Here is a 72089-nt window from a genome sequence, read left to right as displayed (position 1 = left end):
GTTTTGTAGCTCCCGATATGGTCCAAAAACCACAGCTGGCCGGATTTCAATTCTGCAGAATTTACCAAATCTATAGTATCATAAACAGTGATTGTGACTGCCATTTTGGTTAGGTTCTGGTCATAATTTGGGGTAGGTTTCTTCATGAAAGTTGTTTTTCTAGGTCTTAACTTGTTGCTGTAAAAATTTCAGATCAATTGACCATTTCTACAGTGAGTTATGGCCAAATGAACAGTTACTATTCATTTGGTCATTTCTGCAGGTGCTGTTGCAGGGTATCCGGATTGGAGCCAACTTTTGGTCCACTTGCTTTGGTTTTTTGGGCATGGTTTCTTCAGCAAAAATGTGCCATTATAAGCCTAGTTTCATGTCCAATTGGCCAAACACCAATTGAACCTACACAGCCAAAGTTATGGCTGTCTAAGTGGGCTGCAATCTCAGCCACCATGCTGCACTCTCTAGGCAGTATACTCATTCACTTTGCCATGCTATATTTCAGTCCCAATTATGGTCAAATTTCCTCAAATGGTCACTAATTGACCACTAGAATGTTCTTTAATAATTTCATAAGCCAAGTCCAATTTTTCACTCCTAAACCCTAGCTCAAATTCAAGGGTTACACCAATTACCTTAATTAGCATACCAATTCATTATACTTATGTATATGTACCTTAAACATCATTTCTAGTCCACTCTAAGTCCAACAAAACACTCATTCCTATTCCTTCAATAGGGCTGCCAAAATTCATGGTAGGCATACACTCAAATTTGGTTCATTTAATCCACAAATTCATATTGATTTCAAGTCTCTAACATAGAAAATAAGGGTTTAAGTAGATAGGTGCACTAACCTCTTGTAGGGCAGAATTTTCCAAGCTTGAACTTCACTTTCCTTCCTTTTCTAGGCTTCCAAACACTTCCCCAAGATGAGTGGACAAGTTTTAATGAAGGTGACTTAGGGTTTAGTAGTGGAATTTCATGGGAAATGGAAGTAATTAAAGGAAACTTTCATGGAGGGTTATGGAGGGGAGGTTCACGTTTTGAGGAAGAAGAAGAACCAGAAAATTGGTTTCTTAATTTTCCATTTTTCTCTTTTTAAAGAGTCTTTGTTGTGTTGTTGAATGGTGATTAGTGGAGGGCACTTAAATGACATCATGGTGATGTCATAATTAAGCATTTAAGTCATTTTCTTTTTCTTTCTTTTCTATTCATTTTTAATTTAATTTTTAGCAATATTTATTCATATTTTAGATCATAATAATTATTTACTTAACTGGACAAGTCGGCCAAAAATCGTCTCTGAAGGCGAAATGACCAAAATGCCCTTCGCTTGGCATTCTAATGCCATAGGAACCTCAATGACCCTTCTCTGGAGTCTCAAAAATTATTTTATGAATTTTTCCCCGGGTCTAGGGCTCCTCGTTGCGAGAACCGCAACTTCACTCTGGTTACCCATCGCTTGGGCACCGGCTCGTTTAACTTGGTTGTATTTTATTTCAAAAATTTTTCCTAAATTTTTCTTATTAATATTTGAGTTAATTATGGTTCCTGACTTTAGTTTAAATATTTTTCTGGACGTTCTAGCTGTCCGGACCGACACCGGTCACCGGAACAGTAGAATGTACGGAGTTGCTACCGGGAGGGTGTTACAAGTGCAGCCGAAATGATGTTTGATGACAATAGTTGCCTCTCCCCGTGTATTACCACTTCACTGTACTGAGGGAGACCAAAAGTGACTGTCTTCAATCTACAATCAATCATGGCGTGATGCCTGGCTAACCAATCCATGCCCAAGATGATATCATAATCTCTGAAGGGCATTTCAATGAGATCAGACAGAAAAGTGTGTCCTTGGATCACCAAAGAACAATCCCTATACATTATGTTAACCCTGACCTCTTGTCCTAGCGGACTTGTTACTAGCACCTCAAAGTCCATTTTTGTACATGGAACAACAATGCAATCAATGATGCTAGCACTCACATAAGAATGGGTAGAACTCGGATCAAATAACACAAACACATCTTGATTAAAAGTTGAGAAGGTACCAGCCACAACATCAGATGTCTCGGCCTCTTCTCTCTCTCTCATTGCATAGACTCTGACTGGAGCACTGCCTTGCTCTGATTGATTCACTGTGCCTTGGCTGCCTGCTGGGCTACCTCTACCCCTACCTCTACCTCTGCTAGGTGGTTGTGAACCTCTGGTGATAGGGCTCTGAACTAACCCTTCTGCAGTAGTAGGAGGTGGTCCAACTCTATGAGTACTATTGCAGTCTTTGGCAAAGTGCCCTGTGCCTCCACAGTTATAACAGGCTCCAATAGCCTTGTAGCATACCCCACCATGATTTCTTCCACAAGTTTCACATTGGCGAGGAGGGTAGGAACTTCTGGTACTCTGCTGACCAGATAGATGAGGTTTCTGTCCTGAATATCTTCCCTTACCAGACTTCTTACCACCTCTGCTGTGTCCCCCATGGTTCTTCCTCTTTCCAGTAGGACCACTGGATCTCTGTTCTACTGACTTTCCCTCTTTTTCTTTCTTCTCTCATTTCTTTTTCTCTGGGGCTGCTTCTAACTCAATTCTTTCTAATTCCAGTGCTTGAGAAATAAGTTCAGAGAAGTTGTTATGTTTGAATCTGACCACTTGTAATCTGATATTAGGCTTCAAGCCGGTTTCAAACCTCTTACATCTCTCCTTGCTGGTAGCAAGTAAACTTACTGCATAATGGCTCAGGCGGGAAAATTCCCTTTCATATTCAGCCACCTATCTACTTCCCTATTTCAGACTTATTTTTGTATGGTCCTCATAAGCATCAGGGACATATTTTTGTCTAAACTCCTGTAGAAAATCATTCCATGTTAGCACTGAAGGTTCTACCAGACTATGGGGAATGGTTTTCCACCAATCATATGTATCCCCCTGTAGCAGAGACACTGAATATTCAAACCTGAGCTCCTCTGTACAATGTAGCTTCTTGAACACCCTATCCATTCTCTCTAACCACTATTCTGCCTCTAGAGGATCTACTGTCCCCTTAAACTCAGTAGCCCCATATTTCATTAATTTGTCATACTGCCTAGCAGAAGACTGTGGTTGTACCACTGGTGTCTGTAGTGGGACTTGTGTAGGCACATTACCAGCCATTTATTGAAACATTGCAGCCATCTACTGAGCGAACTGAGTAGGAAACTGCGGTACTGAGGGGGCTGGCGTGGTTGATCCACTGACATTGTGTAGGGCTGGGGCATCCCCTTGTATCTCAGCCTATATCGATTGATCGACTGAATGATCACCCTCTTCCATAGTTAATGCGAGGATCTTAGACCTCCTGAATAAATAACACAAGGAGATTTCCTCCCGTTAGCACATATTTATAATGTAATGTACTGCATGTATCAAACAATGACATTGAGCAGTTGTACTATGAAGAAAGAGTATTCAAATTACAAGTGAAAATCGAATTTAAAAACTATCTCTGATACCACTAAAACATGTCACACCCTACCCCTCTGTAAGGCATAACATGATCCCGTAGTATACCTAATGAATTACCAACTTCGTCTACTGATAACCCATTAAATACACTACAAGAGATTTTAAAACTTTTCCTACTTCTTTTTACAGTGGTGAGCACCATTTACAGGTGTTAAAAAATTTTTTGAACTGAAGTGAAACAGCTAACACATTTGAATTATTAGTAATTTCTGTAAAAATTTTGGCAGAGTGCCATCTGTATTTTGAATAAAACATTTCTTCAAAAACCTGTAAAAAGCACTTCAAATATATTTCTCAATCTCAAACTCCAACATTTAATCAACACAATACAGTTCTCAACATTTGTCAACTCAAATCTACAATAATTTTTCAGTGTTTTCAAAGGCTGAGATAAGAGAAATATATCACAATATTTACAAACCAAAATAATTTATAATTTATTTTACAACTTCAACGTACAATTTTAATTTACAACTGCTCAAAACCAAGAACACTATATATATACAGTGAACACACATTACAATATAAAATGCAAAATACGGTATACTCAATATACCCGATGATCTCTCAGTGTAGTACTAGCAGCCTAGTCCACTGCCCTGTCAGTCTGTCTACCTGCGACAGGTCTCCGTGGTGCACAACATTAACCAAATACAACTTTAAATCACAAATCATAAGTCATATAAATAGTGGATACTTAAAACATAGTTAAATTCAAAAGACAGTGAATGTCAATAAGAATTTAAACTCTATTTCACAATATCACAATGAATATCAATAAATCACATGCACACACACACACACACAGAGCTTAATCATGTTGCCAAAGTTCAATTTATCCCAAAAGCCGATGGCTAGTGAGGAATTCAATTCATCCCAAAAGCCGATGGCTAATGAGGAATAACATAGCTAGCTAGCAATAATATGAGTACTCATTCTATTCGTCCTCAACAGGCACACACCTCAACACTTCAACCAGAGAGGGAATTCAATTCGTCTCACTAGACAAGCTAGCGAGGAATTCAATCAATATACATGATAGCTGTGGTTTCAAACCATTTACAATGCTTTTCAATCAACAAGTATCCATCAAATATCATTCAAACAATTTCTCACAATTTAAAACAATAATATACAAATAGTCATAATTTATTTCAATTGAAAAATTCAAAAGAAATAACTGTTGTGCACAAACATCTGATAACTGTCTCTTGGCTCTGACTCACTGTTTCCTTCCCCTTCCCTGAGTCTTTGCTAACTGAAACACACAATTTGAACTATTTCAGTACTCATTTAAACTGTCTTTAAAAATAAAGCTTAATAATTAACTTATCGAATTCTATTATTTTCTTAGTCAACCTAAGATGTTGACCCTCGATGCACTCTAGGTGAATTAGGTTTTAATGTTACTAATATGTCACATTTGTAGCCTTTTAGTATTGGTACATATTACCAAATTCATTTCCAAGTATGTTGCATTTTATTGCAATTTGTCGGATTTCGGTATACTAATTTGACCTAGCCGGACGACCTAGTTCCCTCAGTTTTCGGGTTTCGGTCAAAACTACAAACTTGTAGATCTATGTCTTATTGCACGTGGGGCAAAATTTCAGGTCATTCTGAGCTGTGTAGGCCAAGTTATGGTCAATTTACCAATGCTGGACAGAATGTACCAAAATGGTAGCTTTAGGTCATTTTTAGGTCACTTTTGGTTCAGCCAGTTTTTGGACCTGAACTTGTGCAAGCTATTTGGCTTGGTTCTGGCCATTTTTGGGCTTTGGTGTCTTCATAATAATTGTAGATATATGTCTCAACTATTCATGGTAAAAATTTTGAGTGAGTTATGGCCAAAACACTAACTGCTGCCTAAATGGTTAATTTTCAAGTTTACAAAGCACTAATCCGGATTTGGTCATTTTTCAAGTCACCTTCCAAGTAGAATTTGGGTAAGCTTCCTTCATGAAAGTTGGCACTTTTTGTGCCTAGTTTCACCTTCAATTGGTCTCATACCAATTGGAGTCACACACTTAAGGTTCTAAGCCCAAAACATACACTGCCCTATTATACATTGTTCACCCTTTACCAATTACACATCCTATGCTTACCAAGTCACTCTTTCCATGTCATTTCTGGTTTGTACCATAACATAAACACATTTAGCAACTTATTTTTGGTCATTTTGGCAGCTTATAACCATTCTCAATATGCACATTATAGTGCAGAATTTTCTAAGTCCAATTACAAATAATTTAACCACATGACATAGCTCATTTACATGTCCAAATTCAAACCTTTATACACATATACATGCTGCCATAACAAGCATCATAATTCAACAATATAATTCCATAAACCAAACCATGAAACAACACATTTTGGTCTACACTTCAAAGTTGTCGATTTGTACATCTCCTTCAATTAGTTTCCAAGCTTCCAAAATCATACCTTACACATGGAATTCAAATACCAAACAATCAAACCTATGAATCATCATTCAAACCACTATTTACATGTAAGTATAAAATGTTCTTATAGAAGTTTGATGGCTGCCAAAATGTACATCTCCATTCAATCATCAAATTTCAAAAATTCTTCCACAAATCAACTACACATAACATCCATTCAAGGTTTAATGAAACAAGAATAAAAAATACATACTTCTGAAATTCTTGAAAACCTCACCAAAACTTGATTTTCTTGCTGCCTATCTACTGCTCAAGTTGTGTAGAACAACTTTAGTGAAGGAATCAAGTGGAAAAATGGGCTTACTTCATGCTTGCATAGAGCTTGTAAAATGCGGCCATGGAGGATTTCCTTCACCAATTTTCAGCTGGTTTGGGCAAGGTGAGGAAGATGAAGTTATTTCAGCCAAAATATGTGTAGTGGTCCACTTAAGTGAAGTTAGTGGAGCACCATCACCCATTTTAATATTTCTTTATTCTAAAGTTTCCAAATTATCACATTTAACTCCTATCTTTTGCTATTTAAATTAGGTACCACCAATTTAATTTTTTATGACATTTTCCAAGTGTAACATCATTTATTTTTAATGGATATTTAGGTCAAAAGACAACTCGAGGTGTCAAATTACTACAATGCCCCCATTCTGTCACACCCTACCCCTCTGTAAGGCATAACATGATCCCGTAGTATACCTAATGAATTACCAACTTCGTCTACTGATAACCCATTAAGTACACTACAAGGGATTTTAAAAACTTTTCTTACTTCTTTTACAGTGGTGAGCACTATTTACAGGTGTTAAAAACTTTTGTGAACTGAAGTGAAACAATTAACTCATTTGATTTATTTGGAATTTCTGTAAAAATTTTGGCAGAGTGCCATCTGTATTTTGGATAAAACAGTTCTTCAGAAAACCTGTAAAAAGACACTTCAATAATTTTCCAAATCTCAACTCCAATACATTTCTCAACACAACAATTTATCAACTCAATTCCATAGAAATTTTTCAAAGTCTGAGATAAGGAAATATAATACAGTTTTTACAAGTCAAATAGCTCATAATTAATTTACAACTTCAAGGTACAATTTGAATTTGCAATTGCTCAAAACCAAAAACAAAATATACATACAGTGAATATACATTACATTACAAAATACAAAATGCGGTATACTCACTATACCCAAAAATCTCTCGCTGGCGGTACTAGCAGCCTAGTCTGCTGCCCTATCTGTCTGTCTACCTGCGACAGCAATAAAAAGCTATCGCTGAGACAATGTCTCAGTGGTGCACAACATTAACCAAATACAACTTTAAATCACAACTCATAAACCATATAAATAGTGGATACGTAAAACCATAGTTAAATTCAAGACAATGGATGTCATAATGAATTTAAACTCCAATTCACAACTTATCAAAATTCATAATAACACAATTTAGTCAAATAGTTTAAGAATACCGTATTGCCAATTCATACACAATTTGATCAAATTACTGAATAACACAGTGTTGCCGATCAATATCACAATTTGATCAAATAACTGAATAATATCGTTTTGCAATTCAATAACACAATTCGATCAAATAACTGAATAATATCGTTTTGTAAATCAATAACACAATTCGATCAAATAACTGAATAATATCGTTTTGTAAATCAATAACACAATTCGATCAAATAACTGAATAATATCGTTTTGTAAATCAATAACACAATTCGATCAAATAACTGAATAATATCGTTTTGTAAATCAATAACACAATTCGATCAAATAACTGAATAATATCATTTTGTAAATCAATAACACAATTCGATCAAATAACTGAAGAATACAGTATTGCCAATCAATATCACAATTCGATCAAATAACTGCAGAATACAGTGTTGCCAATCAATATCACAATTTGAGCCATGACACAATTTTTTTCGTACATGCCGTGTTGTACACCACGACAAGACACACTCACCCCAACAATCGAAATCAATGAGGGAGGAAGCTAGCTATATAATGAGTACTCATCCACACTCACCTCAGACTGATAAGTCAAAGAGGGAGGAACATAATCATACTCACCCCAGACTGATAAGTCAAAGAGGGAGGAATAATCACACTCACCCCATTAATGGAGGAGGAACATAGTATCAGTGTCATGCCAATTGTGAGTCAAAACAATTCCAAACATTTTATTCAAATGATCCGTAAGAATCCAATAAATTTCCAAAGTTATAATTTCATTCACAAATTGGCAACACAATTCGTAATTCACTTCAATTTCCACAAAAACCATTTACAGTGCTTTTCAATCAATAAGTATCCATCAATATCATTCAAACAATTTTTCACAGTTTCAAACCATTCACAATGTTTTTCAATCAATAAGTGTCCATCAAACACATTTCCACAATTTAAAACAATAATATACAAATAGTCAATATTTATTTCAATTGAAAATAATTCAAAAGAAACAGTTGTTGTACACAAACCTCTGATATTTGTCTCCTGGTCTTGACTCAGTATTTCTTTCCCTTTTGCTGAGTCCTTGTTAACTGGGAAACACAATTTGAAGTGTTTCAGTGCTAAATTAATTTGCCTCTAACGATAATGTTCGATAAACAATTCACTGAATACCTTTATTTGCTTAATCACCTAATATACCAACCCTCGATGCATTTTAGGTAAATTAGGTTTTGGTGTTATTAATATGTCACATTCGATAGGGTTTTAGGTTTGGTACGTGTTACCAAACTCAATTCTATGTATATTGCGTTTTCTTGCATTTTATTGCAAATTGCTGGATTTCGGGATACTAGTTTGACCTAGCCGGACGACCTAGTTCCCTCGATTTTCGGGTTTTGGTCAAAACTACAAACTTGTAGATCTATGTCTTATTGCACGCGGGGCAAAATTTCAGGTCAATCCGAGTTAAGTAGACCAAGTTATGGTCATTATACTATTGCTGGTCAATTGGTATCAAATTAGGTCAATTTTTGGTCAATTTGGTCAACTTTGGTTCGGCCAGTTTTTGGACCCGAACTTGTGCAAGCTTTTTGACTTTCTTCTGGTCATTTCTGGGTTTTGGTGTCTTCATAAGACTTGTAGGTATGGGTCTTAACTATTCTTGGTCAAAATTTCAGGTCAATTGGACCTGTTTTGAGTGAGTTATGGCCTAAACACTCACTGCTGCCCAAATGGTCAGTTTTTAGGTCTCAAGTGTACCTAATCCGAATTGGTCATTTTTCACATCACCTTGCAAGCAGAATTTTGGTATGTTCTCTCAATGAAAGTTGGCACATTTTGTGCCTAGTTCCACCTCCAATTGGTCTCATACCAATTGAGGTTACACATTTAAACTTATTGGCTAAATGTACACTGCCCTTGGTTACTTTGCTTAACACACATCAATTACACACATTTACCTTGCAATTTGTTTACTTCTCTACCAATCTGTTTTGGTACATTACCAAAAGCATATTCTACTTTACACTAACATTACTTTGGGCAGATTACAATTACCCTCAACACACCAAATATAATTCACATTTACAAGTTCTAAGTACCATTACATTCACACCTAACCATTACAAATCTTACATACACTTTACAATATCAATCTCCATACATATCCATCAATCCTTCTAGGTCAATATTCTGCCTACACTTCCATGAATACATACATTTACTCAAGTGTTCCCAAGCTGCTGAAAATTGTCCTTCAACATCAAAGTGCCCTACAATTTACCAATTCCCATCCAAGTGCATAAATCACCATATATATGTGAAATAATTCACTAGGATATTAAATCACCATGATCAACATTATTTCTCATCAATTATATGCATAATAAATCATTAAATGCGTGACCCCATGGCTGTCCAAAAATGGCTATCTCAATAACTATTTAAACTTTAAAATTTCCTTCACAAAACTAACACCCATAACATGAACATAAAGTTTAACAAAGGAATTCTCAAAAATGTAAACTTACCTTTAATTGTAACTTGCTAAACCTTCACCAAACTTCTCAAATTTGGTGTCAATATCTTCCTTGTGATGTGTAGACAAAGTTTCATGAAGGAACCTAAGAGATTGGAGTTGAAAATGGAGGATGGATCAAGCTTGCATGCAAACGCCCATGGAGTTCTTCTCCTTTCCTTCAATTCGGCAAGTTTGAATGCTTTGGAGAAGATGAATATTTCTGCTGGTTTAGTGGAGTTACAGCTGCCCTATTATGTATTTAATTTATGCATTAGTGGTCCACTCAAAAATTTAATCATTTTATAATCTAATTGTTCACTTAATCCCATATTAACCCATGATTTTAACTATTTACTTTAAGTACCATTAAACTAATTTTTCATTTTATTTTCTAAGTGTAATATTCTTTATTTTTAATGGACATTTAGGTCAAAAGACAATTCGGGGTGTCAAATGACCATAATGCCCCTGTTAGATTCGTTCGATTTTTCAGTATCTGGGTTTTGTCTGTTTTTCGATTTCTCACTTTTCTTTGTACTAATTATTTAATTTTTCTTTGATCTTTCTAATGAGATTTATTCTTCAACAAGGTTCTATTTAAGTCCTAAAAATGTTTTCCAGGGTTCCCCGTAATCCAGGGCTAGTCAACGGTCCACGCCGTGACTTCCCGGTGCGGTCACCCATCGCTAGGTTTCCCGGCTCGTTTAACTTGATCACATTTCTTTGCTATCATTTTTCCTTTGTTTTTCTTGTACTTTCTTTTCTTGTATTTCATTATTTTATGTCTCCTCACTCTCATTGAAGTGTGGTTCTAGGCATCCTAGCTGTCCGGACAGCACTGGTCACTGGAACAGCAGAACGTACTACCGAACTTAGGGGTGTTACACGTTCGGGTTGTATTCTTGATTTTTCGGTAACACCGAGTTTTGTCGTTTTCTCGATTTCTCATTTTTCTTTGTACTAATTAATTAATTTTTCTTTGATATTTCTAATGATATTTATACTTCAATAGATCTTTAATTATGTCTTAAAAATATTTTCTTGGGTTTCCCACAGTCCAGGGCTAGTCAACGGTCCACACCGCAACTTCCCGGTGCGGTCACCCATCGCTAGGGTTCTCGGCTCGTTTAACTTGGTTACATTTCATTGCTATTATTTTTTCTTTGTTTTTCTTGTATTATATTTCATTATTTTTTGTCTCCTTACCCATAACTAAGTGTAGTTCTAGGCATCCTACCTATCCGGGCAACACTGGCCACAGGAATAGTAGAACGCACTACCGAGCATAGGGGTGTTACAAATTGAGAATGAAGAAATAGTTGAAAAGGGTACAGAAGAAAAAGAGAAAATTAGAAAGACTACTGATCAAGTTTCTGATAGTGGGTCAGGAAAGAGAAAGCACTTTGGAGGATCTAGCTCACGCGAATCAGGTAGAGATAGATCTTCTGGACAGAAACCGCCCCGATCGGATCAGCAAACTCTGTAGAAACCCAGAAATACGCTGTCGGATTGACTTTGTGAAACATATGGTAAACCACATAGTGGGGTATGTTATAGAGCCATAGGAGCATGTTTTAATTGTGGAGAGACTGGTCATTTTGCTAAGGGTTATATAAATGCATGCCGTTCTGGATTATTTACTACACCAGAGGGATCAGCCCAAGTTTCTACCCTAAGGAGTTCACCATCAGTTAGTAGAGGCAGAGGTAGAGGCAGAGGTAGTACACTTGGAAGTCAGAGTAATGTGAATCAGCCAGAACAAGGCGATGCTTCAGCTAGAATATAAACTATACGGCAGAGCGAAGAGGCTGAGACTTCTGACATTGTTGCTGGTACTTTCTCAATTTTTAACTAAGATATATATATATGTATTATTTGACCCGGGGTCTGCATACTTTTATGTTAGTACCAACATTGTTTGCCTTCCTAGTATCCCTCATATAAAAATAAATTTTGATATATTAGTGACTAGTCTTTTTGGAATTAGTTTTGGAAGAATTTGCTAGTGAAAGATATTTCTTAGAATACGATAAATTATTGAAAATCAATAGATAAAAGAGTTGTGGAAGTAAAAATTTGAACAATTGATTTAGATGTAACAAAGAAATGTTACGAATATGAGTAAGATTGTTAACTAGAATGGTCAGAGGATCAATAATTAGATAAATAATTTTAATATGACCTCAATGGTCATTTAATAAGGAAACATGAACTGAAATATTAGACAGAATAATAGTAAGAGAAGATTGGTGTTATACAAATAAATTAAATGTTGTATTAGATTATTAAAAGTCTTATACAAATTCAAAGGAAAGAAGATTATACGATCATATAGAAAGGAGAAAATAAACGTATGACTATTGTAAGACGGCTATTGGATAAAATTTCGTGGATGAAATTTATTTTAAGGGGGGGAGAATTGTAACACCCCTATATTCGGTAGTGCGTTCTACTGTTCCGATGACCAGTGTCTGTCCGGATAGCTAGGATGCCTAAAATTATACTTAAATATTAGTGAGGAGATATAAAATAATGAAATACAATAGAGGAAAATACAAGAAAAATAAAGGAAAAATAAGAGCAATGAAATATAACTAAGTTAAACGAGCCAAAAACCGTAGCGATGGGTAACCACACCGGGAAGTTGCGGCGTGGACCGTTGATTAGCCCTGGACCGCGAGAAACCCTGGGAACATATTTTTAAGACTTAAATAAACATCGATTGAGGTATAATTGACTTAGAAAATGTCAAAGAAAAATTAATTAATTAGTACAAAGAAAAATGAGAAATCGAAAAACCGACAAAAATCGGTATTATCGAAAATTCGGGAGTATAACCCGAATAGGGGCATTTTGGTCAATTGACACCCTGAGTTGGCCTTTGACCTAAATGTCCATGAAAAATAAGTGGTAGTATATTTTGAAAAATTGAATGAAAAATGAGATTAAAAATAAAATATGATTAAGAGAAATTAAATGAAAAAATATGGGAATAATTAAAAGTTTAATTATAATATTATTAATTTAAGTTAAGTGGAGCATTAGTGGACAATTTGTGGACTATATAAACTCACTTAAGGACAAATACTCCACTAATGTCTTCTTCTTCCAATCAAATTCATCTTTGCCGAATTCCTTTCTCCCTAAAAAACTCCATTGCCATCCCATGTGTGGAACTTCATCCACTCAAGATCAAGCCATCCAATCATCAAGTTGTCTTCACTAAAGTTAGAGTACACCTCTTGGGCAACATTTTGGAAGCAAGAAACGAAAGTTTTGATGGAGTTTTGAGAAAGTTCACAAGAGGTAATTGTCCATTTCTTTTTCCTTTCTTAAGTAAACTTGATTCCCATGTTGAGGTGAGTTGAATGAAGAAGAAAATTTAAGGATTTGATGAGTTATTGAAGTGTACCATTTTGGGCAGCCATAGAAGTGAAAGGTAAGAGGTTTGTTCTTATATAAATTTTATGGGTAATGAAGTTAATTAGAGTGCTTAAATGTATAAGATTTTGATTTTTATTTATATGTGTGAATTGTGAATGTAAAGTGAGATCACATGTTGAAATTGGGAAGCTTGATGTATATGAACAATTTGGGCAGCCTTATGGTGAAGTTGGAAGTGTTTAAATTCATGAAATTTTTGTTGAATTATGATACTAAAAGTGGCAGCATATGTGTGTGATTTAGTAGAGAATGAATATGTAATTTGATGATGGAAGTTATGTGTAATGGTTAGGAGTATTATGTGTATATGTTGTTATAAATGGACTTTGTAATTTAGGAATTGCATTTGTTGTATTTAAAGTCATTGTATTCTGCCCAAAGTGACTACAAAATGACGTGATAAATGGTTGTGGTATGATACAAATGCAGAATTTGGTTTGGGAATGGTTAGTTGAATGTGTGAATGGTTAAGGCTTCAAAAATGTGTTAAGGGCAGTATGTGTTTTAGGTTATAAATGGAATTGTGCGACTCTAATTGGTATGAGGCCAATTGTATGTGAAACTAGGTACAAAATGTGCCAACTTTCATGAAGAAAGCCTACCTAAATTCTGTCCAGAAAGTGACATGAGAGTTGACCAAATCCGGATTAGTGACTTTGCAAACCTGAAAATTGACTATTTGAACAGCAGTCAGTATTTTGGTCATCACTTACTTAAAATAGGTCCAAATGACCTGAAATTTATACCATGGATAGCTTAGACATATAGCTACAACTCTTATGAAGACACCAAACCCATAAATGACCATAAGAAAGTCAAAATGCTTGCACAAGTTCGGGTATAAAAACTGCCAGAATCGGAAACGACCTAAAAATGACCTAAGTTTACCATTTTAGTGCAATCTGTCCAGCAATAGTAAAATGACCATAACTTGGTCTAGTAAACTCCAAATGACCTAAAATTTATGGCAAAAGTTTACTAAGACATAGGCCTACAAGTTTGTAATTCTGACCATAACCCAGAAACTGAGGGAACTAGGACATCCGGCTAGGTCAAAACAGCATATCAAAATCCAATAAATTACAATAAAATGCAATATGCTTTAAAATGAAATTGGTAACATATACCAACACTTGAGGACTATAAAATGTGATATATTGGTAACATGAAAATTAATTCACCTAGTATGCATTAAAGGTCAACATTATAGGTTGACTAATGAAAGGAGTAGTATCAATAAAATTTAATTATAGAACCTTATGATTAGAAATAATTTAACTGAGTACTGAAACACTTTAAATTATGTGTTTCAGTTGAAAAGGATATTGAAGAGTATAAGGAACATTGAGTCAAGGCCAAGAGGCGACTCATCCGAGGTCTGTGCACAATACTTTTTATATTCACTGCTTTTACGAGAAAATTTATTTGGAGAAATGAGTTATGAATAATTTTTTATTGTTTTGCCTTTGTGAATTTTATTTGAAAATTATTGTGTTGCCTACTTTGCAAATGGAAATTTTGAGATAAAATGTGATTTGTGGTTTGTATGAAATATTTAAATATTGTGATTTGGAATTGTTTTAATTCACACTTGGCATGGAAGTCCCTTACTCTGTTTCTCCTCCACTTGTGGGGTTGAGTTTGATATTTGATTATTTTCCTCCCTCTCTGGCTTGCCAGTCTGAGGTGAGTTTGGATGAGTACTCTTTAGCTAGCTAGCCACCTCTCTCATTGATTTCGATTAGTGGGGTGATTTTGCCTTGTTGTGGTGTATAACATGGCATGTTCGGAAAAGTTTGTGTCATGACCTAAGTTGTGTTACTGATTGGCAACACTGTGTTATTCAATTGTTTGATCAAATTTGTGTTATATGAGCTTTGAAAATTGTGACATGAAATTGTGAATTATTTGAATTGTAAATTGTCAATAAAAGTTTTATATACCGCATTTTAAATTGTTATTGTGCACCACTGAGTAAATTTTACTCAGCGATAGCTTTTTCATTGCTATCGCAGGTAGACAGACAGACAGAGTAGCAGAGTAGGCTGCTTGTGACTTAATTTTGGGATTTTGCCAGGTATATTGAGCATACCACCTTTTTGTAATTTTTGTTGTAATGTATGTGCACTGTATGTATATATTGTACTTGGTCTTGAGCAGTTGTAATATATTTATTTCTTATCTCAGCTTTTGAACTACTCAGTCATTTTATAGTCTATCTTTGAAAATATTGAAAATTGATGTTGAATTGAGTTTAACAAATGTTGAGAAAATTGTTTTGTGTTGAGCCATACTGGAGTTTGGGATTGAACAAATAGATTGAAAGTGCTTTTTACAGGTTTTTGAAGAACTGTTTTATTCAAAATATAAACGGCACTCTGCCAAATTTTTACAGAAATTACTGGTACTTTATATTTATTATTTGGGTTCACTTCAGTTAAAAAATAAAAAAAATTTTAACACCTATCAAAAGTGCTCACCACTGTAGAAAGAAATAAAAAAAGGTTTAAAATCTCATGTAGTGTATTTAATAGGTTATCAGTAAATGAAGTTTGGTAATTTATTAGGTATACTACGGGATCATGTTATATCTTACGGAGGGATAGGGTGTGACATACCATATGTCTTTTAATCATGTAAGATGATTAAAATCAAGATTTAATATAGGTTTGACACTTGGCACAATGTGATTAGGTCAATTAAACCTAGAGCCAATCAGAAGGTGACATGTGGCAAGGGTTTTAAATGGTGACCTAGCTATATAAGTGTAAGGATGAAAGAAAAAAAAACACAAGCTGCCATTCTCTCTTTATGCCGCCACCCTTGGCTGCCCTCTCCCCTCTTCTTCTTCATCTCTCATCAATTCAAAGAGATTAGACAACAATCTCTTGAATTAAAAATACTAGAAATTATTTCTAGTATCCTGTTTACATCTGTAATCTCTCAAAAGGCAAAACTTGATTTTCTAATTCATAGAAAAAGCTTTAGAAGCTGTTCAAGGGCTGCCATTAGTGATCTTGGTGTGGACAAGCTAGAGAGATAATATCTGGTGTCCTAAGGTGCATCCCAAAGGTGTCAAACATACTGCAATGCATCAAGAGGTTAGTGCACTTGTTCTTGATCTAATTTAGGGTTCTAATGAATTAATCTGATTAATTCTAAAATCTTAAATGGCAAATCTAGATCCAAAACATATTAAAAGAGTTTTAATATGCTGTTTATCATTAAAATCAAATAGATAAAAATGAATATTGCATGATGCATGTGACCCTAGATGAAAAATTTTTGAATTCAATGATATAAACTTGTGTTTTTCATGCTTCTGCTCCTTCAGGATCCCCATTAAAAACAATGGACATAGGTACTCCATGTAATCTCACAATCTCTGCAATATACAATCCTGCCAACCTTTCCAAAGAATAGTCTATGCTGACTGGCATGAAATGTGCAGACTTTGTCAAATGATCTAGTATGACCTATATAGCATCATGATTACTTTGAGCACGAGATAAACCAGTGACAAAATCCATAGTAATCCACTCCTATTTCCATTCAGGCACTAACAAAGGTTGAAGTAACCCAGCTGGCACTTGATGCTCGGCCTTGATCTGCTGGCACACCAAACACTTGGAAACAAATTTTGCAATGTCCCTCTTCATCCCTTTCCACCAATAATTCCCCTTCAGATTCCGATATATTTTAGTACTATCGAGATGCATGAAGAAGGTAGAGCTATGGGCTTCCTTTAGGATTTTCTCTTTAAATTCTGAAATATAAGGAACACATATTCTACCATGGTACTATATTATTCTTGTCACGCCTTATTCCTTGTAAGGCATGACATGTTCCCGTAATATGCCTAATGAATTACCGAACTACACCTACCGATAACCCATTAAATATACTACAAGGGATTTTAAACAAAACATAGCATTTTATTTTACTTTTATACTGTGGAAAACTGCGTTGTGATGTTAAAACTTTAGCAAACCTAAAACTCATTTACATGTCAAGTAAACATTCATTGAAAATTATAATAAACTAAATATTACAAAAGTTACATTTCCACAAGTCTCAAAATAAAATTTTAAATATTTACAATCCCAAAATGCTTTAGTAATGTAATGTTTTTTAATACAAACTGCTCAATGTTCGAACATCCATACATAGAGCTACAAAATACATCAAAAGGAAATTACAGGGGTATGCCTACTATATATATACCCACAGTCAATACAAAATGCTACTTTCAAGTCTCTCACTTGGCAGCCTTCTCCTTTCCCTTACCTGCGACAGCATAAATAAGCTATCGTTGAGTATATCACTCAGTGGTGCACAACTAATAACTTTAAAACTTAAAATAAAGCACAACTTGTCAAAATATAATAAATCATATTTCCCATAAGCATGAAAACATCACCATAACTCCAAATCCATAAGAACCATTTATTGGAAAATACCTTTCAAATGAGAAATCATACTTTACAAATCACCATTCACAAAGCATAAGTGTTGCCAATATCAACATATAGTTTAGACCATAACACAAAATTTCACTATCAATGCCGTGTTGTACACCACGACAAAGCAATCTCAACCTCACTAACCATTATTAATGAGGGAAAGGCTATCTAGCTAATGAGTACTCATATAGTCTCACCTCATTAATCGTTATTAATGAGGGACATAATCATAATCAATTATCAAACCCCAAGTAGCCATTACTACTAGGGAGTTCTGAAAGGGACTGTCATGCTAACTGCGGTTTCAAAACAATTTTCAAAAGTTTTCAAATCAACAATCACATTTTCAAACCCATAAACATATTTAAATCATCATAAAACTCATATAGAGGTGGAAATACCCAAATTTCTCAAATGCAAGAGAAAAATAATATCTCAATCAAATTAAACTCATTCAAAGCAAATTCATTCAAATAAACTCGTTCTAATCAATTTACAAGTTTAAAAACAAAGGAAAAGGTTAGTTGTGCACAAACTTTCAATGAACTCTTTCTCCTTACTTACTTCTCCTTGTTTATCCCAACTTCATTTTCTACTGAAAATACACAAATAGAATACCTCAATACTCATCTTAATTACTACCAAGAACTCATTACATGAATGTCTAATGCATCCCAAGTTAGCTTTGCAAATTTTAAAAAGTTTTGGTTTTCTGGTAGCTTAGTACATTGAATTTTGAACCCAATTTTTACCTAGTTCTAATCATAATTTGATGAAGTGTTCCCCCATGAAAATTGTTCATCTAGGTTTTAAATTTATTTTCCTTTTTGAATAACCTAATTTGGAGCTCTATAGCTCAAGCTATGATTAAACTTCTAGTTACTGTTCACATGGTTCAGGTTTTGGCAGATTTGGTGACTTAAATTTGCCTAGCAATTTCATAGAGTTAAGCTCATAATTTGGCCATAAGTTTCGCATGTGAAATGTTCTACTATGTTTTAGGTTTCCATCAATTCAAGAATCACCTAATTTGGAGTTTTCTAGAGAAAGTTATGACATTGCAAAGTTTACTGTTCACGTGAGCAATTTCTGCAGATTCCAGATTTTGGCAGATTCATTGACCCAACTTTGCTTAGCAATTTAATTGAGTTAAGTCCATAATTTGGCCTAAAGTTCTGCATATGAAATGTTCTACTATGTTTTAGATTTCCATTGGTTCAAGAATTACCTAATTTGCAGTTTTCTAGAGAGAGTTATGACAATACAAATTTTATTGTTCATGTGAGCAATTTCTGTAGATTCCAGATTTTGGTAGATTCATTGACCCAAATTTGCTCAGCAATTTGATTGAGTTAAGTCCATAATTTGGCCTAAAGTCCTTCATATGAAATGTTCTTTTATGTTTTAAGTTTCCATCGGTTCAAGAATCACCTAATTTAGAGTTTTCTAAAGAGAGTTATGACGTTGCAAATTTTACTATTCACGTGAGCAATTTCTGCAAAATTCCAGATTCTGGCAGATTCATTGACCCAACTTTACTCAATAATTTGATTGAGTTAAGTCCATAATAAGGCCTAAAGTTCTCCATATGAAATTTTCTACTATATTTAAGGTTTCCATCGGTTCAAGAATTACCTAATTTGGAGTTTTCTAGAGAGAGTTATGATATTGTAAAGTTTATTGTTCATGTGAGCACACTACAGAATCCAGAATTTCACATCCGGATTCAAGCCAAGTTTAAGGCAATCTGTGGGCAATTTATGGGTTAGATCTCTTCATGAAAATTCTAGCCCTATACCTTAAGTTTCATTTCCAATTAGTTTTACACCAATTGGAGTTGTGTATCTCAACTTATGAGCTACCAAGCACACTGGACTCAGTGTTCAAAATTTTCAGTAGCTCACCCTTTTTAATTCCCTTAACTCCTCCCACCATCTAACATCAAACCACATTCAATTCATCCCATGTGACACCCCTTACCCGTCTACAGTGTAGCCGAGCAAGTTATGCCACTCAGTGTGTCGGAACACTAATTCATGTTTCAATTTCAATTAATCCTTTTTAATTCATTTATTTATAATTTTTAATAAATCTAAATTTTTTCGCAAATTTTATAGAAAATCCAGCAGAGTGCCGGCTATAAATTGGAAAAACAGTTCTTCTGAACCTGTTAAAAACACTTTCAATAATATTATCACATTATTCTCAATCAACCTCCAATATATTCTCAACAATTTCTCAATTCACTTCAGTATCTCAAAAATTCAATTCAATTCAAAACACAATCAACTCAATGAAAAAAATGCTCAATTTATTACTGAACATATTCCATAGATACTTATATCAAAAGCATAATTACATGAATTTATAATATACATTACAAAATGTTACAAAATACAAAATATCAAAATATCAAAATATCAAAAGTGGCCTAATGTCCTACCAAATGCACTGCAATGTGAGGTGACTCTGAACTTTGAGTGCAGATATGAAGGTTCACCCTGTATGAGGCCTGCTGGACTCCCCAGCTATGTCTCCAGTACCTGCGCATGGCAAAAGCGACGCGCTAAGCAATTCTGCTAAGTGGTGACAATATAAAATAAAACAAAATAAAATAAAATAAAATAAAATAAAAACATGTGTACATAATGTATATTTACATTTTTGGGTGAACTAAGTCTCAAATGTTTATTGCAATATTATTCAATTGAAGTTTGGTAAGATTTATTAATACTGCCTGAGTAACCTATACTAGTTGACTGGACTGGATAAATGGGTAAACTGATACTGGGTACTAAGTACCTCGGACAATCACACCATCGGTCACATTGTGTCTCCCGGTGTGCAACAGAACAACTAATAAGCTGTGATAATTATCGGGGATTAAACCCGAGTATAACAACTCAATATCATAGCCAAAGGCTATTATGTCATAGAATGGCATGGGAAGCCATGAAATACAGAATGGCATGAAGCCATATGCAGTACTGCTAACAGAACCCTATTGGCATGGCAACCTATCCAAACCAATCACGTTAGGCCTACTAGGGCATTTAACACTTTTAATTTGTGTAATTCTTTGAAATTGAAATTTTTATGACTACTATTCATTTCATTAGTCAACCAAAATGTTGACTTTTGCATTGACAATAGGTAAATTAGTTTAAATATCATCAATATACCACATTTTGCATTTTAAACTTGTTGATATTGGTTGCCAATACCATCTCTAAGCTTAAAGTGAATTGGACAAAATTTTCAGTTTTCAAGTCTTGGGATTACTGTTCCATTAGTCACCCTTGTAGTGGGAATTTGGAAAAATGATCAACATGAAAGTTATTCTTTATTTTGTCTAGTTGAATTTCTTTTTTTGAATCACTCCATTTGGAGTTTTGTAGCTCAAGTTATGGCCTAAAAACCATAACTGGCCGGATTGGACAGATTCTAAAATTCTGGGTAAATTTGTTTCTGCCAGATTTGGTAACTCAAGTTTGGTTGGCAATTTGACTAGGTTATGGTCATAATTTGAGTCAGATTTCTTCATGAAAGTTGTTGGTCTATATCTCAACTTGTTGCTAGTAAAATTTCAGGTCAATTGGACCTTGCTACATTCAGTTATGGCCAAATGACCAAATACTGTTTATTTGGTCCACTTAGTTTGGTCTTATGGGCATGGTTTCTTCACCAAAGTTGTGCCATTTTGTGTCTAGTTTCATGCCCAATTGGCCAAACACCAAATGAACATCTACAATTCAAGTTATAGCTGTCCAAACAGGCTGGACTCACATCCACACCTGCAGGTCACACAAGGCAGCCACTCCAACCTCAAATCCCACAACCCAAATCACTTCATTTTTTATTCAAACCAAACCAAATGGTCACTAATTGACCATTAAAACCTACTCCCATCATCACAAGATCAAAGTCTCATTCTTCAACCCAAACCCTAACTCAACATTTCAAAACCATGCATTATCATTGCATTTATCAATTCACTTATAAGATACACATTAAGAGCAGCCATACTAGTATGTTAACTCTCCAAAAATCATCACCATATTACCCTAACCATGGCTGCCAAAATTTAGGGTTAGCATACCAATGGTGTTTCATCAAATTTCTTTGTCATTTACACATATTTATAGTTCTTAAACATGAAATTAAAGTGAAATTCAAGGTTTAGGTCACTAACCTCTTAGGGAGCTAATCCAAAGCTTGCAAGAACTCTTTCTTTTTAATTCTTTTTGCTCCCAAAAGCTTCACTAGGATGTAAGAACAAATTTTTATGTTGCTAGGTTAGGGTTTTATTGAGAAAAGACTAAGGAATTCAAGCTTTGCAAGCATGAAAATGGAGGAGGGAAAGGAGGAGTGTGGGGCGTCTCTTTTGGGAAGATGAGTAGCTGCAGAATTTTTTCTAGAATTGTCTCTTTTTCTGCCTAATTTATGTATTATAAATGTCTTTCTTTAATTTGATTGGCCATCCCTTTATAATTTCCTCATGCTTACATAAGCATGAGGTAATAAATCTCATTTTCTTTCCATTTCTTATCTAATTAATTTCAATTAAATTTTTAACAACATTTAGTCATATTTTATGTTATATAAATTATTTATTTAACTGGACAAGTTGGTCAAAAATCATCTCTGAAGATGAAATGACCAAAATGCCGTCCGTTTGGCTTAACAGGCCAAAATTGTCTGTACCGATTGAAAAATTTTTTTAAGTATTTTCTTGGCATTCTAATGCCATAAGAACCTCAATAACCCTTCTCTGGAGTCCCAAAAATTATTTTATAATTTTTCCCCCGAGTCTAGGGCTCCTAGTTGCGAGAACCGCAACTTCTCACTAGGTTACCCATTGCTAGGGCACCGGCTCATTTAACTTGGTTGTATTTTATTTCTAAAATTTTTGCTAAATTTTTCTTATTAATATTTGAGTTAATTATGGTTCCTCACTTTAGTTTATATATATATATATATATATATATATATATATATATATATATATATATATATATATATATATATATTTTTTTTTTTTTTTTTTTTTTTTTTTTTTTTTTAATGACGTTCTAGCTGTCCGGACCGACACTGGTCACCGGAACAGTAGAATGTTCGGAGTTGCTACAGGGAGGGTGTTACAACTCTTCCCCTCTAATTTAAATTTTGTCCTCGAAATTTACCTAATGCAAACAGTTGAGGGAACTGTTGCCTCATCGGCTCTTCACTTTCCCAAGTTGCTTCCGTGGTGTTGTGGTGCCTCCAAAGCACTTTCACCAGTGGGATCTGTTTATTTCTCATCTTTCACTTCCCGAGCCAGGATCCGTATGGGTTCTTCTTCATATGTCAAATTCGGTTGTACTTCAATTTCTTCCATGGAGATGACATGTGAAGGGTCTGAGCGGTATCTTTTGAGCATGGACACGTGGAACACATTGTGGATCTTGTCCAACTCTGGTGGTAAAGCTAGCCTGTAGGCTACTGGTCCCACACGTTCAATGACTTCATATGGGCCAATAAACCTAGGGCTCAACTTACCTTTTCTTCCGAACCTCAATATTTTCTTCCATAGTGAGACTTTGAGAAACACTTTATCACCAACTGCATACTCTGTCTCTTTTCTCTTCAGGTCGGCATAAGACTTCTATCTATCGGAGGCAATATTCAGGTTAGCTTTGATTATTTTCACTTTTTCCTCAGTCTGTTTCACCAGGTCTGGTCCTACCAGCTTATCTTCGCCCCATTCAGTCCAACACACTGGGGTTCTACATTTCCTCCCATACAGTGCTTCATACAGAGCCATTTGAATGCTAGCTTGGTAGCTATTGTTGTATGCGAATTCTGCCAGTGGGAGATATCTATCCCAACTCCCCTCAAACTCAATGACATAACTCCTTAGCATATCCTCCAGGATCTGACATATATTTCATGTTATTATTATCATTTCAGTTCAATACTTGCATTAGTTCAATTGGTTTCAGTTGTTTACCTGGATTACTCTTTTTGATTGCCCATCTGTCTGAGGATGGAAAGCCATGCTAAAGCGGAGTTGTGTGCCCAAGGCTTCTTGCAACTTTTTCCAAAATCTCGATGTAAACCTTGGGTCTCGGTCAGATATGATGGAAAGTGGGATTCCATGCAGCCTAACTATCTCACTGATATACAATTCTGCTAGCTTCTCCAGTGAGTAGTCAGTCCTAACTGGCAGAAAATGTACTGACTTCGTCAATCTGTCCACTATCACCCACACTGCATCATGCTTACTTTGGGTGAGAGGTAGACCACTAACAAAATCCATAGTGGCCCGGTCCCATTTCCATTCAGGTATGTTTATAGGCTGTAACAAACCCGATGGAACTTGATGTTCTTCCTTAACTTGCTGACATGTCAAGCATTTTGTCACATAGTCAGCTATATCCCTCTTCATACCAGGCCACCAATAATGAGGCTTCAAATCATTATACATTTTTGTGCTCCCTGGGTGCATAGCATAAACACTTGTGTGTGCTTCTTTCAGAATACTAGTCTTCAGTTCCCCATCATCTGGTATACACACTCTTCCTCTGTAGTATAGATACCCATCTGCTTTCACCTCATATTCAGTTTCCTTCCCCTCAGGAATTTTAGCCATAATTGCCATTAGTTTTTCATCTGCCTTCTGCCCATCTTGTATTTGCTGTAGTAGGGTTGGCCTTACTTGCAACTCAGCCAAAATAGCTCTATCTTGAGCTAAGGACAGACAGGTATTGAGTGATCTTAAAGCTGTGATGGACTTCCTGCTCAAAGCATCAGCAACTACATTTGCCTTCCCAGGATGATAATCTATCACACAATCATAGTCCTTTAGGAACTCAATCCATCGCCTCTGTCTAAGATTGAGCTCCTTCTGGGTTGGCAAATATTTTAGACTCTTGTTGTCTGTATAGATGTAGCATTTTTCACCATATAAATAATGCCTCCATATCTTCAGTGCGAAGATAATCGCTACTAACTCCAGGTCATGAGTAGGGTAGTTCTGTTCATGTGGCCTTAACTACCTGGAAGCATAGGAGACCACTTTCCCCTCTTGCATCAATACACACCCTAGCCCATTATGTGAGGCATCTCTGTAGACCACAAAGTCCTTTCCCGACACTGGCTGTGTTAACACTGGTGCCTCTGTCAACATAGCCTTTAACCTCTCAAAACTAGCCTGACATTTGTCATTCTAGTTAAATCTGACATTCTTGTGTAACAACTTGGTCATTGGAGCAGCTATTAAGGAAAATCCCTTCACAAATCTTCTGTAATACCCAGCTAGCCCCAAGAAACTTCTGACCTCAGTTGTATTTCTGGGAGGCTTCCATTCCATCACTGCTTCTATCTTTTTGGGATCCACTCTAATTGTGACACCCCTTACCCGTCTACAGTATATCCGAGTAAGCTATGTCACACGGTGTACCGGAACACTCCATTTTATCTTAATTATTTTTATTCCTCCTTAATTAATTTTTAAGATAGTTTTGAATATAACTTGTGAAATATAATTCATTTAAGTCATTTATTGAAATTATAATTTATTTGAGGTTCCGAAAATTTTATAGAAAATCCGGCAGAGTACCGGCTAAAAATGGAGAAACAGCTTCTTGAACTGTGAAAAACACTTCCAATAATCATATTCAATCATTCTCAAACTCCAATATCAAAATCTCAATATAATTTTTATTGTCAACAACATCTCCATTTCTCAATCATTCATTTCTCATGGTACTCATATATAAGCAATAAGTAAATACTCAAATTTTCCATTCATAATCACAATTTTCATTATTACATGAACATCAAAATACATTACATAAGTTTCATTTACACAAAAGAAAATAAAAGTTAGTTACAAAATACCAAAATGAAACCTAGTGTCCTACCAATGCACTGAAGATGGTGAGGTGACACGGACACTATGCAGAGCTGCAGGAGGTCTCACCTAGTCTGTGGTCTACCGGGCTCTCGGTCAGGATCTCCAGAACCTACGCGTGGCAAAAGCAACGCGTTAAGCAATAATGCTTAGTGGTGCCAATAATATAATAAAAAGAAATAACAGAAAATAAATATGTAGTGAATGTATTAATGTCTCATTGTAAATATTTTTTTTTTTGAGTATTTGTAGTCGTACTTATTTTGTACTAGTTATATTCATTATTTCATTACATTTATCCACTTTTATTTTTGGTTGCCCAAGTAACCTATACTGGACGACTGGATTGGATAAACGGGTAAACTGGCACTGGGTATCAAGTACCTCGGGCCGTCACACCATCGGTCACATATATGTCTCCCGGTGTGCAACAGAACAGCTAATAAGCTATAATAACATTAGGCACAAGGCCAAGTATCAACATAATGTCAGAATGGCTAAAAGCCATGAAATCACAGAATGGCATAATGCCATGTGCGATCGCTAATCGAGCCTATTGGCATGCCAAACTATCCAAACCAATCTTGTTAGGTATACTAGGGCATTTGATACTTTTGAATTTTACAATTTTTGAATTTCAAGTTTTGGTGTTACTATTCCCTTCATTAGTCAACAAAAATGTTGAATTTTGCATAGAAAATAGGTACATTGGTTTTAACACTCCCAACATACCACATTTTGCATTCAAAATTTGTTGGTATTGGTTAACAATACCATTTCTAAGCTTAAAATTAATGGAGCAGAATTTTCAGTTTTCATACCCAATCTTTACTGTTCCATTAGTTGCTATTGCAGCGGGAATTTGGGAAAATGATAAACACGAAAGTTGTTCCTTATTTTGTCTAGTTGAATTTCATTTTTTTAATCACTCCATTTGGAGTTTTGTAACTCAAGTTATGGTCCAAAAACCACAACTGGCCGGATTGAAATTTTTCTGGACTGACCATATCTACAGTGCAGTGAACAGTGACTGCAACTACCTTGTTGGATAGATTCTGGTCATAATTTGGGGTGGGTTTCTTCATGAAAGTTGTTGGTCTATTTCTTAGCTTGTTGCTGGTAAAATTTCAGGTCAATTGGACCATTCTACACTGAGTTATGGCCAAATGAAAAATTACTGTTCATTTGGTCATTCTGCAGAAACTGGTTGCAGGACACCCGGATTGGGGCAAGTTTTTGGTTTACTTGGTTTGGTCTTATGGGCATGGTTTCTTCACCAAAATTGTGCCATTATGTGTCTAGTTTCATGTCCAATTGGCCAAATACCAATTGAACCTCTAAAATTCAAGTTATGGCTATCCAAACAGGCTGGACTCACAGCCACACCTGCAAGTCACACAAGGCAGCCACATCAACCTCAAATCCCACAACCCAATTCACTTCATTTTTTATTCAAACCAAACCAAATGGTCACTAATTGACCATTAAAACCTACTTCCATTATCACAAGATCAAATCTCATTCTTCAACCCAAACCCTAACTCAACAATTCAAAACCATGCATAATCATTGCATTTATCAATTCACTCATAAGTTACACTTTAAGGGCAGCCATACTTGCACATTAGCTTCCCAAAAATTTTCACCATATTACCTTAACCATGGCTGCCAAAATTTAGGGTTAGCATACCAATGTCTTTCATCAAATTTCTTTGTCATTTAATCACCTATATAGTTCTTAAACATGAATTTGAAGTGAAATTTAAGGTTTAGGGCACTAACCTTGAATGGAGCAGAATTTTCTCTTGACCCAACTTAGATTTTTCCTTCACTTTCTTTGGCTTTCTTGGAAGCCAAACACCTTCCCAAGAGGTAAGGATAATTTTTAATGAAGAGACTTAAGGTTTAGTGGTGAGAATTTAAGGTTTGGAAGAGAGAAAATGAAAGGAATTTTAATGGAGGAGAAAAATGGTTCACGTATGGAAATTGGGAAGAAGAAGAAGCTGGGTTTTTCTTTCATTTTCTGCCCATTTTATTGATTTTAAATGGGTTAAGGACATGTGTCACAATATGATAGGTCATTGGGGTTTTAATGACATCATAATGATGTCAAAATTCTCATTTATTCCATTTTCTTTTCTTTTTCTTTTCTACTCATTTTCAATTCAATTTTTAGCAATATTTATTCATATTTTATCTTATAATAATTATTTACTTAACTGGACAAGTCGGCCAAAAATCGCCTCTGAAGGCGAAATGATCAAAATGCCCTCCGTTTGGCTTAACGGGTCAAAATTGTCTGTACCGATTGAAAAATTTTTCTAAATATTTTCTTGGCATTCTAATGCCATAGGAACCTCAATGACCCTTCTCTGGAGTCCCAAAAATTATTTTATGAATTTTTTCCCCGGGTCTAGGGCTCCTAGTTGCGAGAATCCCAACTTCTTACTAGGTTACCCATCGCTAGGGCACCGGCTCATTTAATTTGGTTATATTTTATTTCTAAAATTTTTCCTAAATTTTTCTTATTAATATTTGAGTTAATTATGGTTCCTCACTTTAGTTTAAATATTTTTCCAGACGTTCTAGCTGTCCGGACTGACACTGGTCACGGGGACAGTAGAATGTACGGAGTTGCTACAGGGAGGGTGTTACACTAATCCACTCTGCTGATACTATGTGTCTAAGGAAAAAGATTTCACTCATCCAGAAGTCACACTTGGACAACTTAGCATACAGCTTCTTTTCTTGCAGGGTTTGCAGAACAATCCTTAAATGTTCATCATGTTCTTCCCAGGTCTTGGAATACACCAGAATATCATCAATAAATACCACTACAAACTGATCTAAGTATGGATGGAAGATACGGTTCATAAGGTCCATAAATGCTGCTAGTGCATTTGTTAACCCAAACGGCATCACTAAAAATTCATAGTGCCCATATCGAGTTCTGAATGCAGTTTTTGACACATCTGCATCCTTTACCCTCAACTGATGATACCCTGATCTGAGGTCAATTTTTGAAAATACACCAGCTCCTTTCAACTGATCAAACAGATCGTCAATTCTGGGCAATGGATATTTATTCTTCACAATTACTTTATTCAACTGCCGGTAATCAATACACAATCTCAAAGCTCCATCCTTTTTCTTCACAAACAGCATCGGAGCTTCCCATGGTGACACACTGGGGCGTATGAACCCCTTATCAAGCAACTCTTGCAACTGAGTTTTAAATGTGACACCCCTTACCCGTCTACAGTGTAGCCGAGCAAGTTATGCCACTCAGTTTGTCGGAACACCAATTCATGTTTCAATTTCAATTAATCCTTTTTAATTCATTTATTTATAATTTTTAATAAATCTAAATTTTTTCGCAAATTTTAAAGAAAATCCGGCAGAGTGCCGGCTATAAATTGGAAAAACAGTTCTTCTGAACCTGTTAAAAACACTTCCAATAATATCATCACATTATTCTCAATCAACCTCCAATATATTCTCAACAATTTCTCAATTCACTTTAGTATCTCAAAAATTCCATTCAATTCAAAACACAATCAACTCAATGGAAAAAATGCTCAATTTATTACTGAACATATTCCATAGATACTTACATCAAAAGCATAATTACATGAATTTATAATATACATTACAGAAGGTTACAAAATACAAAATATCAAAATATCAAAATATCAAAAGTGGCCTAATGTCCTACCAAATGCACTGCAATGTGAGGTGACTCTGAACTCTGAGTGCATATATGAAGGTTCACCCTGTACGAGGCTCGCTAGACTCCCTAGCTATGTCTCCAGTACCTGCGCGTGGCAAAAGCGATGCGCTAAGCAATTCTGCTTAGTAGTAATAATATAAAATAAAATAAAATAAAATAAAATAAAAACATGTGTACATAATGTATATTTACATTTTTGGGTGAACTAAGTCTCAAATGTTTATTGCAATATTATTCAATTGAAGTTTGGTAAGATTTATTAATACTGCCCGAGTAACCTATACTAGTTGACTGGACTGGATAAATGGGTAAACTAGTACTGGGTACTAAGTACCTCGGACCATCACACCATCGGTCACATTGTGTCTCCGGTGTAAATGTAACTAATAAGCTGTGATAATTATCGGGGATTAAACCCGAGTATAACAACTCAATATCATAGCCAAAGGCTATTATGTCACAGAATGGCATGGGAAGCCATGAAATACAGAATGGCATGAAGCCATATGTAGTACTGCTAACAGAACCCTATTGGCATGGCAACCTATCCAAACCAATCACGTTAGGCCTACTAGGGCATTTAACACTTTTAATTTGTGTAATTCTTTGAAATTGAAATTTTTATGACTACTATTCATTTCATTAGTCAACCAAAATGTTGAATTTTGCATTGACAATAGGTAAATTAGTTTAAATATCATCAACATACCACATTTTGCATTTTAAACTTGTTGGTATTGGTTGTCAATACCATCTCTAAGCTTAAAGTGAATTGGACAGAATTTTCAGTTTTCAAGTCTTGGGTTTACTGTTCCATTAGTCACCTTTGCAGTTGGAATTTTGAAAAATAATCAACATGAAAGTTGTTCCTTATTTTGTCTAGTTGAATTTCCTTTTTTGAATTACTCCATTTGGAGTTTTGTAACTCAAGTTATGGCCTAAAAACCATAACTGGCCGGATTGGACAGATTCTAAAATTCTGGGTAAAATTGTTTCTGCCAGATTTGGTAACTCAAGTTTGGTTGGCAATTTGACTAGGTTATGGTCATAATTTGAGTCAGGTTTCCTCATGAAAGTTGTTGGTCTATATCTCAACTTATTTCTGGTAAAATTTTAGGTCAATTGGACCTTGCTACATTGAGTTATGGCCAAATGACCAAATACTGTTCATTTAGTTATTTTGCACAGGCAAATTGTAGGTCACCCGAATTAGAGCAAGGTTTTGGTCCACTTAGTTTGGTCTTATGGGCATGGTTTCTTCACCAGAGTTGTGCCATTTTGTGTCTAGTTTCATGTCCAATTGGCCAAACACTAAATTAACCTCTACAATTCAAGTTATAGTTGTCCAAACAGGCTAGACTCACATCCACACCTGCAGGTCACACAAGGCAGCCACTCCAACCTCAAATCCCACAACCCAAATCACTTCATTTTTCATTCAAACCAAACCAAATGGTCACTAATTGACCAATAAAACCTAATCCCATCGTCACAAGATCAAAGTCTCATTCTTCAACCCAAACCCTAACTCAACATTTCAAAACCATGTATTATCATTGCATTTATCAATTCACTTATAAGATACACATTAAGGACAGCCATACTAGCATGTTAACTCCCCAAAAATCATCACCATATTACCCTAACCATGGCTGCCAAAATTTAGGGTTAGCATACCAATGGTGTTTTATCAAATTTCTTTGTCATTTACACATATTTATAGTTCTTAAACATGAAATTAAAGTGAAATTCAAGGTTTAGGTCACTAACCTCTTAGGGAGCTAATCCAAAGCGTGCAAGAACTCTTTCTTTTTAATTCTTTTTGCTCCCAAAAGCTTCACTAGGATGTAAGAACAAATTTTTATGTTGCTAGGTTAGGGTTTTATTGAGAAAAGACTAAGGAATTCAAGCTTTGCAAGCATGAAAATGGAGGAGGGAAAGGAGGAGTGTGGGGCGTCTCTTTTGGGAAGATGAGTAGCTGCAGAATTTTTTCTAGAATTGTCTCTTTTTCTGCCCAATTTATGTATTATAAATGTCTTCCTTTAATTTGATTGGCCATCCCTTTTTAATTACCTCATGCTTACATAAGCATGAGGTAATAAATCTCATTTTCTTTCCATTTCTTATCTAATTAATTTCAATTAAATTTTTAACAACATTTAGTCATATTTTATGTTATATAAATTATTTATTTAACTGGACAAGTTGGTCAAAAATTATCTCTGAAGACGAAATGACCAAAATGCCCTCCATTTGGTTTAACGGGCCAAAATTGTCTGTACCGATTGAAAATTTTTTCTAAGTATTTTCTTGGCATTCTAATGCCATAAGAATCTCAATAACCCTTCTCTGGAGTCTCCCCGGGTCTAGGGCTCCTAGTTACGAGAACCGTAACTTCTCACTAGGTTACCCATCGCTAGGGCACCGGCTTATTTAACTTGGTTGTATTTTATTTCTAAAATTTTTGCTAAATTTTTCTTATTAATATTTGAGTTAATTATGGTTCCTCACTTTAGTCTAAATTTTTTTTTTTCGAGCGTTCTAGCTGTCCGGACCGACACTGGTCACCGGAACAGTAGAATGTTCGGAGTTGCTACAGGGAGGGTGTTACATCCCAAATGACCATAATTTAAAATTAATACATCCATAGAACTTCATAGCACAAAAACTCCCAATTTTTTCAAATCCCTAGTTTTCAATTTCCCTAATCCAGACCATTTCATTACTTCCATTCATCATATAAATGTCAATTCAAACTAAAGGAACTTCAAATGACCATAATTAGGTTTTATAACCCTTAATTGCATAACACCACACAAAAGCCCTAATTTCTCATGAACCCTAATTTTTCCATTTTTTAATTCATGCAAATTCCATGCAATTTCCCTTCACAAATCTTACATACTACCTCATTTAATTTAGGGTTCATGTTAAATTCAAATCAAACCCATCAAAACCTTAGATTACCCAAGCTAGCAAAAATCCCTTTCAAGGTTCATGTATATTTTTCATGCTTCCTCATGTAAATTCATCACACCCAAACTTGATTCAAAGCATACTTAGTTAATTAAGCTTTAAAGAGAACCCACCTCAATTGATGATTTTTCCCAACTTCAAATTCTCCAATTCCTCGTTCTTCTTATTTCAATCTCTCAATCAAAGTTTACTTTGGTGTTTACAACTAATTAGATGGGAAAAATCATGGAAGGAAAGTGAGGAAACCAAAATTTGAGAAGGGTTATCAAGAGTGGAAGAAGGAAGAAGAAAAAGAGAGAAAGAGAGAGGGAGAGAGAAGGTGGGGTGGCACATAAGGGAAGGGAAGAGGGTTTTTAGTTCCTTTTTATATTTATCTCAATTTTCACTTTATTTAATCAATTTTAATTGAGTTATCCAAAGCCCATTGGTCCTAAAATTTTAATTTTCCAATAAGGGTAATTAAACTTAAGTTTTTATTTCTATTCTTTTCTTTTTACATTTACACTTAATTTTCCTCAAATTTTTTTTTCATAATTCAATATATTATTTTCATGTAATTTAATTGACATTTTGGTCAAAAATCAACTCTTAAAGTGAATTGACCAAAATGCCCCTCATCGGGTCATAATCCTTCTTTTTCATAATATCCGATGAGTCCTTAGGTCTTTAGTTCCTTGAATTTTTATTGTGTCTATCTCAATTAATTTTTCTTTTATTTTTGGTCCTTAAGGTGTCTTTGAATAGTACTAGTCACAGACCAAAAAGGATACTATTCAGAGCAAGGAGGTTCGAGGTGTTACAATTCTATCCTCCCTCAGAGAGTAGTCAGATTGTTCCCCCTTTTGCAAATTAAGCAAGATCTTTATTAACTGATCATCTTTTTTCTTTGCCTCTGCCACCTCATCAATTAAAAGTGGCTTCAGCATCAACTATGCTAGAATGGAGCCGTTGTTTTGTAACTCCAATCGTGCCTTAAGTGCTTTCAACTCAAGTAGCAAGAGTAATGAAAAAGTCAACATCCCTACCATGGACTTCCGACTCAAAGCATCTGCAACCACATTAGCTTTACCTAGTTGGTAATCTATGGTGCAGTCATAATCTTTAATAAGCTCTAACCATCTCCTTTGCATCAAGTTAAGTTCTTTCTGTGTGCCCAGATACTTCAAACTCTTATGATTTGTAAACATGTGACATTTCTCACCATAAAGGTAGTGCCTCCAAATTTTAAGTGCGAACACTATTGCTACAAGCTCCAAGTCATGAGTGGGATAATTAAGCTTTTGTGGTTTGAGCTACCTAGAGGCATATGCTATTACCCTGCCATCCTACATGAGTACACATCCAAGCCCATTATGTGAAGCATCACTGCATACTATAAAATCTACACCTTCCGTGGGCAATGCAAGAATAAGAGCTTCAGTCAACAAAGTCTTTAACCTTTCAAAACTCTTCTAGCATTTATTATTCCACACAAATTTTGCATTCTTCTTAAGCAATTTAGTGAGGGGTGAAGCAATTATTGAAAACCCCTTCACAAATCGCCTATAATATCCTGCCAATCCCAAAAAACTTCTACCCTCTATTGCATTCTTAGGTGGCTTCCACTCCAATATTGTCTTTATTTTATTAGGATCCACCCTTATTCCTTCAGCCAATATAATATGCCCAAGGAACGCCACTTGCTTAAGTCAAAATTCACATTTGGAGAATTTGGCATAAAGCTTATTCTCCCTCATGGTTTACAAAATAATCCTCAAGTGTCGGTCATACTCCTCCTCAGACTTGGAATATATAAAAATGTCATTAATGAACACCACCACAAATGAATCCAAGTAGGGTCGAAAAACCCTATTCATCAAGTCCATAAATGCAGCTGGTGCATTAGTCAACCCGAACGGCATGACGAGGAATTCATAGTGACCATATCGGGTCCTGAAAGTAGTCTTTGCCACATCTTAGTCCTTCACTCTCAATTGATAATACCCTGACCTTAGATTAATTTTGAAGAAAACACTATTACCCCTGAGTTGATTAAATAGATCATTAATTCTAGGCAATGGATACCTATTCTTAATCATGACTTTATTTAGTTGCCGGTAGTCAATGCATAATCTAAGACTACCATCTCTCATTTTGATAAAAAGAATGGGTGCTCCCCAAGGCGAAGAGCTAGGCTTAATAAAGCCTTTATCAAGTAGCTCTTGTAATTGTACCTTTAACTCCTTCAATTCTGCTATTGCCATTCTATATGGTGTCATAGAAATGGGATTTGTCCCAAATAAAACTTCTATCCTAAATTTTACTTCCCACTTTTATGGTAGCCCAGGCAAGTTTTCTGGGAAAACATCCTCAAAATCACAAACAGTGGGAATATCTTTGGTGCTAAGACTTGTTAGTAGTATGCCCTAGAGCATATCATTTAGTATGTATCTTGTGCATGTTTTATTAATAAAAGGTATTTTTACTTTTCCGTTTACATAATATATTTATGTGTAATAGAAAAGGTCCATTGATATTTTGCTAAAAATTCTATTCTTAAGTTGTTAAGAATATGAGTGACAATATTTCTAGCACAAAGTATTATAAATAGGTTCACAATCGAGGATACTTCACAATAAGGACATGACTTATCCAGAAAGATTGTAATCATGTTTGTTCCCAAGTTATTTATATGAGATATAAATAAGATAGAATGGTGAGTCTCATGCCATATAACAAACATGATAGGCACTTATACATGATAAATAGGTCGAACCAGTGACATTTATGACAAGCACATGGAGTTTACTCTTGTCAATGTATTGTTATAAATCATATAAGTGCATATAATCTTTAGACCTGAGATAGCACAGTTATCTTGTATATAGGTGGTTTGAATTTGATACTTCTTTCATACTTGTACTGTGTATGGGTATATGGGCATGTTTTGGCTCCTACTAGTTATATATGGAGGTAGGTGTTGATCAAGATGGAATATGTTACCTTAAGTAAATATGGATAAAATCCTATGTTCATTTAATTGTTCTTGATGTTTTAAGTTCCTGGCCAGGACAGATAGATTTAATCAGAAAAGAGTTTTTGATGAGAAAATCTTTTTAATCAAGAACTGGAATTAAAAGAGAACATAATATTCATAGCAAATGGGGTTTGACATAAACCACGACTGTAACACCCTCACTTGTATAGCCTGGTATATTTCACTGTTCCGGTGACTGGAGTCTGTCCGGACAATTAAGGGGATTAGAATCATATTTAAGATAACTAGATGAACCATAAACACAAATAATTAGTAATGTCAAATTAGTTAAGTATAAACAAGAAAAACAGAACATAAGAAGTTAAGTGAGCTGAGAGTCACAGCGATGGGTGACCTTCTAGGGAATGACTGCGAAGTCATTTTAAACTCAAATTTTGAACCGTAAAATGTAACGCCGCGGTCCTTAGGACCCTTATAAACACAGCAGAAAAGAGAAAATCATGAAACAAAACTGTTAAGCAAGTCAAATAATTAGGTCAGGGAGCCGGAAGAAATACTAAATTATTTGCAATCGAGTTGAACAGGCGAGGGGCAATTTAGTCAATTGACCCCGAGAGCTGACTCCTAACCTAACTGTCAAATAAAATCGAAGAAAAGAAAATTTTGAAATCAAGAATTAAATAAAAGAACTAATAGAAAAATAAATAGAAAAAAAAAGAAAATGGAAAAGTCAAAAGGTGATGACATCATGCATGACATCATGCATGATGCCATAAAGAATATAATTAATTTATTTACTTATTTAGATTTTTGGTCTTCCTAAAGAGATAAAGACAAAAAGAAAAGAAACAAAAAAAAATCAATTGGTCCTCTTCCTTCCTCCCATTGCCGCCCCATCACTCGCACCTCTCTCTTTCATCCCTTTTCCACCATTAACAACCAATTCAAGCTTTTAAAAGCTTGATTTTATTCTACATATATATACCCTAACTCCCTTAAGTAAATTTTGTTCTTGGATCTTGACAAGTATCTTGTGCATAGAAAGGAAGAAGAAAGTGGAAGAATTGAAGCTTTGGGAATACCTCCTTAAAGGTTAGTCAAGAATCCTCCCAATTCTCCTTATATTCATGAATTTGCACTTGAAATGAACTAGTATTGATGAAAATAAAATAAAAACAACATATTTAGGAATATAATGAAATTCAGCCAGCTTAGAGGTAACTTGAAATTGATGGATTTTGATACAATTAAAAGGGTAGGCAAGCTTGATTGAAGGTGTAGTTGAGGTTTATATAGTTTAATTGCATGAAATGAGCTTAACATAGAAATTAGGGTTTGGACATTAGGGTTTAGAGACCAAAAATGTGAAGAAGTGCTAAATGATGTCTTTGACATAGTTTAAGGAAAGAAATGGTCAATTGTGACCTAAAGAGGTGTGTTAGGAGTGTTAAATTAAAAGCCAAATTCGGATTGGGTATGCACCATGACCAAAAGTCAATTTTGAGGGACCAAAAATGGAATTTTACAAGTCCAATTGGTATGAGACCAATTAGGAATGAAAATAGGCACTAAATGACACAATTTTCATTCAGGAAGCATACCCAAAAAGTGACTAAAACCTAGTGAACAAATTGACCAAAGTTGAAAAATTGCAGGCTGCCCTGCACAAACTAACCAAATGAACAGTATTTGTTCATTTAGTCATAACTCGAGCTAGGCAGGTCAAAATGACCTGAAATTTTACCAGTAGTTAGATGAGATGTAGACCTAAAACTTTCATGAAGAACACAAACCCAAATTATGCCATCAACTCAATCAAATTATTGAGCAAAGTTGAGTTACTGAATCTGCAGAACTGCAGATTTGCCATATGAACAATAAAGTTTCAATGGCTATAACTCTCTCTAGAAAACTCCAATTTAGGTGATTCTTGAACCGATGGAAACCTAAGACATATTAGAACATTTCATATGAAGAAAATTAGACCAATTATGGACTTAACTTGATCAAATTGTTGAACGAAGTTGCAGCAATAAATCTGCAGAAGTAAAATTCTGCAGCATGAATAGTAACTATATTTTAGCTATAACTTGAGCTACAAAACTCCAATTGGAGTGATTCAAAAAGGAGAATAAACTTAAGATAATAAGGAACATTTTCTATAAAGAAAGTTTTGCCAAATTCCAACAGTAAAAGGACCAATGAAACAGTGCAACTTAGGACTCCAAAACTGAAAATTGGCAATTTTGCCTAAAAGACCTAACTTTTGAGAAAATGACCAAAACTAACAAATTTAGGGACCAAAATGTGGTATGTGGGTGAAGTTGGAATTTCCATACCTATTAAGCCTTAGAAAGTCAAAAATTTGACTTGAATAGTGTAGTGAATAGTAACCCGAAACACAAAAATTTCAAGAACATCGAGTTTAGCACGTTAGAGCTAGGTAAAAGTGAAGTTAAATTTATTTTTGGATTTATGCTAAGTTATGGTACTGAAACACTATAAAATTATGTATTTTAGTTGAAAAGAACACCGAGAAAGAACCCGAAGAATAGAGTCAAGGCCAAGAGGCGACTCGCTTGCGATTTGTGCACAACATCACTATGCTTTAAAATTCATTGATAAAGTGAATGAAATATGTATTTTACTTTTGCTTTGATTTGTGAAAGTTTATTTGTGACATTATCTATGATGTTCTGATTTAAATTGTTGAAAGTTATTGTGTATATTTGAAATGACAATGTTTATCAAATTGTTAAGATAAGTTTTGAAACCACAGTGTCATGACCATATATTTGAACACCTCACTAGCATGACTAGTGGGGGTAATTAGTTTCGAATTTTGATTCCTTCTCTGGAGAAGTGTTGAGGTGTGCCAGTAGAAGAGGATGTGAATGGATATCCATATATTTAAGCTAGCTAGCCTTGTGATGTGACTTCTTTTTAGCCTCTGGCTATTGAGATTCTATTTGTTTCGAATGGCATGATCAAACTATAGGTTTTATAAAATGTGATTTGATACTTCAAAATGAAATTGTTTGGGATTAAAATCTCATAATGCATGATTTGTATTTAATACTCATGTTCAGTCAAATTTTTGAATAAATGTGATTTAAGTTCTGCATAAAGAATATTTTAGTATGTTGTGCACCACTGAGTCCTAGTACTCAGCGATAGCTTTTATTACTGTCGCAGATTTAGAGACTAGAGGAGCAGCAGATTGAGCTGCTGAGGATAGGAGAGCTACCTGCTTGAAGTATTCGGGTATAATTTATACCCTAATTGTAAATATTTCTTTTGATATATGTATTGCATATAAATGTATGGACATGTAAATGGGTCTTGAGCAGCTTGTACAAAATTTGTATGAAGTTTGTAATAAAGTTTAGTTTGTATTTCTTTTGATGTAAATTTTGTAAGGATGTATATAAATTGTTTTGTCTCTAATGAAATATGAGTGGAACTATTTTATTTAATTTGAATGAAATGTATTGCTAGTATTTTGAGGATTATTGAATTTTGAACTTGAGAAATTGATTGAAATGATTGTGGAGTTGTTGAAATGGATTGAGTTTGATTGTGAAATTGAAGTAGTTGTTGAGAAAACATTTTTAGAAGTGCTTTTTACAGGTATTTGAAGAACTGGTTTCTCAAAATACAGACAGAACTCTGTCAAAATTTTTATAAAATTTGCGGAAAAATAAAATGGACCAAAAATATTAACTAGATTTACTTTCAATCATATATTTTAAATACCTATTAGAAAAAGCTCGCCACTTGTCAAAAGTAAGAAAATTGTTTTAAAATCCCTTGTGAGGTACTTAATGAGTTATCGGTAGGTAAGGTTCGGTAGTTCATTAGGTATTCTACGGGATCATGTTATGCCTTACAGAGGGGTAAGGTGTGACATGTTTTAGTGGTATCAGAGTAAAATTTTTTAAAGTATGTTTTACTTAAGAATTTGTGTCTTTTCTTTGTTAAGTACAACTGCTCAATGTCTATATTTGTTACATACAGTGCATTACATCATAAATTATTGAAGTATGGGGCTGTAGAATTTAAGGGTACAGTGGACCCTTTAGAGGCAAAGCAATGGCTTGAAAGGATGGATAGAGTATTTAAGAAGCTGCACTACCAAGATGAACTGAAGTTTGAATATTCTGTGTCTCTACTACAAGGGGATGCGTATGATTGGTGAAAGACCATCCCCCACAGCTTGGCTGAACCACCAGTGCTGACCTAGGATGACTTCATCAGAGAGTTCAGACAGAAATACATCCCAGATGCATAAGTTGAACAGAAGTTACAAGAGTTTTTGAGTCTAAAACAAGGCAACAGAACAATGGCAGAGTATGAGAGGGAGTTCTCCCGCTTAAGTCATTATGCTGGGAGTCTCTTTTCCATCAGTAAGGCAAGGTGCAAGAGATTTGAGACGGGTTTGAAGACCAGTATAAGGATGCAAGTTGTGGGATTCCGACACAGCAACTTCTCAGAGCTCATGTCTCAAGCACTTGAGTTGGAAAGAATAGAATCAGAAGCAACCCCATTGAAAGAAAAATCAGGGAAAGCTGAGAAATAAGAAAAAGACAAGGGGGAAAAGTCAGTAAAACAGAGTTCTAGGAAGAAGAAGAAATTTAGTGGACCCAGTAGGGGTTAAGGTGGAAGATTTGGTAGGGGCAGATTTTCCGGACAGAGACCCCCTAGGTCTGGTCAGCAGTTGAGCAGTGGTTCACATTCCGTGTCACACCCTATCCCTCTGTAAGGCATAACATAATCCCGTAGTATACCTAATGAATTACCAACTTCGTCTACTGATAACCCATTAAATACACTACAAGGGATTTTAAAACTTTTCTTACTTCTTTTTATAGTGGTGAGCACTATTTACAGGTGTTAAAAACCTTTTTGAACTGAAGTGAAACAGCTAACACATTTGGAATATTAATAATCTCTGTAAAAATTTTGGCAGAGTGCCATCTGTATTTTGGACAAAATAGTTCTTCAAAAACCTGTATAAAGCACTTCAATATTTTTCTCAATCTCAAACTCCAACATAATTCAACACAATATGTTTTTCAACTCAAATCCACAATAATTTTTCGAAGACTGAGATAAAAGAAATACAGTACAAATTTTACAAGCCAAAATAACTCATAATTTACTTTACAACTTCAATGTACAATTTTAATTTATAACTGCTCAAAACCAAGAACAATATATACATACAGTGAATATACATTACAGTACAAAATGTAAAATGTGGTATACTCAATATACCCGATGATCTCTCAATGTAGTACTAGCAGCCTAGTCTGCTGTCACACCCTACTCCCCAATACGATGTAACATGATTCCGTAGTATACCTAATGAATTACCGTACTTCTCCTACCGATAATCCATTAAATATACTACAAGGGATTTTAAAACAATTTTCGGGAAATTTAAGTCATAGATTAAAATCTGGTGTTATAAAATTTTTTCAAAATTTCGGCAAAGTGCTGACTGTATTTTGGGAAAACAGTTCTTCAATCCTGCAAAAGAAAATGCTCCTAATATGTTTTCTCAAATACAACTCTAATAAACTTTATTTCAATTCACAATTCAATTCTCAATAAACAATCAATTCATTTTCAAACCAATCTCATCATGAAGAAATATTTCATTGATTATAAGACTCAAAATTTATATTATAAAATTATTCAAGTAAATGAAATCTCAAATTTACATTTACAATAATTTACATTTAATTACATACCAAAATATTTTACAAGAGTTTTTTTTTTTATACAACTGCTCAAATAATTTACATATATATTATTACATGCATACATCAAAACCTATGTTCATGGGTATACCTATAATATACCTGGAGCTGATCTAAAAGTGTCTTCAAAGAAACTTACTCACTGCTCTATGCTCTTCTTACCTGCAACAACATACAAAGCTATCGCTGAGTGGTGAACTTAGTGGTGCACAACTATAATTTAAAACATAGTATAATATACATTGACAAAATTTACAGTAAATAATTTGGAAATCTGAATACTCATCAAATTCTAAAACTGAAAATATTCATTGCCAATAATGTGGATCATTGGTATAAAATGACTTTGATCACGAAATTCAATTTATCAATCATAGCTAACCATTTAAGTAATTCCAACAAAATCAATTATACATAAATCATAATTGAAATCACAATTCTTTACCATTCAAAACCATTTTGTATCTCAAAAACCATGTTGTATCTCAAAAATCATTCTTTATCTCACTAACTATGCAAGACTAATCCGAAAGGGCCATATTCGATGTGATTCTAACTTCCTATGGTCGGGGAGGTTGAATCAGATTCTAACTCCCTATGGTCGGGGAGGTCGAATCATCGTGCACAGTACCATCATCATAATAATGAATCTTCTGCAAGGGCCATAACAATAAAATAAACTTAGATCTAACCTCAAATCAGAGGAAAATCTAAGCCTGTGCATGTACCATGGTAATCAAAACACAACTAACTCCATTGTCTTCTCAACAAATGAGAGAGACGGGTAATAACCTAGTCAAGCATCTATAGTCAGATATAAAACAATATCACAATCCTTTTAGTGAGCATAAATCACAATATAATTCGATTCAAAGTCAATTCTAATATCCAATAATTTTTATGGTCATCACAATTCAAATCATAAATTTGCATTTTTCCATGAAAATTACCATCATAATTCAAAACATGTTCTATCACAATTTTCCAAAACATAATTTATTCAATCCATAACAATGCTTAATACTTGTGGAAATACCATTTCACAAAGCTAAATTCATACATACTATAATAATTTCAATAATCATTGAATTAAATCGAATGCATGTTAAGCATAATACATAAGAAAAAATATGTCATTTAATCATATGAAATATTCAAAACAAAATCAGTTAAAAACTAGTTGTGCACAAACCTCTGATAACTGTCTCTTGGCTCTGACTCAGTGTTTCCTTCCCCTTCCCTGAGTCTTTGCTAACTGAGAAACACAATTTGAAGTGTTTCAGTACTCATTTAAACTGTCTCTAAGAATAAGGTTCAATAATTAATTTGTCGAATTCTATTATTTCCTTAGTCAACCTAATATGTCGACCCTCGATGCGTTCTAGGTAAATTCGGTTTTAATGTCACTAATATGTCACATTCAATAGTCTTTTAGGGTTGGTACATGTTACCAAATTCATTTCCATGTATCTTGCATTTTCTTGCAATTTGCTGGATTCCGGGATACTAGTTTGACCTAGCCGGACGACCTAGTTTCCTTGGTTTTCGGGTTTTGGTCAAAACTACAAACTTGTAGATCTATGTCTTATGGAACGCGGGGCAAAATGTAGGCCATTTTGAGTTATGTAGACCAAGTTATAGTCATTTTACTATTGCTGGTCAAATTGCACCAAAATTGGTCATTTTAGGTCACTTTAGGTCATTTTAGGTTCGGCCAGTTTTTGGACCCGAACTTGTGCAAGCTGTTTGACTTGCTTATGGTCATTTCTGAGCTTTGGTGTCTTCATAAGACTTGTAGATATGGGTCTTAACTATTCATGGTTAAAATTTCAGGTTAATTGGACCTGTTTTGAGTGAGTTATGGCCTAAACACTAACTGCTGCCCAAATGGTCAATTTTCAGGCCTCATTTGCACTTAATCCGGATTTGGTCATTTTTCAAGCTACCTTGCAAGCAGAGTTTTGGCAAGCTTCCTTCATGAAAGTTGGCACATTTTGTGCCTAGTTTCACCTCCAATTGATCTCATACCAATTGGAGCCACACACCTAAAGTTATAGGCCTAAAACACAAACTGCCTTATTGAAATTCTTACATACACAACAAGCATCACTTTTAACACTCACCAAACTTAACATTCAAGCCAATTCTAGTTGTACCACAACCTAAACATAATTTATAACATATTATAGGTCATTTTAGCAGCTTGCAATTACATTCAATGTGCACCAACAAGTGCAGAATTTGTCCAACTCAATTTACAACAATTCAATCACAAATTCATGCTCATTTACATGTCCCACCTCACACCACCATACATACACTCAAACTGCCATAACAACCAACACATTTTAACATCATTATTCCATAAACCAAGCATGAATTCCAGCATTCGTCAAGAGTTAGCAAACTGCCACAATGGTACACTTACATTCCATTACTTTCCAAGCTTTAAATTTCATTTTACATTTACATATACTAAGTGTACATTACCCAAACAATTTCCTACACAATATACATTTAATCAATCATTTAATTCACCATTTACAAGCACAAATAAACTGCCTTTAAGGTGTTTCCATGGCTACCAAAAGTACACATTCACATTCAACATCAAACCTCAAAAATTTCTTCATAAATCAAACACCCATAACATCCTTACAAACTTAATGAAGCAATAACCCAAAAATACAAACTTACCACTTTGGAAATTCTTCAAAACCTCTCCAAAACTTGGTTTTCTTGTTGCCTATCTACTGCCCATGGTGTAAGGATTAACTTTAATGAAGGAAGGTGCAAAGAAGGAAGCTTAAATCAAGCTTGCATGAAGCTTTCAAGTGGACATCAATGGTGGATCTTCTTGGGAGCAATTTGGCTGGTTCTTGGAGAAGTGAGGAAGAAGATGATCTGTTGTCCAAATGAAGTGGTAGTGGTCCACTTTGATGAATTAGTGGAGCACTATGTCAAAATAAATTATTAGTTTAATCCAAGATTTCATTTTCCCACATTAAGCTTCCTATTTTTGCTATTTACATTAGGTACCACTAATTTAATTTTTCATGACATTTTCCAAGTGTAATATCATGTATTTTTAGTGGACATTTTGGTCAAAAGATAACTCGGGGTATCAAATGACCACAATGCCCCTGTTCAGGTTGCATTCCCGATTTTTCGGTAACACCGGGTTTTGTCCTTTTTTCGATTTCTCACTTTTCTTTGTACTAATTAATTAATTTTTCTTTGATATTTCTAATGGCATTTATACTTCAATTGATGTCTCTTTAAGTCCTAAAAATATTTTCCAGGGTTGTAACACCCCTATGTTCGGTAGTGCGTTCTACTGTTCCGGTGACTAGTGTTGTCTAGACAGCTAGGATGCCTAGAACTACACTTTGATATGAGAGAGGAGACATAAAATAATGAAATACAAGAAAAACAAAGGAAAAATAGTAGCAAATAAAGGTAACCAAGTTAAGCGAGCCGAGAACCCTAGCGATGGGTGACCACACTGGGAAGTCACGGTGTGGACCGTTGACTAGCCCTGGACTGCGGGGAACCCTAAAAAATATTTTTAGGACTTAAAGAGACATCAATTGAAGTATAAATATCATTAGACATATTAAAGAAAAATTAAATTATTAGTACAAGGAAAAGTGAGAAACCGAAAAACAGACAAAACCCGGTGTTACCGAAAAATCGGGAATGCAACCCGAACAGGGGCATTGTGGTCATTTGACATCCCGAATTGTCTTTTGACCTAAATGTACATTAAAAATAAATAATATTACACTTGGAAAATATAATGAAAAATTAAATTAGGGGTACCTAGTGTAAATAGCCAAAAGTGGAGTGAAAATTGTGTAATTAGCACATTAAACATATAAAATGATTTAACTAAAGTGAGTGGACCACTAAGGAATAAACTAAACACTAAATGGGCAGGTGTAAACCCATTACACAATCTGCAACTTCATCTTCTCCAATTCTCTCATCCATGCCGAAATGGGAAGTTGAAATCCTCCATGGCCGTTTGGCTTAAAGCTCCATCATCCTCTTCAATTCACCTCCAAACACCTAGGTTGTTTCATTAAAGATTACCTCCACATCACAAGGAAGAGTTTGATAGAAAAATCAAGGAAGTTTAGTGAAGGTTTAACAAGTCCTAACAATAGGTAAGTTTGTATTTTTGAATATTGCTTTGTTAAAGTTTGAAAACATGTTATGGGTGTTTGCTTTGTAAAGAAATTTTAAAGTTTGAGAAGTTATTGACATATCCAATTTTGGACAGCCATGGAGTTGTATATTTAATGAAATATTCATACATATATTTGATGGGAATTTATATTGAGTAAGGTGATTTAATGTCCTAGTAAGTTAATCCCACATGTATATGGCGATTGTGCACTTGAAATGGAAGTTGACGAAATCATGGGAAACTTTGGCAATGGGGAGCATTTCGGCAGCCTTGTGACTTCTTGATGAATGTTTAAATTCATGAAGATATTGGGTGAATTGTGACATTGAGGATTGATGAATATGTATATAAATTAGTTGTGGAAATTGTATGTAATAATTAGGAGTGTTTATGTGTACATATTGTTGTATTTGGACTTTGTGAATTAGTGCTTCATTTGGTGTATTGAGGATATTGTATTCTGCCCAAAGTGACTTTATTGTGAAGTGATAAATGGTTTTGTTAATGTACCAAATCAGAATTGGTAAGAGAGATGGACTTATAGCAAGGTAATGTGTAATTGCTAGATGTTTAAGTAATGTATTTAAGGACAGTGTGCATTTCAGCCTATAACTTTAAGTGTGTGGCTCCAATTGGTATGAGACTAATTGGAGGTGAAACTAGGCACAAAATGTGCCAACTTTCATGAAGGAAGCATACCAAAATTCTGCTTGCAAGGTAGCTTGAAAAATGACCAAATCCGGATTAAGTGCAAGTGAGGCCTGAAAACTGACCATTTGGGCAGTAGTTAGTGTTTAGGCCATAACTCACTCAAAACAGGTCCAATTGACCTGAAATTTTAACCATGAATAGTTAAGACCCATATCTACAAGTCTTATGAAGACAACAAAGCCCAGAAATGACCATAAGCAAGTCAAACAGCTTGCACAAGTTCGGGTCCAAAAACTGGCCGAACCAAAGTTGACCAAAATTGACCTAAAATGACCAAATTTGATGCCATTTGACCAGCAACAGTAAATAGACCATAACTTGGTCTACATAACTCAGAATGACCTAAAATTTTGCCCCGCGTTCCATAAGACATAGATCTACAAGTTTGTAGTTTTGACCAAAACCCGAAAATCGAGGAAACTAGGTCGTCTAGCTAGGTCAAACTAGTATCCCGGAATCTAACAAGTTGCAATAAAATGCACTAAACAAGGAAATGAAATTGGTAACGTGTACCAACCCTAAAACACTATCGAATGTGACATATTAGTAACACTAAAACCTAATTTACCTAGAACGCATCGAGGGTCGATATATTAGGTTGATTAAGCAAATAATAGCTTTCAATGAATTATTTATCAAACATTATCGATAGAGACAGTTTAATTTAGTACTGAAACACTTCAAATTGTGTTTCTCAGTTAGTAAAGACTCAGGGAAAGGGAAGGAAACGCTGAGTCCAGACCAGGAGACAGTTATCAGAGGTTTGTGCACAACAACTATTTCTTTTGAATTTTTCAATTGAAATGAATTATGACTATTTGTACATTATTGTTTTAAATTGTGGAAATGTGTTTGGATGGATATTTATTGCTTGAAACTGTGTAAAATTGTTTGAATGACATTGATGGATACTTATTGATTGAAAAGCATTGGAAATGGTTTGAAACCACATCTATCATGTATACTGATTGTATTCCTCACTAGCTTGTCTAGTGGGACGAATTGAATTCCCTTTCTGGCTGAAGTGTTGAGGTGTGTGCCTGTTGAGGACGAATTGGATGAGTACTCATATTTTTGCTAGCTAGCTATGTTATTCCTCATTAGTCATCGACTTTTAGGACGAATTGAATACCTCATTAGCCATCGGCTTTTGGGACGAATTGAACTTTGGAACATGATTAAGCTGTGTGTGATTTATTGATTTGTATTATGAGATTGTGAAATGGAGTTAAATCCTTATTGACATTCACTGTCTTTTGAAGCTAACTATGTTTTGATCTCTGAGATTTATTGTGGTATTGTGTTAAATTCCTTCTGACACTCATTGTCTTGAATTTAACTATGATTTTACATATCCATCATTTAAATGATTATGAATTGTGATTTAAATTGTATTTGGTTAATGTTGTGCACCACTGAGACATTGTCTCAGCGATAGCTTTTCATTGCTGTCGCAGGTAGACAGACAGACAGGGCAGCAGACTAGGCTGCTAGTACCTCCAGCGAGAGATTTTTGGATATAACGAGTATACCACATTTTTCATTTTGTACTGTAATGTATGTTCACTGTATGTACATATTGTTTTTGATTTTGAGCAGTTGTAAATTCAAATTGTACCTTGAAGTTGTAAAATAATTATGAGTTATTTTGGCTTGTAAAAATTGTATTATATTTCTTGTATCTCAGACATTGAAAAATCACTGTGGATTTGAGTTGAGAAATATGTTGGAGTTGAGATTTGGAAATATATTGAAGTGCTTTTTACAGGTTTTCTGAAGAACTGTTTTATCTAAAATACAGATGGCACTCTGCTAAAATTTTTACAAAAATTCCAAATAATTCAAATGTGTTAGTTCTATCACTTCAGTTCAAAAAGGTTTTTAACACCTGTAAATAGTGCTCACCACTGTAAAAGAAGTAAGAAAAGTTTTTAAAATCCCTTGTAGTGTATTTAATGGGTTATCAGTAGATGGAGTTGGTAATTCATTAGGTATACTATGGGATCATGTTATGCCTTACAGAGGGGTAGGGTGTTACAAGGGTTCCCCGCAGTCCAGGGCTAGTCAAAGGTCCACGCCATGACTTCCCAGAGCGGTCACCCATCGCTATGGTTCTTAGCTAGCTTAACTTTGTTATATTTCTTTGCTATTATTTTTCCTTTGTTTTTCTTGTATTTTCTTTTCTTGTATTTCATTATTTTATGTCTCCTCGCTCATATCGAAGTGTAGTTCTAGGCATCCTAGCTATCCGGACAACACTGGTCACAGGAACAGTAGAATGCACTACCGAACATAGGGGTGTTACAATTCTCCCCCCCCCCCCCCCCTTAAATAAATTTCGTCCTGAAATTTTACCTGGCATTAGTCTCTGAACAGCTGTGGGTGCTGTCTCCTCATATCCTCTTAACATTCCCTAGTAGCTTCCTGGCCTGAATGATGGTTCCACAACACTTTAACCAGGTGTATCTGTTTGTTCCTCAGCTGCTTCATCTCATAAGCCAAAATTTTTATGGGTTCTTCCTCATATGAGAGGTATGGATTTACCTCAATCTCTTCAACTGATAGTACATGAGATGGGTCAGATCTGTACCTCCTTAACATGGACACATGGAAGACATTGTGTATCCTTGCTAACTCTGGAGGTAATGCCAGTCGATATGCCAAAGGACCCACTCTTTCCAGAACCTCATATGGTCCGATGAAACGAGGACTCAGTTTCCCCTTTCTGCCAAATCTCATAATTCTCTTCCAAGGAGAAACTTTGAGGAATACTTTATCACCCACTGCATACTCAATATCTCTTCTCTTCAGATCAACATAGGACTTCTGACGGTCTGATGCAGCCTTGAGTCTATCTCTGATCAATCTGATCTTTTCCTCTGTTTGCTGACCAATTTCTGGCCCAATCATCTTCCTTTCACCTACTTCATCCCAACATAAGGGAGTTCTGCACTTCCTGCCATACAAAGCTTCATATGGAGGCATCCCAATGCTTGATTGGTAGCTGTTGTTATAAGCAAACTCAATCAAAGGCAAGTGTGTATCCCAACTACCTTCAAACTCAATCACACAAGCCCGTAGCATATCCTCCAATATCTGAATAACCCTTTCAAGTTGGCCATCTGTCTGTGGGTGGAATGCTATGCTGAAGTTCAATCTAGTTCTTAGGGCTCTCTAAAGACTACCCCAAAATCTAGAAGTGAACTTAGGATCTCTGTCAGATACAATCGATACTGGCACTCCATGCAATTTTACAATTTCATATATGTACAATCTGGCCAATCTTTCCAGGCTATAGTCCATCCAAACTGGCAAAAAGTGAGCAGACTTGGTTAGTCTATCAACTATAACCTATACTGCATTATGACTATTCTGTGTCCTCGGAAATCTCATCACAAAATCCATAGTTATCTATTCCCTTACAATGTTTCACTTGTATGCTAGCTTGACACTTATTAATGTATACAAATTCTATTAGTGGGATGTATCTGTCCCATCTCCCCTCAGATTCAAGGACAGAAGTTCTCAGTATATTCTCGAGGGTTTATTACATTTTACAGGTTATTATTATCATTTCATTTCATTATTTATAGAAACTCAACGAGTTTCAAAATTTACCAGAATCACTTGTTTTGACTGTCCATCCGTTTGAGGATGATAAGTCGTACTGATATCTCTAAGCTTATAGCAATTACTGTGGTACAGGTAATTCACATTAATATAACTAAGTCACTGACTCTAGCTACCTTACAAGTGTAGTCGTTTGATAGGCTAGTTCTGAAGTTTTAAATTTATGACTAAAATTTTCACATTTATTTCTAGTAATAGTACTCTATTCGGGTGCAACTGTATCAATTTATAGATTACTTACAAATATTCTTAATTTATTATACCACGAGGAAGCACGTAGCTCTACACAATAATCCCGTGTCGATACTATAATCTGCAGCTTACAATACTAACATCGAGAACATTATATAGTCACTACATTATAACCTCATGGACTAGGTTTTCTAACATCTTATCTTTCTCGAATCCACTAATATCCTAAACCGATTCTGATTACAATATCCATTAATAATTACTAACAGTAACATCTTTGCCCTCATCTAGAGCAATTCTATTACTGTAACTTACTTTTAGGTCCTCTTGCCTTACATTAAGTAGGCTTGCCAATTAGCTTTATAATTTATAGTATGTTAGAAAATACTTTTAGCTAACAATTCTTCCAAAATTAATGTCAATCATACTTGTTATTATAGTTTTGATCCTAAAAGACTTGTCACTAACGCATCAAAATTTATTCCCCTGTAAAGGAATAGTAACAAAACATATAGTTCTGACACTAACACACAACTAAGTAGTGCAGGGATCAAATAATAACTAATTGTTTCTTTCAAAAATTAAGAACTTACCAGTAGCTACATCTGAAGTTTTTGCTCTTTCTCCTTGGCGCATAGTGGACGCTCTGATTGGTGCGCTACTATATTCGGGTTGATTCACTGTGTTATAGTGGTGAGGAGTACCAACTCTATTTCTATCTTGACTCGATCGTGATGCGTGAACTCGGAAGCGGTCGAGGTGCTCTAGTACAATCTTTAGCAAAGTGTCCAAGTTTTCCACAATTGTAGCAGGCTCCAGAGGCCCTTCGACAAATACCTCCATGTAGCTTACCACAAACATGGCAAAAACGGGCAGAATAGGAACTTCTGGTTGTTCGACGACTAGATCTTGGTGTTCTCTGCCCTGATGATCTGCCTCTATCATATCCCTGAGCTCGAGGTTCCTCAAATTCTTTTCTCTTCCTTAAATAACTGCTCGAGCTCTGACCCGTAGATTTCTCCCTCTTCTCTATTTCACACTGCCCTTGTGGGGGTTGGGTTTGTACTTGAGTTTGAGCTGACAGAGTATCAGCCATTTATTAAAAGAAAGTGGCCATTTATTAAAAGAAAGTGGCCATTTGTTGGGCCATTTATGCAGTAATTTGTACTGGTAAAACTAGTACAGTCGGGCCTTCGACACTTTGTGGAGCTGGGGCCTCAACTTGTACTTATGCCATCACAGACTGTTCTATTGTCTCATTCTTCTCTTCCATATCTTTTCATAGGATTTTCTATTCCTGTACAACCAACACAAAGAGATTCCTTTCCATTAGTTCATATTTATGATGTAAATGTACTATATGTATCAAACATTTGAGCAGTTGTAGTTACCGACAAAAAGATTTCAAATTCACAGTTCAAAATTTACTTTAAAACCATTGCTCTGATACCACAAAACATGTCACACCCTACTCCCCTATAAGATGTAACATGATCCCGTAGTATACCTAATGAATTACCGTACTTCTCCTACCGATAATCCATTAAATAGACTACAAGGGATTTTAAAACAATTTTTGAGAAATTTAAGTCATAGATTAAAATCTGGTGTTATAAAATTTTTTCAAAATTTCGGCAAAGTGCCGACTGTATTTTGAGAAAACAGTTCTTCAATCCTGCAAAAGAAAATGCTCCCAATATGTTTTCTCAAATACAACTCCAATAAACTTTATTTCAATTCACAATTCAATTCTCAATAAACAATCAATTCATTTTCAAACCAATCTCATCATGAAGAAATATTTCATTGATTATAAAACTCAAAATTTATATTACAAAATTATTCAAGTAAATGAAATCTCAAATTTACATTTACAATAATTTACATTTAATTACATACCAAAATATTTTACAAGAGTTTTTTTTTTATACAACTGCTCAAATAATTACATACATATTATTACATGCATACATCAAAACCTATGTACATGGGTATACCTATAATATACCTGGAGCTGATCTGAAAGTGTCTTCAAAGAAACTTACTCACTGTTCTATGCTCTTCTTACCTGCGACAGCATACAAAGCTATCGCTGAGTGATGAACTCAGTGGTGCACAACTATAATTTAAAACATAGTACAATATACATTGACAAAATTTACAGTAAATAATTTGGAAATCTGAATACTCATCAAATTCTAAAACTGAAAATATTCATTGCCAATAATGTGGATCATTTGTATAAAATGACTTTGATCACGAAATTCAATTTATCAATTATAACTAACCATTTAGGTAATTCCAACAAAATCAATTATACATAAATCATAATTGAAATTACAATTCTTTACCATTCAAAAGCCATTCTGTATCTCAAAAACCATGTTGTATCTCAAAAATCATTCTTTATCTCACTAACTATGCAAGACTAATCCGAAAGGGCCATATTCGATGTGATTCTAACTCCCTATGGTCGGGGAGGTCGAATCATCGTGCACAGTACCATCACAATAATGAATCTTCCGCAAGGGCCATAATGATAAAATAAACTTAGATCTAACCTCAAATCAGAGGAAAATCTAAGCCTGTGCACGTACCATGGTTATCAAAACACAACTAACTCTATTGTCTTCTCAACAAATGAGAGAGACGGGTAATAGCCTAGTCAAGCATCTATAGAGAGATATAAAACAATATCACAATCCTTTTAGTGAGCATAAATCACAATATAATTCGATTCAAAGTCAATTCTAATATCCAATAATTTTTATGCTCATCACAATTCAAATAATAAATTTGCATTTTTCCATGAAAATTACCATCATAATTCAAAACATGTTCTACCATAATTTTCCAAAACATAATTTTTTCAATCCATAACAATGCTTAATACTTGTGGAAATACCATTTCACAAAGCTAAATTCACACATACTATAACAATTTCAATAATCATTGAATTAAATCCAATGCTTGTTAAACATAATACATAAGAAAAAATATGTCATTTAATCATATGAAATATTCAAAACAAAATCAGTTAAAAACTAGTTGTGCACAAACCTCTGATAACTGTCTCTTGGCTCTGACTCAGTGTTTCCTTCCCCTTCCCTGAGTCTTTGCTAACTGAGAAACACAATTTGAAGTGTTTCAGTGCTCATTTAAACTGTCTCTAAGAATAAGGTTCAATAATTAATTTGTCGAATTCTATTATTTCCTTAGTCAACCTAATATGTCGACCCTCGATGCGTTCTAGGTAAATTCAGTTTTAATGTCACTAATATGTCACATTCAATAGTCTTTTAGGGTTGGTACATGTTACCAAATTCATTTCCATGTATCTTGCATTTTCTTGCAATTTGCTGGATTCCGGGATACTAGTTTGACCTAGCCGGACGGCCTAGTTCCCTTGGTTTTCGGGTTTCGGTCAAAACTATAAACTTGTAGATCTATGTCTTATGGAATGCGGGGCAAAATTTCAGGTCATTCTGAGTTATGTAGACCAAGTTAAGGTCATTTTACTGTTGCTGGTCAAATTGCACCAATATTGGTCATTTTAGGTCACTTTAGGTCATTTTAGGTTCGGCCAGTTTTTGGATCCGAAGTTGTGCAAGGTTTTTGACTTGCTTATGGTCATTTCTGGGCTTTGGTGTCTTCATAAGACTTGTAGATATGGGTCTTAAATATTCATGGTTAAAATTTCAGGTACCTGTTTTGAGTAAGTTATGGCCTAAACACTAACTGCTGCCCAAATGGTCAATTTTCAGGCCTCATTTGCACTTAATCCGGATTTGGTCATTTTTCAAGCTACCTTGCAAGCAGAATTTTGGCAAGCTTCCTTCATGAAAGTTGGCACATTTTGTGCCTAGTTTCACCTCCAATTGGTCTCATACCAATTGGAGCCACACACTTAAAGTTATAGGCCTAAAACACAAACTGCCTTATTGAAATTCTTGCATACACATCAAGCATCAATTTTAACACTCACCAAACTTAACATTCAAACCAATTCTGATTGTACCACAACCTAAACATAATTTATAACATATTATAGGTCATTTTGGCAGCTTGCAATTACATTCAATGTGCACCAACAAGTGCAGAATTTGTCCAACTCAATTTACAACAATTCAATCACCAATTCATGCTCATTTACATGTCCCACTTCACACCACCATACATACACTCAAACTGCCATAACAACCAACACATTTTAACATCATTATTCCATAAACCAAGCATGAATTCCAGCATTCCTCAAGAGTTAGCAAACTGCCACAATGGTACACTTACATTCCATTACTTTCCAAGCTTTAAATTTCATTTTACATTTACATATACTAAGTGTACATTACCCAAACAATTTCCTACACAATATACATTTAATCAATCATTTAATTCACCATTTACAAGTACAAATAAACTTCCTTCAAGGTGTTTCCATGGCTGCCAAAAGTACACATTCACATTCAACATCAAACCTCAAAAATTTCTTCATAAATCAAACACCCATAACATCCTTACAAACTTAATGAAGCAATAACCCAAAAATACAAACTTACCACTTTGGAAATTTTTCAAAACCTTTCCAAAACTTGGTTTTCTTGTTGCCTATCTACTGCCCATGGTGTGAGGATTAACTTTAATGAAGGAAGGTGCAAAGAAGAAAGCTTAAATCAAGCTTGCATGAAGCTTTCAAGTGGACATCAATGGTGGATCTTCTTGGGAGCAATTTGGCTGGTTCTTGGAGAAGTGAGGAAGAAGATGATCTGCTGTCCAAATGAAGTAGTAGTGGTCCACTTTGATGAATTAGTGGAGCACTATGTCAAAATAAATTATTAGTTTAATCCAAGATTTCATTTTCCCACATTAAGCTTCCTATTTTTGCTATTTACATTAGGTACCACTAATTTAATTTTTCATGACATTTTCTAAGTGTAATATCATTATTTTTAATGGACATTTAGGTCAAAAGATAACTCGGGGTATCAAATGACCGCAATGCCCCTGTTCAAGTTGCATTCCCGATTTTTCGGTAACACCGGGTTTTGTCCGTTTTTCTATTTCTCACTTTTCTTTGTACTAATTAATTAATTTTTCTTTGATATTTCTAATGGCATTTATACTTCAATTGATGTCTCTTTAAGTCCTAAAAATATTTTCCAGAGTTCCCCGCAGTCCAGGGCTAGTCAACGGTCCACGCCATGACTTCCCGGGGCGGTCACCCATCGCTATGGTTCTTGGCTCGCTTAACTTTGTTATATTTCTTTGCTATTATTTTTCCTTTGTTTTTCTTGTATTTCTTTTCTTTTATTTCATTATTTTATGTCTCCTCACTCATATCGAAGTGTAGTTCTAGGCATCCTAGCTGTCTGGACAACACTGGTCACAGGAATAGTAGAATGTACTACCGAACATAGGGGTGTTACATCTGCTGCCCTGTCAGTCTGTCTACCTGCGACAGCAATGAAAAGCTATCGCTTAGTAAAATTTATTCAGTGGTGCACAATAACATTTTGAAATGCAATATATATAAATCTTTTTTTGACAATTCACAAATCAAATAGTTCACAAAATTTATAAAGTTCATATAATAGAAATTTGATCAAATAACTGAGTAACACAGTTTTGCCAATCAATAACACAATTTGATCAAATAACTGAATAATACAGCTTTGCCCATCAATAACACAATTTGATCAATTAACTGAATAATATAGTATTGCCGATCAATATCACAATTTAATCAAATAATTGAATAATATAGTGTTGCCGATCAATATCACAATTTAAGCCATGATACAATTTTTCCACAATTGCCGTGTTGTACACCACGACAAGACACACTCACCCCAATAATCGAAATCAATGAGGGAGGAAGCTAGCTGAATAATGAGTACTCATCCACACTCACCTCAGACTGGCAAGTCAAAGAGAGAGGAATATAATCACACTCACCCCATAAATGGAGGAGGAACATAGTAACAGTGTCATGCCAAGTGTGAATCAAAACAATTTCAAATCACAATATTTAAATATTTCATACAAACCACGAATCATCTTTTATCTAAAAATTTCCATTTGCAAAGTAGGCAACACAATAATTTCCAAATAAGATTCTCAAACCCAAAACAATAAAAAATTATTCATAACTCATTTCTCCAAATAAATTTTCTAGTAAAAGCAGTGAATATAAAAAGTATTGTGCACTGACACAATTTAAAACTATAATGTTCAAATAAATTTTTAAGTAGAAAATAAGAAATCAAAATTATTGTGCACAAACACAATTTAAAATGATAACATACAACTAATTTAAAACGATAACATACAATTAATCATAATTTATTTCAATTGAAAAATTCAAAAGAAATAACTATTGTGCACAAACACAATTTAAAACAATAACATACAAATAATCATAATTTATTTCAATTGAAAAATTAAAAAGAAATAACTATTGTCCACAAACCTCTGATAACTGTCTCCTGACCTTGACTCAGTGTTTCCTTCCCTTTCCCTGAGTCTGTGCTAACTGAGAAACATAATTTGAGGTGTTTCAGTACTCATTTAAACTGTCTCTAACGATAATGCTTGATAATTAATTCACTAAATTCTATTATTTGCTTAGTCAACCCAATATATTGACCCTCAATCCATTAAAGTTAAATTAGGTTTTAATGTTACTAATATGTCACATTCTTTTAATATGTTTTTGGATCTGTATTTACCATTTAAGATTTTAAAATTAATCAGATTATTTTTAGAATTCTAGATTAAATCAAGAACGATTACACTAAACTCTTGATGCACTGCAGCGTGTCTGCGCCTTTGAGATTCGTCTTCAGGACACTAGATGTTGTCCCTCTAGCTTGTCCACACCAAGAACACCTATGGCAGCCCTTGAACAGCTTCTAAAGCTTTTTCTATTAATTAGAAATTCAAGTTTTTCCTTTTAAAAGATTAGAGATGTAAACAGGACACTAGAAACAATTTCTAGTGTTCTTAATTCAAGAGATTGATGGCTAATCTCTTTGAATTGATGAGAGATGAAGAAGAATAGATGAAAAGCCTCAAAGTGGCATGAAAAAAGGAGAGGAGTGGCTGCTGGTTATTTTTCTTTTTATAACCACACTTAAATAGCTAGGTTAACACATTAAACCCTTGCCACATGTCACCCTTTGATTAGCTCTAGGTTTAAGTCACCCAATCACATTGTGCCAAGTGTCAAACCTATATTTAATCTTGATTTTAATCATCTTACATGATTAAAAAACATTTGGCAAGCTTATGTGTAATCCCATGTGTCACCATCTCATGGTGCCACGTGTCACACTGTGAAATGACCAAAATGCCCCTGTGTCTTAATTTTGAGTTCTTAACCCAAAATAATTATTTTTGTTCTTCTAATTAATTTATATCAAATATAAATTAATTAATTAATCTCTATTAATTAATTTTTCATTAATTAAATTCATATTTAAACACTTTAAATATAAATTTAATTTATACTACACATCCAATAATCTAGATTTGGTTTCAAGTCATGCTAGGGACTTTGCAATTTAATTGCAAACCAAATCTATTTAATTAATCAATTAAAATCTTTGATTAATTAATTAAATCATATTTAAATAGGTGATAACTTGCGTATGTGTGTGACTTACTAGGCTCATCACTAATTGGCAATGAGACATGATATCAACTCTTAATATCATCATAACTCTTTCTTACCATAAATGATTTCTCTAAATCATTTTATGCACCTCATAGACCATGGTTAACACCTAGCATAGCATGCCATGGCCACACAATTAGTAATAAGGTTTACCTTAAATGAACCTATAATCATATGTTACCATGCACTAGAATATCTCTGTTACAAAATCCCAACTCAAGCTGGAGTCATGGTTTATGTCAAACTCCATTTGCTATGAATATTATGTTCTCTTTTAATTCCAGTTCTTGATTAAAAGATTTTCTCATCAGAAACTCTTTTCTGAATAAATCTATCTGTCTTGGCCAGGAACTTGAAACATCAAGAACAATTAAATGAACATAGGATTTTATCTCTATTTACTTAGAGGAACAGATTTCATCTTGATCAACACCTACCTCCATATATAACTAGTAGGAGCCAACACATGCCCATATACCCATACATAGTACAAGTATGAAAGCAGTATCAAACTCAAACTACCTATATACAAGATAACTGTGCTATCTCAGGTCTAAAGATTATATGCACTAATATGATTTATGACAAAACATTGACAAGAATAAACTCCATGTGCTTGTCATAAGTGTCACTGGTTCGGCCTACTTATCATTTATAAGTGCCTATCATGTTTGTTATATGGCATGAGACTCACCATTCCATCTTATTTATATCTCATATAAATAACTTGGGAACAAACATGAATACAATCTTTCTGGATAAGTCATGTCCTTATTATAAAGTATCCTCGATTGTGAACCTATTTATGATACTTTGTGCTAGAAATATTGTCACTCATATTCTTAACAACTTAAGAATAATATTTCTAGCAAAATATCAATGGACCTTTTCTATTACACATAAATATATTATGTAAACGGAAAAGTGGAAATGCCTTTTATTAATAAAAATATGTACAAGATACATACTAAATGATATGCTCTAGAGCATACTATTAACATAGGGTTGGTACATGTTACCAAACTCATTTCCATGTATCTTGCATTTTCTTGCAATTTGCTGGATTCCAGAATACTAGTTTGACCTAGCCAGACGACCTAGCTCCCTCGGTTTTCGAGTTTCGATCAAAATTACAAACTTTTCTTACTTCCTTTTATAGTGGTGGGCACTATTTACAGGTGTTAAAAACCTTTTTGAACTGAAGTGAAACAGCTAACACACTTGGACTATTAATAATTTCTGTAAAAATTTTGACAGAGTGCCATCTATATTTTGGACAAAACAATTCTTCAAAAACCTGTAAAAAGCACTTCAATATTTTTCTCAATCTCAAGCTCCAACATAATTCAACACAATATGTTTTTCACTCAAATCCACAATAATTTTTCAAAGAATGAGATAAAAGAAATACAGTACAAATTTTACAAGCCAAAATAACTCATAATTTACTTTACAACTTCAATGTACAATTTTAATTTACAACTGCTCAAAACCAAGAACAATATATACGTACAGTGAACATACATTACAGTACAAAATGCAAAATGTGGTATACTCAATATACCCGATGATCTCTCAATGTAGTACTAGCAGCCTAGTCTGCTACCCTGTCAGTCTGTCTACCTGCGACAGCAATGAAAAGCTATCGCTGAGTAAAATTTACTCAGTGGTGCACAATAACATTTTGAAATGCGATATATATAAATCTTTTATTGACAATTCACAAATCAAATAGTTCACAAAATTTACAAAGTTCATATAATACAAATTTGATCAAATAACTGAGTAACACAGTTTTGCCAATCAATAACACAATTTGATCAAATAACTAAATAATACAGTTTTGCCCATCAATAACACAATTTGATCAAATAATTGAATAATATAGTGTTGCCGATCAATATCATAATTTAATCAAGTAATTGAATAATATAGTGTTGCCGATCAATATCACAATTTAAGCCATGATATAAATTTTCCACACATGCCGTGTTGTACACCACGATAAGACACACTCACCCCAATAATCGAAATCAATGAGGGAGGAAGCTAGCTGAATAATGAGTACTCATCCACACTCACCTCAGACTGGCAAGTCAAAGAGGGAGGAATATAATCACACTCACCCCATAAATGGAGGAGGAACATAGTAACAGTGTCATGCCAAGTGTGAATCAAAACAATTCCAAATCACAATATTTAAATATTTCATACAAACCACAAATCATATTTTATCTAAAAATTTCCATTTGCAAAGTTGGCAACACAATAATTTCCAAATAAGATTCTCAAAGCCAAAACAATAAAAAATTATTCATAACTCATTTCTCCAAATAAATTTTCTAGTAAAAGCAGTGAATATAAAAAGTATTGTGCACAGACACAATTTAAAACTATAATATTCAAATCAATTTTTAAGTAGAAAATAAGAAATCAAAATTATTGTACACAAACACAATTTAAAACAATAACATACAATTAATCATAATTTATTTCAATTGAAAAAATTCAAAAGAAATAACTATTGTGCACAAACACAATTTAAAACAATAACATACAAATAATCATAATTTATTTCAATTGAAAAATTCAAAAGAAATAACTATTGTGTACAAACACAATTTAAAACAATAACATACAAATAATCATAATTTATTTCAATTGAAAAATTAAAAGGAAATAACTATTGTCCACAAACCTCTAATAACTGTCTCCTGGCCTTGACTCAGTGTTTTCTTCCCTTTCCCTGAGTCTTTGCTAACCGAGAAACACAATTTGAGGTGTTTCAGTACTCATGTAAACTGTCTCTAACGATAATGCTTGATAATTAATTCACTAAATTCTATTATTTGCTTAGTCAACCCAATATGTTGACCCTCGATGCATTCAAGGTAAATTAGGTTTTAATGTTACTAATATGTCACATTCAATAGTCTTTTAGGGTTGGTACATGTTACCAAACTCATTTCCATGTATCTTGCATTTTCTTGCAATTTGCTGGATTCCGGGATACTAGTTTGACCTACCCAGACGACCTAGTTTCCTCGGTTTTTGGGTTTAGGTCAAAACTACAAACTTGTAGATCTATGTCTTATTGCACGCGGGGAAAAATTTCAGGTCTTTCTGAGTTATGTAGACTAAGTTATGGTCATTTTATTATTGCTGGTCGAAATGCATCAAAATTGGTCACTTTAGGTTACTTTAGGTCAATTTTGGTTCGGCCAGTTTTTGGACCCAATGTTTTGCAAGCTGTTTGACTTGCTTATGGTCATTTCTGGGCTTTGCTGTCTTCATAAGACTTGTAGATATAGGTCTTCACTATTCATGGTCAAAATTTCAGGTCAATTGGATATGTTTTGAGTGAGTTATGGCCAAAATACTAACTGCTGCCCAAATGGTCAATTTTCAGGCCTTATTTGCACTTAATCCGGATTTGGTCATTTTTCAAGCTACCTTGCAAGCAGAATTTTGCCAAGCTTCCTTCATGAAAGTTTGCACATTTTGTGCCTAGTTTCACCTCCAATTGTTCTCATACCAATTGGAGCCACACTCTTAAGATTTTAAGCCCAAAACACAAACTGCCCTATTACATTTTGTTTATACTTATCAAGATCACCTTTAACACTTACCAAACTTCACCTTCATGCCAATTCTGGTTTGTACCCTAACCTAAACATATTTTACCACATATTGTTGATCATTTTGGCAGCTTACAATCACATTCAACATACACCATCAAGTGCAGAATTTGTCAAACTCATTTACAACAATTTAATCACCTATTCATGCTCATTTACATGTCCAACTTCACACCATCACACATATATCCAAACTGCCATAACAATTAACACAACTCAACATTAATATTCCATAATCCAAACATGAAATAACATCCTTATGGTTCACCAAACCAGGCTGCCGATTCATGCATTACATTCCATTAATTTCCAAGCTTCCAAATTCAAGTACACATTTACATATACTTAATATACATCACCCAAATAAATTCCTACACACATAAACACTTAATCAACCCTTTAATCTACCATTTACAAGCAAGAATAAACTAACCTTAAGGAGTTTCCATGGCTTCCAAAAATAAACATCTCCCTTAGAACATCAAACTCCAAAATTCTTTTCACAATTCAAGTACCCATAATCTCCTCACAAACTTTAATGAAGCAATAATCAAAAACACAAACTTACCACTTTGGAAACTCTTCAAAACCTCTCCAAAACTTGGTCTTCTTGCTGCCTATCTACTGCCCATGGTGTGGTGGTCAAGTTTAATGAAGAAACCTTAACCATTGGGAGCTTGGATCATGGACGCATGGAGGTTGAAGTTTGGACGGCCATGGGAGAGTTTGGGAGCTTTTTGGTTTGGCCAAGGGAGAATTTGAGGAAGAAGATGGCTTTGTAGAAGTTAGTGGAAGATGACAGGTTTTTAATTGATGTACAAAGTGTTAGTGGTCCACTAATGTAGAAATAATGTAGAAATAACATTAGTTTAATCAAAGATTTCATTTTCCCACATTAAGCTTCCCATTTTTGCTATTTACATTAGGTACTACTAATTTAATTTTTCATGACATTTTCCAAGTGTAATATCATATATTTTTAATGAAAATTTAGGTCAAAAGACAACTTGAGATGTCAAATGACCACAATGCCCATGTTCGGGTTGCATTCCCGATTTTTCGGTAACACCGGGTTTTGTCCGTTTTTCGATTTCTCACTTTTCTTTATACTAACTATTTAATTTTTATTTAATATTTCTTATGGTATTTATACTTCAATAGGGGTCTATTTAAGTCCTAAAAATATTTTCCAGGGTTCCCCACAGTCTAGGGCTAGTCAACGGTCTACGCTGTGACTTCCCGGTGCGGTCACCCATCGCTAGGGTTCTCGGCTCGCTTAACTTGGTTACATTTCTTTACTATTATTTTTCCTTTGTTTTTCTTGTATTTCAATATTTTATGTCTCCTCACTCATATCGAAGTATAGTTCTAGGCATCCTAGCTGTCCGGACAACACTGGTCACCGGAACAGTAGAACGCACTACCGAACATAGGGGTGTTACAATTCTGCCCCCCTTAAATAAATTTCGTCCATGAAATTTTACCCAATAGCCATCTTACAATAGTCATATGTTTATTTTCTCCTTTCTATATGATCGTATAATCTTCTTTTCCTCAAATTTGTATAAGACTTTTAACAATCTAATACAACATTTAATTTGTTTGTATAAAACCAATCTTCTCTTACTATTGTCTTGTCTAATATTTCGGTTCATGTTCCTTCTTGAATGACCCTTGAGGTCATGTTAGAATGATTTATCTAGTCGTTGGTCCTCTGACCATTCTAGTCAATAGTCGTCCTCACATTCGTAATATTTTTTTTGTTATATCTGAACCAACTGTTCAAATTTTTACTTCCATAACTCCTTTTATCTATCAATATTCTATAACTTACTTCCCTTTTGTACTAAACTATAACCTTTTGATATTCTAACTTTTGAGTTTTAAATCCCTAAGTAGGATTTTCAAACTTATTTCCAACAATAAAATTCTGTCCTGGCATAACTATACCAAAACAGATGCCGTTGGCAACTATTCTCATCTTGGTGTATTATCAAGTAGTACGTAGCTCTATACAATAATCTCAAGTCAGTACTGTAATCTGCAGCTTACAGTATAAACATCAAGAACATTGCATAGTTACTACGATACATCCCAATAGATCAAACTTTCCTATCTTTTATCCTTTTCGAATTCACTAATATCCCGAACTTATTATGATTATAATATCCATTAACAATTACTAACAGTGACATCCTTGCCCTCATCTAGAGCAATTCCATTACTGCATCTTACTTTTACGTCCTCTTGCCTTACATTAAGTAGGCTCGCCAATTAGCTTTATAATTTATGGTGTGTCAGAAAATACTTTTCACCAATAAACTCTTTCAAAACTAATTTCACTTATTATCACAATCCTTATCTTAAAGGACTAATCACTAATGCATCAAAATTTATTCCCCTGTAAAGGAATAACAACAGAACATATAGTTCTAATACTAACATAAAAGTATGCAACTCCAAGTCAAACAATACATATATATATTTTAGTTACTAATTGAGAAAGTACTAGCAACAATGTCAAAAGTCCCAGCCTCTTCTCTCTGCCATATATTGTATACTCTAGCTGAAGCATTACCTTGTTCTGGCTGATTCACAGTACTCTGACTTCTACGTGTATTACCCCTACCTCTACCTCTACCTCTACCTCTACCTCTACTAACTGATGGTGAACTCTTTGGGATAGAAACTTGGGCTGATCCCTTTGGTGTAGTAAATGATCCAGAACGACATGGATTTACACAATCCCTAGCAAAATGACCAGTTTCTCCACAATTAAAACATGCTCCTACGGCTCTATAACATACCCCACTATGTGGTTTACCACAAGTTTCACAAAGTCGATCTGACAACGCATTTCTGGGTTTCTGTTGAGTTTGCTGATCGGATCGAGGTGGTTTCTGTCTAAAAGATCTATCTCTACCAGACTTCTTACTACCTCGATTGTATCCCCCAAAGTTTTTCCTCTTTCTAGTAGGACCACTAGAACTCTGTTCTACTGACTTTCCCTCTTTTTCTATCTTCTCTGATTTCTTTTTCTCAGGAGCCGCTTCAAATTTAATTCTTTATAATTCTAGTGCTTGAGAAATAAGTTCAGAGAAGTTGTTATGTTTGAATTCAACCACTTGTAATCTGATACTAGGCTTTAAGCCGGTTTCAAACCTCTTACATCTCTCCCTACTGGTAGAAAGTAGACTTACTGCATAATGGCTTAGGCGGGAAAATTCCCTTTCATATTCAGCCACCGATCTACTCCCCTGTTTCAGACTTAGGAACTCTTGCAGCTTCTGGTCTACATAAGCATTGAGGACATATTTTTTGTCTGAATATCCTGAGAAAGTCATTCCATGTTAGCACTGCAGGTTCTACCAGACTGTGGGGAATGGTTTTCCACCAGTCATAAGCATCCCCCTATAGCAGAGATACTGAGTATTCAAATCTGAGCTCCTCCGTGCAATGCAGTTTCTTGAATACCCTATCCATCCTCTCTAACCATCGCTCGCTTCTAGAGGATCTATCGCCCCTTGAACTCTGAGCCCCATATTTCATCAATTTGTCATACTGTTAGCGTAAGATCGTGGTTGTACCATCGTGTCTCAGATTGGGACTTGAGTAGGCGCATTACACGACCATTTGTTGGAACATTGCGAGCCATCTACCGAGTGAATCGAGCAGAAATCGTGGTATCGCAGGCCGGTGTCTTCTTGAACCATCGACATTGTGTAGGGTCAGCATCCCCTTGCACCTCAGCCTCTATAGATTGATCGACTGAACGATCACCCTCTTCCATGGTCAATGCGAGGATCTTAGATCTCCTGAACAAATAACACAAGAAGATTTCCTCCCGTTAATGCATATTTATAATGTAATGTACTATATGTATCAAACAATGATATTGAGCAGTTGTACTATGAAGAAAGAATATTCAAATAACATGTGAAAACAGAATTTAAAAACTAGCTCTGATACCACTAAAACATGTCACACCCTACCCCTCTGTAAGGCATAACATGATCCCGTAGTATACCTAATGAATTACCAACTTCGTCTACTGATAACCCATTAAATACATTACAAGGGATTTTAAAACTTTTCTTACTTCCTTTTATAGTGGTGAGCACTATTTACAGGTGTTAAAAACCTTTTTGAACTGAAGTGAAACAGCTAACACACTTGGACTATTAATAATTTCTGTAAAAATTTTGACAGAGTGCCATCTATATTTTGGACAAAACAGTTCTTCAAAAACCTGTAAAAAGCACTTCAATATTTTTCTCAATCTCAAACTCCAACATAATTCAACACAATATATTTTTCACTCAAATCCACAATAATTTTTCAAAGACTGAGATAAAAGAAATACAGTACAAAATTTACAAGCCAAAATAACTCATAATTTACTTTACAACTTCAATGTACAATTTTAATTTACAACTGCTCAAAACCAAGAACAATATATACATACAGTGAACATATATTACAGTACAAAATGCAAAATGTGGTATACTCAATATACCCGATGATCTCTCAATGTAGTACTAGCAGCCTAGTCTGCTGCCTTGTCAGTCTGTCTACCTGCGACAGTAATGAAAAGCTATCGCTGAGTAAAATTTACTCAGTGGTGCACAATAACAATTTGAAATGCGATATATATAAATCTTTTATTGACAATTCACAAATCAAATAGTTCACAAAATTTACAAAGTTCATATAATACAAATTTGATCAAATAACTGAGTAACACAGTTTTGCCAATCAATAACACAATTTGATCAAATAACTGAATAATACAGTTTTGCCCATCAATAACACAATTTGATCAAATAATTGAATAATATAGTGTTGCCGATCAATATCATAATTTAATCAAGTAATTGAATAATATAGTGTTGCCGATCAATATCACAATTTAAGCCATGATATAATTTTTCCACACATCCCGTGTTGTACACCACGATAAGACTCACTCACCCCAATAATCGAAATCAATGAGGGAGGAAGCTAGCTGAATAATGAGTACTCATCCACACTCACCTCAGCAGTGCAAGTCAAAGAGGGAGAAATATAATCACACTCACCCCATAAATGGAGGAGGAACATAGTAACAGTGTCATGCCAAGTGTGAATCAAAACAATTCCAAATCACAATATTTAAATATTTTATACAAACCACAAATCATATTTTATCTAAAAATTTCCATTTGCAAAGTAGGCAACACAATAATTTCCAAATAAGATTCTCAAAGCCAAAACAATCAAAAATTATTCAAAACTCATTTCTCCAAATAAATTTTCTAGTAAAAGCAGTGAATATAAAAAGTATTATGCACAGACACAATTTAAAACTATAATGTTTAAATAAATTTTTAAGTAGAAAATAAGAAATCAAAATTATTATGCACAAACACAATTTAAAACAATAACATACAATTAATCATAATTTATTTCAATTGAAAAAATTCAAAAGAAATAACTATTGTGCACAAACACAATTTAAAACAATAACATACAAATAATCATAATTTATTTCAATTGAAAAATTAAAAAGAAATAACTATTGTCCACAAACCTCTGATAACTGTCTCCTGGCCTTGACTCAGTGTTTCCTTCCCTTTCCCTGAGTCTTTGCTAACTGAGAAACACAATTTGAGGTGTTTCAGTACTCATTTAAACTGTCTCTAACGATAATGCTTGATAATTAATTCACTAAATTCTATTATTTGCTTAGTCAACCCAATATGTTGACCTTTGATGCATTAAAGGTAAATTAGCTTTTAATGTTACTAATATGTCACATTCAATAGTCTTTTAGGGTTGGTACATGCTACCAAACTCATTTCCATGTATCTTGCATTTTCTTGCAATTTGCTGAATTCCGGGATACTAGTTTGACCTACCCGGACGACCTAGTTCCCTCGATTTTCGGGTTTAGGTCAAAACTACAAACTTGTAGATCTATGTCTTATTGCACGCGGGGCAAATTTTCAGGTCTTTCTGAGTTATGTAGACTAAGTTATGGTCATTTTACTATTGCTGGTCGAAATGCATCAAAATTGGTCACTTTAGGTCACTTTGGGTCAATTTTGGTTCAGCCAGTTTTTGGACCCGAACTTGTGCAAGCTGTTTGACTTGCTTATGGTCATTTCTGAGCTTTGCTATCTTCATAAGACTTGTAGATATAGGTCTTAGCTATTCATGGTCAAAATTTCAGTTCAATTGGACCTGTTTTGAGTGAGTTATGGCCAAAAAACTAACTACTGCCCAAATGGTCAATTTTCAGGCCTTATTTGCACTTAATCCGGATTTGGTCATTTTTCAAGCTACCTTGTAAGCAGAATTTTGGCAAGCTTCCTTCATGAAAGTTGGCACATTTTGTGCCTAGTTTCACCTCCAATTGTTCTCATACCAATTGGAGCCACACTCTTAAAGTTTTAAGCCCAAAACACAAACTGCCCTATTACATTTTGTTTATACTTATCAAGATCACTTTAACACTTACCAAACTTCACCTTCATGCCAATTCTGGTTTGTACCCTAACCTAAACATATTTTACCACATATTGTTGATCATTTTGGTAGCTTACAATCACATTCAATATACACCATAAAGTGCAGAATTTGTCAAACTCATTTACAACAATTTAATCACCTATTCATGCTCATTTACATGTCCAACTTCACACCATCACACATGTACCCAAACTGCCATAACAATTAACACAATTCAACATTAATATTCCATAATCCAAACATGAAATAAAATCCTTATGGTTCATCAAACCAGGCTGCCGATTCATGCATTACATTTTATTAATTTCCAAGCTTCCAAATTCAAGTACACATTTACATATACTTAATATACATCACCCAAATAAATTCCTACACACATAAACACTTAATCAACCCTTTAATCTACCATTTACAAGCAAGAATAAACTACCCTTAAGGAGTTTCCATGGCTGCCAAAAATAAACATCTCCCTTAGAACATCAAACTCCAAAATTCTTTTCACAATTCAAATACCCATAATCTCCTCACAAACTTTAATGAAGCAATAATCAAAAACACAGACTTACCACTTTGGAAACTCTTCAAAACCTCTCCAAAACTTGGTCTTCTTGCTGCCTATCTACTGCCCATGGTGTGGTGGTCAAGTTTAATAAAGAAACCTTAACCATTGGGAGCTTGGATCATGGACGCATGGAGGTTGAAGCTTAGACGGCCATGGGAGAGTTTGGGAGCTTTTTGGTTTGGCCAAGGGAGAATTTGAGGAAGAAGATGGCTTTGCAGAAGTTAGTGGAAGATGACAGGTTTATAATTGATTTACAAAGTGTTAGTGGCCCACTAATGTAGAATAACATTAGTTTAATCAAAGATTTCATTTTCCCACATTAAGCTTCCCATTTTTGCTATTTACATTAGGTATGTAACACCCTCCCGGTAGCAACTCCGTACATTCTATTGTTCCGATGACCGGTGTCGGTCCGGACAGCTAGAACGTCCGGAAAAATATTTAAACTAAAGTCAAGAACCAAAATTAACTCAAATATTAATAAGAAAAATTTAGGAAAAACTTTAGAAATAAAATACAACCAAGTTAAATGAGCCGGTGCCCAAGCGATGGGTAACTAGAGGGAAGTTGCGGTTCTCGCAACGAGGAGCCCTAGACCCGGGGAAAAAATTATAAAATAATTTTTGGGACTCTAGAGAAGGGTCATTAAGGTTACTATGGCATTAGAATGCCAAGAAAATATTTAGAAAAATTTTTCAATCGGTACAGACAATTTTGACCCATTAAGCCAAACGAAGGGCATTTTGGTCATTTCGCCTTCAGAGGTGATTTTTGGCCGACTTGTGCAGTTAAGTAAATAATTATTATGATCTAAAATATGAATAAATATTGGTAAAAATTTAATTAGAAATGATTTAAAGAAAGAAGAAAGAAAAATCAAATAAAAAGGCATTTATGACATAAGCTTGATGTAATTAAAACCCCTTAGCCAATCAAAACTTAACAAATGCATTTATAAGACATTAAATAAGAGAAAAATGACAAATGAAGAAACAAATTTTCTGGTTCTTCTTCTTCATTTGGACGTGAACCTCTTCTTCCATAGCTAAGTATATTCAAGCTTTTCAAAGCTTGATTCACCCATTTCTACCCAACAAAATCATAACCTAGCTTCACAAAAAAATTAACCTAGCAACTTGAGTAACCTCTAGGCAGCCAAAAGAAGAAGAAAGAAGGAGTTTGGGTAGTTTGAAATTCTACCCTATTTAAGGTTAGTGCCTATTTACACTTAAATCTCTTTTAATTCATGTTAAAGACTTAAAGTGAGTAAGGTTTTGTGAATTAAATGAATGGAATCTATATATATGGACCCTATGAATTTTCGGCAGCCCTAGGAAGGAATGAGTTTGATTGTATTAATGGACTTAGAGTGAATTGGAGATTATGTTTAAAGTGTATACATATATATATACAAGAATGGAAGAGTTAACTAAAGAAATTGTGAAAACCATGACTTTGAGCTAGGGTTTAGGAGTGAAAATTTGACTTTGCTTATGAAATTGTTAAAGAAAATTCTAATAGTCAATTAGTGACCATTTGAGGTAAGTTGACCATAATTAGGAATGAATTATTGCATGGCAAAGTGGAATGGGCAGGCTGCCCCATGAGTGCAGCAGGGTGACTGAAATTTCAGTCCACTTGGACTGCCATATCTTGGGCTGTGTTGGTCCAATTGGTGTTTGGCCAATTGGACATGAAACTAGGCTTATAATGGCATATTTTTGCTGAAGAAACCATGCCCAAAAGACCAAAGCAAGTGGACCAAAAGTTGGCCCCAATCCGGATACCCTGCAACAGCACCTGCAGAAATGACCAAATGAACAGTAACTGTTCATTTGGCCATAACTCACTGTAGATAAGGTCAATTGACCTGAAATTTTTACAGCAACAAGATAGGATATAGACAAACAACTTTCATGAAGAACATCACCCCAAATTATGCCATTAACCCATTCAAATTATTGGGCAAAGTTGAGTTATCAAACCTACAACTCTGCAGATTTTCATTTGAGCAGTAATGTTTGGATGAATATAACTCCCTCTAGAAAACTCGGATTTAGGCGATTCTTGAACCTATGGAAACCTAAGGCATGGTAGAATATTTCATATGAAGAAATTTAGACCAAATTATGAACTTAACTTGGTCAAATTACTGACCAAAGTTGGACCAAAATCTGTCAAAATCCAAAATATCAGCATGAACAGTACACGTGAACAGTAAACTTATTTTGGCCATAACTTGAGCTACAAAACTCCAAATGGAGTGATTCAAAAAAAGAAATTCAACTAGACAAAATAAGGAACAACTTTCATGTTTACCATTTCCTCAAATTCCCACTGTAACAGTGCTTAATGGAACAGTAAAGTTAAGCTTCAAAAACTGAAAATTTTGTTTCCCTTGGTTTAAGCCTAGAAATGGTAATGGTGATCACTTCCAACAAGTTTTAAATGAAAAATGTGGTATGTTTGAAGTGCCAAAGCCAATGTACCTACTTTCTATGCAAAAGTCAACTTTTTGTTTGACTAATGAAGTGAATAGTGACACCAAAACTTGAAATTCAAAAATGTGAAACTTAAAAATGCAAAATGCCCTAGTAGGCCTAATGTGATTGGTTTGGATAGTTTGGCATGCCAATAGGGTATTATTTTAGCAGTACTGCGAAAGGCTTTATGCTTGTATTCATGGCTTTATGCCCGTATTCATGGCTTTTATGCCAGTATTCATGGCTTTTATGCCCGATCATGTGATATCATGGCTTTTTAGCCATACTGACTGCATACGTGGTTGACGTTCTGCGTCCCATGGTATGACGGCCCGAGGCACCGCGGTGTCCAGCGCCAACGACCCGTTATCCAGTCCAGTCGTTCAGTATAGGTTACTTGGGCATGGAAAAGTATAACTGTAATTGAACTGATTGTTAAAGAAAATACGAAAATTAAATATCAGGAATGATTATGATAGAATACAAAGAAACTCAAGATCATGAAGAAAATAATTAATAAAAGGCATGAAGAAGTTAATATCATAAAACGTAATTAGCCCTCGACCAAACATTAAGTTAGTAATTATTCAGTTCTTATGAACACAATGGCTAAGAAATTATGATTTTTATTTGCATATTATATTTTCTTGTATTATTGGCACCACTAAGCTTTATGCTTAGCGCGTCGCTTTTGCAACGCGTAGGTACTGAAGATTTGGACAGAGGGCTCAGTAGACCACAGATTGAGTAAGGTCGTTCACAGTTCTGCATAGTGTCTGTGTCACCTCACCGTCTGCAGTGCATTGGTAGGACACTAGGTGTCATTTTGGTATTTTGTAATTGATTTTATTTTCTCATGTGTAATTAAACTTGTATAATGTATATTGATGTTCATGTAAATTATGAAAATTGTATTTGTGAATGGAAAAGAGAATGTTTATTTGTGATTTATACTTAATTATGACATGTGATAGATGATTGAGAACTGAAATTGGAAATTGTTGAGATTTTGATATTGGAGTTTGTGAATAATGGAATAAGAATATTGGAAGTGTTTTTAACAGGTTCCGAAGAACTGTTTTCTCCATTTTTAGCCGGTACTCCGCCGGATTTTCTTTAAAATTTTCGGAACCTCAAATAAATTACAATTTCAATAAATGAATTATATTTCGCAAGTTATATTCAAAATTACGATAAAAATGAATTAAGATAAAATAGAGTGCTCCGGCACACTGAGTGGCATAACTTGCTCGGCTACACTGTAGTCGATTAAGGGGTGTCACATTTAGTGGTATCAGAGCACGGT

This window comes from Hevea brasiliensis, chromosome 11 (genome assembly GCF_030052815.1).
Source record: "Hevea brasiliensis isolate MT/VB/25A 57/8 chromosome 11, ASM3005281v1, whole genome shotgun sequence".
Lineage (NCBI taxonomy): Eukaryota > Viridiplantae > Streptophyta > Magnoliopsida > Malpighiales > Euphorbiaceae > Hevea > Hevea brasiliensis.
This window is presented reverse-complemented; position numbering follows the sequence as displayed.